The 72,089-nt window shown below is 38.8% G+C and overlaps 1 pseudogene; it reads right to left on the bottom strand.

Annotated features, from left to right (window-relative positions):
* Positions 1-32,109: 32,109 nt before the first annotated feature.
* On the bottom strand, positions 32,110-38,823 carry LOC149250917 (bifunctional D-cysteine desulfhydrase/1-aminocyclopropane-1-carboxylate deaminase, mitochondrial pseudogene; annotated as a pseudogene).
* Between the last annotated feature and the right edge of the window lie 33,266 nt (positions 38,824-72,089).

The raw sequence follows: 72,089 nt of genomic DNA, 5'->3' as shown, positions 1-72,089 counted from the left end.
ATCATGATTGAAGGTCTCAAAACATTCCAGCTGCTCTATGTACACTTCTTCCTCAATCTTTCCATTGAGGAATGCAGTATTCACATCCATCTGATGGATCTTCCAACCCATCTGTGTTGATAGTGCCAACATTGATTTGATAGATGAGTACCTTTTGACAGGAGCAAAAGTCTCATCATAGTCGATTCCCTCGACCTGTGAGAAACCATGGGAAACAAATCTTGCCTTATGTTTCTCCACACTAGCATCAGCAGCTTGCTTTACCTTGTAAAGCCAATGGGAACTCACAACTGACTTGTTCTCTGGTCTTGGAACCACGTCCCAAACACTATTCCAAACTTTGGAGTCATACTCCTCCACCATAGCATCAACCCAAATTGGCTGTTGCACTGCTTCCTCAAAGGAAGATGGCTCGGTCTCAACACATTCCCCAACGAGGGCCATGTAACTAGTGTACCCCTTAGGTGACCTCCTCTGTTTGTGCTGAGAAGATAGTTCTCCCACATTCTCTCTCACATCAGACAACAATCTGTTAGCTTCTCTTATGCACTTTCGTCCCTCTCTGGAAGACTCTACTTGAGTGGATGTCTCCACTCCTGGAACCTCTGCATGCAGCTGCTTCACATTAGTCTGAGGCTCCTCCTCCTTAGGAAACAAAACTTCCTCCACAGCCTGTAGTTGGAGCTCCCTGTCATTAGGGAAACTCGCATGGCCTTCTACTCATCAAAATTTAGATCTCTGCAAACCACTGTCATCTGACTGGTAGGCAAGTACACATAATAGTTGTGGGGTGTATCATTGTACCCCACAAGTATCCCCAACTTAGCTGTTAGCTCAAGTTTCTTCTAGGCATCCTTGGTCACATGGAAATATACCGATGAGCCAAAGATCTTGAAGTGACCCACATCTGGTCTCTTCTCGAAGAAATCTTCCTCTGGTGTCTTCATCCCAAGTATGTGATGCGTGCTTCTATTTTGCAAATAGACTACTGCGTTGCATGCCTCAACCCACAAATGAAGTGGTAGGCCTTGGTCATGCAACATCGCCCGAGCTTCCCCCACAATCATTATGTTCTTCCTCTCAGCCACCCCATTCTGTTGTGGGTGATGAAGTGCTTTCAACTCCCGTTTAATTCCTTCCGCTGCACATAAGTCCTTAAACTCTTGAGATACATACTCTCCACCATTGTCACTTCTCAAGGCCTTGATATTCTTCCGCGACTCTTTTTCAACCAAAGCTTTGAACTCACAAAACTTTTAGAAGGTTTGGTCCTTCTTCTACATGAAATAAATCCAGCATTTACGAGAAAAATCATCAATGAAAATCACATAATACCTTTGCTTCGTGGTGGATGTTGTTGAGAATGGTCCACACAAATTAGTATGAACTCGCTCTAAGATTGCTTCAGCTCGACTGTCTCAATCATGAAAGGAAGAATTGGCGTTCTTTCCCAAGGTACAACCTTTGCATGTGTTCACTTGATCAAGTTTACCTTTGGGAAGTCCAGTAGAGATCTACTGCATTATCTTAAAGGCCCCGTGATGCAAGTGGCCCAACCGCCTATGCCATAACTCGCCAATGTCTTGGCTTTGCACCAATTTTGCTTTCGAACTCAATGCAACACAGTCATCTACCTCTAGTTTATAGAGATTCTTCACTCGAATCCCAATCCTCTTGGTCTGACCCGTGGCTATGTGTCTTAGGAACACCTTTCCTTTATTGAAGACAACATCATAGCCTTTGTCCTCCAACATCGCGACCGATACCAAGTTCTTCTTCAGTCCAAACACATACTTTACATCAATCAAGGTGAGAGGAGCTCCATGCTCCCTCTGAAAAGCAACCATGCCTTCTCCTGAAACACAGTACTTTCCATCATCACCCATCTCTATGCGCATCTTGAGGTCTTTCTCCTCCAAGGTACTGAATAAAATTTTATCGTCGGTCATGTGGAATGAGGCTCCACTGTCAAGATACCAAACACAACCCACCATCGATGAAACCATACATGCGATGAGGGTAAAATCCAATTCGAACTGAGAGGCTAATGCCTCACCTTCTGATCCTTTCGAGGATCCCTTGTTAGATTTCTTTAATGGGAAATTAGTTGCATAATGGCCCATCTCATGACAATTAAAGCATCTCACTTTAGATTTGTCAATATTCTTCCCTCCATAAGAAGAATTCGATTTGGAATGGGAATCCTTCCCTTTCCCTTTCCTTGCCTTAATTGCTAAGGCCAGATTTTATTCATCATCATGCTTAGATGAAGAACCATCTCTTGTGCTCCTCTTGATCTCCTCCTGCATCAGATCCGACCACAGTCGTTCCCAATCCGACAGTTTCTCTCTTCCATTCATAGAGTCCTGGTAACTATTCCAGCTCTTTGGAAGACCGAGGAGAGCAAGACTCACCATATCATCATCGACTGTAGTTATTCCCACACTACCAAGCTCATCTCTACAGGTGGTGAGCTTGTTTAGATATGTAGAAATAGTATCGCCCTTCTCCATATTGATTTTCTGAAGCTTATCCTTGAGCGCTAGTTTCCTCTGGTCACTACTGTTCTAATAGAGGTCCTTCAATGTCTTCCACATTGAAAACAGAGTCTCCTTCCCATGGAGACTCGAGACAATATGGTCTCGAACTCCCTCCAGAAGAATCTGTCTCGCCTTCGCCACACACTTCTTCCATTCAGCCAATTCTTGTGCATTAGCTGCAGCTGGCTTGGGGATTTCTTGATCAATGAAATCCTTCAAACCATTGTCTTCTAATACCACTTCCATGCGATCTTTCCATGCTATGTAATTCGAGCTGCCATCCAGAGCATACTCGAGTCTCAAGCCATTGAACACCATTGGTGAACTTTGAAGTATGATAAGAATTCGATTTTGTACCTACAACCAAGAACTTCAAACTTCAAATTTCCCTTCTCAGTATACTATTCACAGCTTTGATCACCTTTGCTCCGATACCATGTAGAAATTCTGACTGTAGATTAACCTGATTATGCAATATAACTAAAGCAAAATACTTAATCTACTTCTATAATCAAACTTGCGGAAGCTTAATAGATTTGAGCAAGATCAAGCAGAACACATATAATAGAGAAGAAGAATCAATACACATGAAACACAGAAGAAGACTCTGGGGAAAGCCTCAGCTAAAAACCCCACTCTATGTATTATCATACAAGTGGAAATATATAAGAATTACACACAATTTAATCTCTCAAAGCTATCCAGCTCTTAGTACAATCCATCGCACTCCTCATAGACAAAATAGATTGCTCATATGCCTTCTCCTCTGCCCTCCAAGCCTCCTATTTCCTTGCGCAGTTTTCTCCGGGTGATCCAGTTGTAACCTTGTGTGACATTGATCTCACAAACTACTCCAACACATTGTAAAATTTCACAAACCTCAAGGAATGAATTCCTTCTACATGCAAGAGATTTTCTTATAGGAAAATTCTTGCAACTGATAGTACATTATCCCTGCCTTTAATCTCAACAGGGTCTTTGTCTGAACTAACATGCATGAATTATTGATGAGATAATCTTCAGTTATCTGGAGTACACTAGTTTGATGCATGCATGCATTAACTAACTAAACTCACAATTAGTTCCTCAAATTGTTGGGAACTAATTTATGTTAAAATTGGAACTAGGGCCAAAATTCATATGGGTCATCTTATTCATGGCTGATAATATTTTTATTAGATTCCTCTCGTCGAGAGGTGTAGGATTGATCTAAAGATCATCCAATTATGATAAGTATTTATGGAGATATGAATTTATTTTGATTATGGAATAATATTAAGCTGACCTACAACTCATGTAGGCTCGGGAGCCCAACAGTCACATCTATTCAAACATCAATAGTTGTGTATAAATACAGGAGGTCTTTTCCTCATTTGGACTCACTCATCTCATCACATCTCTCTCTCTCCTATGCAGAAAAGAGTCTCTTCTCTGCTACGCAGAAAAGAGACTCTCTCTCACACATGTGGAAGGAAGGATGCAATTTTGGGGCAGCAACTACAAAACCAAAGTTTGACCAGTGTTTACCAGAAGACTCCCTCCTCAGAATTGCGCTATAGGTCCATCTGGATCTCCTCTGAAGGCCACATTTTTTGGTGGTGGAATCAAGCCGATCCGATGGTCGGTTTGCGAGATATTGTTTGCCCTAGCTTGGACAGATCTAGGGTTTTCTGCTGCTGATGTAAATCAGATTTATGTACTATTTCTCTCTGCTAGATTATTGAAGATAAAGGAAGATTTGATCAAAGGTTTTCCCCACATTAGGGTTTGTCCCTGGCTAGCCACCACATCTTGTGTCTCTTGTCTTCGTTTGTTTTCTGTCGATCGTTTAATGTTCTATCTGCACTTTACTTTATGTACATGTGATTGCTAATATGTGGATAAGAATAAGAAAAAAAAGTAAACTGTTATAAACATAGAACATACCATAAATTAACATGGTATCAGAGCTGAGGTGAAGACAAAGCCCAAGCAAGAGCAAGAGCAATCACTGAAGAGAAGATTGGCAAGGCTATCCTAAAAGAACTATGGGGTCCTGATCACTCTTTCCTACCAAGGACAAGCTCCACGCGAAAGCAGACTATCACGGATGGAAGATATCTATCGATCTAACCCTATAAGATCAAGGAGTGTTGGACCATGTGAGAGGCAATATTTTTGAGCCTCCATCAAATGCATCTGCTGCTGCCAAGAACAAATGGAAAACCGGAGAAGTTAAAGAAAAGAAGATCATCCAGGACTCTATTGACAAGCGCTTGGTGGCCTACATCTCCGATTTGAACACCTCCAAGGAAATCTACGATAGACTGGTGAGTTTATTTAAAGTTAATGATGCAAATCAAGTTTTGTTTCTTAGAAATAAGCTGAAGGAAATTAAGAAAGGTAAATATGAGAGTATGCAAGCATACTTCTTAAGAATCACCGAGATCAGGAACGATCTCCTATCTATTGGGGAGACTATTATTGATAGGGAAATGGCACTCACGACTCTTGGAGGATTACCATCCGAATGGTACATGTTCAGGACTACTCTTCTAAACAATACTGTAATTCCTGGCTTCGAGGAATTAATGGATAGATGCATCCAAGAAGAAACAAGGGTAGAAGAGCAAGAAATGCCCATGCCTAAAGGTCCTCCTACTGCCTTTTCTTCTCATGCTAAGAAAAGAAATACTTCCGGATCTAAATCAAAAAGAAAGGCTAGACCTAAGGATGGAAGAAAAGGATGATGTTACATTTGTGATAAAGCAGGTCACTATGCAAGGGAGTGCCCTGATAGAAAGGACTCACACCGGGATGATGATCAAAATCCATCTCATGGAAATCAAAGGAATGGTAAATTCAATAGCAAAGGTAAAAGGAGTGTTGGGAATCAAGGAAGAGGACAACCATTCAAGAAGGCTAGAAATTCCAGGTATGAATCCAATAGTGTTGAAAATAAGCAAGATGAATATTATCTACCAGCTGCTCTATCTACCTCTACTCCTTTGGACTCAATGGGAATTTGGCTCATTGATAGTGGTGCCTCAAGGCACTTCACTGGTTACAAAGAAGTTATCCATAATCTGATAGAGAAAGAAAATAACCTGGAAATTGTCCTTGGAGATAATATGAAATATCTCGTGAAAGGTGTAGGCATTGTCTCTCTCAAATTGAATCAAGGTAATACGATCCACTTACAGGATGTATTATATGTACCTGACCTCAAAAAGAACATAGTGTCCATCCTGGAAATGGAAGACAAAGGCTACAAGGTAACCTTTAGCGATGGAAAGGTACGTATATGGAAAAATAATGTTAAAGATGCCTTCACTCTTGGGTTTCGAGTTGATTCATTATATCAGGTCGGTGGAAGTCTGCTGGGTGTCATGTCTTGTGACACATCTCTTCAGTCCGAACTTTGGCATCGAAGGTTTTACCACCTTCATTGCAAAGCTCTACCCGATGTAAGACAAATGGTAACATAGATGCCCAAATTCCGAGTAGAGAAAGAAGGTGTATGTCTAGGATGTGCCAAAGGAAAGCTCAAAAGGGGACCATTTCCCTCAAGCCAAAGCAAGACCTCTAATATATTACAACTGGTTCACTCAGACATATCCGGTATGATGCCTGTGAACTCCTTGGGAGGATATTCATATTATCTTACTTTTACAGATGACAATTCTCGAAAGACGTGGATATACTTCTTGAAAAAGAAGGATGAAGTGTTCTCTTGGTTTCGTCACTTCAAAGCCTTGATCAAGAATCAAACTGAAAAGAAGATCACAATCTTAAGGAATGATAATGGGACTGAATATGAATCTAACGAGTTCCATGATTTTTGCAAAGAGGTTGTCAATAAGAGGGAGACTACTACACCTTATACTCCTGAACAGAATGGTGTGGCAGAAAGGAAGAACCATACGATTGTCGAAGTTGTCTGTGCCATGCTCCATGATCAAAGACTTCCGAAGTTTCTATGGGCCGAAGCTAGAAACACCGTCGTATATGTACAAAACCGATGCCCTCATCAAGCATTGGGTTCCAAGACTCCTGAAGAAATGTTCACCGGTAAGAAACCTGATGTATCTCATTTTAGAATTTTTGGAAGCCCTGTATATTTTCATGTGCCAAAAGAGAAAAGGAATAAATTAGGTGCACCTGGAAAGAAAGGAACCTTCGTGGGCTATGGAGAAAATACTAAGGGCTATAGAATCTATTTAGCCAGTCAAAGGGAAGTCGTAATTAGTCATGATGTCACCTTTGACAAAGATATGGCTCTCAGCAAGGTGGACAATCTTTCGACTTTGAGGAGCTCTCAAGAAGCTAAAACTTGGGAACCGAAAGAAAAGGATGATGAAACAATGCCTGACGTGGAAGAATCCATGGATTCGATTAATCCTCCTCCACATGAGCCCTCCTCTTCTAAGAAGAGGCCTTCATGGCTTAGGGGACTACTTGATGATGCTGAAGGACATGTTGCACCCCGAGGAACCTTCTGTGAAAGTAAGAAATGTAACAGGTATTAGGGATACCTAACCATCATGAGCACGATCATACAAAATGAGCCTTCATCATTCTCACATGCCGTCAAGCATCAAGTATGGAAGGATGCTATGACCGAAGAATATGAGTCGATTATGAAGAATGATGTCTAGGAAGTAGTTCCCAGACCCCAAGACAAGACAATTGTCACTTCTAAATGGATTTACAAGATAAAGTATGCAGCAGATGGAAGTACGGAAAAGTATAAGGCTCATTTTTTTGTTCGTGGTTTCTCCCAGAAGGAAGGTATAGACTATGATGAGATATTTACACCTGTTGCCAGATATATGACCATCCACTCGATCATAGCTCTTGCGGCTTCACAAGGATGGAACCTACATCATATGGATGTCAAGACTGCGTTCTTGCATGGTTCTATCAAAGAAGAGGTCTATGTGGAGCAACCCGAAGGATTTGAGATTTATGACCAAAAATCTCATGTATGCAAGTTGAAGAAAGCTCTCTACGGGTTGAAGCAAGCACCTCGAGCATGGTATGGGAGGATCGATAGCTACTTGATGAAGCTGGGATTAACTAGGAGTGAAGCCGATCCTATCCTTTACTTTACGGTTGAAGATGACAAACCTCTCATACAAGTGCTATATGTGGATGACCTCTTCCTAATAGGCACAGACCCTTTCATTCACAAATGTAAGAGGGAGTTGGCTTCTGAATTTGAAATGAAGGATATAGGACTGATGCACTATTTCCTAGGACTTGAAGTCTAGCAGAAGCCAAAGGAAAGTTTCCTATCTCAAGGAAAATATGTGGTGAAGATATTGGAAAGATTTGGTATGGTAGACTGCAAGCCTGTAACTACCCCGATGGAGATTGACTTCAAGAAGTTAAGCGGTAGTGCTGCTGGACCTATTTTACGAAATTATACCGAGTATCGACAACTCGTTGGAGCATTAATGTTCTTAGTGAACTCTCGTCCAGATATATGCTTCACAGTCAACACATTGAGTCAAAATATGGTTGAACCTCACCACACACATTGGATTGGTGCCAAGAATCTATTAAGATATCTTTGTGGCACAATACATATGGGTTAAGATATATTGCAAGAGATGTGAGACTACTTGGATAAACTGATGTTGATTGGGCAGGCAATGTGGAGGATCGTAAGAGCACTTTTGGGTGTTGTTTCTCCTTGGGATCTGCTTCGATATCCTGGATGAGCAGGAAGCAGAAGTTGGTGGCTTTGAACACCACCGAAGCAAAATATATTGCTACTAGCATGGCCTCCTGTGAGGCAGTCTGGTTGCGAAAGCTCTTCAGTGAGCTGTTTGGATTTACATTGGATACCACAGTGATCCTATGTGACAACCAGAGTAGGATTTGTTTGTCAGAGAATCCCATATTTCATGATCGCTCCAAGAATATCGATATTAGGTATCACTATATTCAAGATATGGTGCAGCGGGGAGTTATAAGGCTCCAACATATTGGTACAGATGAACAGGTCGTCGACATTATGACAAAGACCCTAGGGAAAGTCAAATTCCTGACTTTTCGAGAACAACTTGGTGTTGTTTAAAGACCCTCTAATGAGGGACCTATATGATGCATTGAGATCTGGGAGCTCCAGGGGGGGTGCGGGGTACTTCTTGGAGCGACATATGACCACAGGGTGATTCACCATCCCCTGGTGGTATACATGTACACCCCGTGGCAACTATGTAGTAGGATGATTGGTTCTCCTGTGAGGTATAGATGATGTGTTCTCCATGACAACTATGTAGCAAGATGATTAGTTCTCCTGTGAGGCCTGGATGATGTGTTCTCCATGGCATTTATGTAGCAGGATGATTAGTTCTCTTGTGAGGACAAGATTGATTAAGTTCTCCTGTCAAGGAATCCTACCCATGCAATCTAGGACTCATGGGAAGTACCTCTCATATGATCAATGAGCAAGGAAATGAGGATAGGGACCATAGTAGTACCGATGGTCGCATCGCTATATCTACCATACTCCCTATGCTAGGATGACCTTCATTGATCTGGGATCAATGATACTGGTCTAGGACCAGTGGTAGGAGTGGTACATACTATGACGCTGACTTCAGGTCAGTTGAGATTGGTCTAGGACCAGTGGTATGCACTTTGAGACTGAGTTTGAGTCAGTGGAGGATGATACTTGTCTGGGACCAGTGGTAGGAGTTGTACCCACTATGACACTGACTTCGGGTCGATTGAGACTGTTCTGGGACCAGTGGTACATACTCTGAGACTGACTTTGAGTCAGAATGATACATCCTTGATCATTTCTTCCTCTTCATAATTTGGACAAAGCAGAGCAGAGCAGAGTAGATCAGAACAGGGCAAAACAGAATAAAGTAGAGCAGGAAGGATATAGTAGAGCAGAGCAGGGGTCAAGCTGTACCGGGCAGTGCATTTGATGGATGAATAGTAGCAACCAATAGATAGATTGCAGATGGAGTTCTCCCTAGTTGAGAGGGAGTGTTAAAATTGGCAACTAGGGCCAAACTCCATATGGGTCATCTTATTCATGGCCTATCATTGAGAGGTGTATGATTGATCTAAATATCATCCGATTCCGATAAGTATTTATTGAGATACGAATTTATTTTGATTATGGAATAATTATCAAGCCGACCTACAACTCATGTAGGCTCAGAACCCCAACAGTTGCATCTATTCAAACATCAACAGTTGTGTATAAATATAGGAGGTATTTTCCTCATTTGGACTCACTCATCTCATCACATCTCTCTCTCTCTCTCTCCTGCGCAGAAAAGAGTCTCTTCTCTTTTGCGCAGAAAAGAGAATCTCTCACACATGTGGAAGGAAGGATGCGGTGTTGGGGCAGGAACTGCAGAACTAAAGTTTGACCAGCGTTGACCAGAAGACTCCCTCCTCAGAACTGCGTTGTAGGTCCATCTGGGTCTCCTCTGAAGGCTGCATTTTTTGGTGGTGGAATCAAGCCAATCGGGCGGTCGGTTTGCGAGATATTGTTTGCCCTAGCTTGGACTGATCTAGGGTTTGTTGCTGCTGATGTAAATCAAATTTATGTACTATTTCTCTCTGTTGGATTATTCAAGATAAAGGAAGATTTGATCAAAGGGTTCCCCACATTGGGGTTTATCCCTGGCTAGCCGCCACATCTTATGTCTCTTGTCTTGGCTTGTTTTCTATCGATCATTTAATGTTCTATCTACACTTTACTTTATGTACATGTGATTGCTAATCTATGGATAATAATAAGAAATATAAGTAAATTGTTATAAGCATAGAACATACCATAAATTAACAATTTAACTGGACTTAACTGTTACACAAAAATATCGTCACCATGATTATTTGCAGTCAGTATGGGTCTATCATCACTTGTACTGTCCTTCTAAGCAAGTCTAAGACCTCAACTCTTCAAATCAAGCTTTGGAAGTGGGAGAAAGACATTAAAATTCAATGTAACTCTGGTTCCGCACTTTCTCCCATGGTCACCTGCGGTCCCGCACCTTCTGTGTACAAAAGATGCGTACCTACCCACTCTGTTCCTAACGGTGCAGGTGCGGACCCCTGTGAAAGTCAAAAGGCGCAATTTTTATTTTAAAAAACTCACTTTGGATTAATTCTAGAGTTTTCTAGAAGGAATTTTGACGTGGATTGTTCGCTCTGAGGTGGTTCATGCATCCCAAAAGAGAAGGAGCTAATCCCTTGACTAAAGGAGCTATCCCTTTGAAGGAGGGCTTTATCCCTTTGAAGGAGGACCTAGTAACTTCCCTCCATTGCACTATAAATACAGGCATTGGGGTGAGGACCAGGGAGGTTAGAAGCTGAACATTTTGAGGGTAAATGCTGGTGAAATTGAGACTCTTTGGTTGAGATTGAGAGGAGAGATCACATACCTCTTGGTTCCATTGGAGAGTGAGTGAAACTTGTCAAAGTAGAGACATCTTGTTGGACCCTGGGAGGAGCTTGTACAACGTCAAGGCAAAGGTTGTAAGGTTCTTCTCCTTTTGAATTAATACAATCAAACTCATTTTTCTCAACAAGTATCTTATGTTATTTGTTTCATGGACTCCTTGACTTTCATGTTAAATATGTGTTATTCAATTGGTTTTTCAGGTGCTATTTAATGTGTTTGCCTTGTTTGTGTTTGCAGATTCGCGAAAATGAGCTCATTTGGATCAAAGGAGTGAGGGCATCCACAAGCTTGCGTTGGACCAAAGGTAGGCCCTAAAAACCTTTGTTTGCTATTGTTAATTAAAGCATATTTAGAGAAAGATAGTGTCTAGTTGGTTTTCTTGTCGTTAGGTCTTCTTTAGATTCTAGGAAGGTCTATCTTGTCCGCAAGATCGACTCATTCCGCGCGACAAAATGGAGACTCCGCTGGGGAATTCAAGGATAATTTTAGGGGCGAATGTTCGCCCTTTGGCGAAATTAAGGGGTTTTAAATTTTTAGTGGGCGAATATTTTGTATCATAGTACATTTTTACAAATCACCTCAAATAGCCCACCTTATTTTAAGGGAGAGGATAAAAAAGGTAAATTTAGCCCTTGAAATTAGGACTTACAACCTTCCATTCGCCCATTTTCAAGAATAGGTTTTATTTAAGTGAATCCATTCGCCCATTTTCAAGAATAGGTTTTATTTAAGTGAATCATATGGGCCAAATACCATATTTATAAAAGAGGTATGGTAAATTAATAAAAATATAAATAAATGAGAGGTATGGTAAATAAATAAAACATTTTTTATATTTACTCCATAAGTCACCTTATATACATGTAAGGGTGTAAACAAATAAAAATATAAGTAAAGTGGAGGTATGGTAAATAAATAAAACTTCTTTTTATACTTACTCAAAAGGTATGGTAAATAAATAAAAATATAAATAAACTAGACGTATCGTAAATAAATAAAACCTCTTTTTATATTTAGTCCATAACCCTCATTCTATTTATGAAGGCTCAAGAAAGAGGTTTTATTTAAGTGAATCCTATGGGCCAAATACCATATTTATAAAAGAGGTATGGTAAATTAATAAAAATATAAATAAACGAGAGGTATGGTAAACAAATAAAACATTTTTTTATATTTACTCCATAAGTCACCTTATATTTACGAACACTCAAAAAATGGGTTATATTTAGGTGAAACCTATGGCCAAAATACTATGGGACAAATACCATGCACTAGATTGTTATTAATACCATGCAAAAAACCATTATTAACCCTAATATTAGAATTAATAAAAATAAAAATGGCACATGGTATTGACCCATGGTATTCACCAAAATGGCACATGGTATTGACCCATGGTATTCACCTGGAATGTAGCCTATTTAAATGGGGGAATTAAACCAACATGTAGCCTATGCTAAGATTCACTAGGACTTTACAAAGTTTTATTATTTAGTGAAAGACTCGCCAAGATCTTACAAGATTTTATAATTGAGTAAAATATTCGCCATGCCTGGTGAGAGATTCGCCAAAAATTTATATATACATATTATATTATTGATAAAATCGCCTTCCATTTTTCCTATATACCATGGAGATTCCCCCATTTATTATATTTATAAATTTAGGGGGGGTTCTTAAAATTTTCCCTGGGGAATTGATTGTTTTCTTTATCTATACTTTGACCTGAGAAACTGTTTTTCCTGTTTCTATTTTTGACTTGATGATTGTGGGATTGGGTGAATTTAGTTAATTTTGAGTTAGTTTTCATTTTTCATAGTTTTGGGAGAGGTACGCACCCTCTGAGTTAGGCACAGTGCGTACCTGTACGCACTTTTCCTTTGTGCACAGAGCGTAGACGCACCTGTGTAAACAGGTTGCCTGCATACCCTGTCAAAAACTTGAAAAATTTTAAATTTTCCTCTTTTTATCAGTTTAGAATTTGTTTATAGGTTTTAGCCATTGCCCAGACCTGCTTGTTCCCTGTCAAAAACTTTCCTTGGTTTGATTTCATTAGCATTAGGGTTTTAGGTGGAATTCCTAGGAATTTTGCTTGTTGGGTTTGTTTTTCATTTTTGGTTGTGTAGTGGCTCTGAGCTTAGAAGCCCTAGGGACCTCAGATTACCTTGGTGTCTACTGGTCTTCTTGTGAGTCTGACCATTTATGAAATCTCCCCTTGTTGAGGAATTCGCTTTGAGTTTTCTCATTTCAAAATTTCGAAAAGCTTGTAGTTGAAAGTTTGGAATTTTCATTTTTACAAAAAGAAAACGAAAGATTGGTTGTTTTTTGACTAATTGTGATTCTGCATAAATTAGTCCTTAGCTCACATTTAGCTAAGTAAAACATCCTCAAAAAGACTTTTAGTAGGCTTTGACTTCAAGTAGCTTTTTATAGTTTGTAACTCTCAAAGTTAGTCATTTTTATTAGTTTTGAGTGTTTTATTTACAAAATATAAAAAAAAATCTCTTTTGAAAAGTTTGTTTTTGTAGTGATTGAGTGCTTTGAAAAGAAAAGGGAAATTTGTGTGAAATAACTAGTTGTCTCGTTTTTGAGTGCTTTGGAAAAGGAAAAGCTCTTCTTTTAATTTGTTTAATTGAGAAAGATTTGTGTTTAAAAAATGTTTGCATTCTCAAACTCTTTCTTAGTTTAGAAGTTCATCGAAGAGAAAAGATTGTTTAAATCATCTTAGGTGCATCTTTTTAGTGATTTCGAGTCGAGTATTTACACCACGAGTTTCATCTCCACCACCTCTTGACTTAAACAACAACCACTAAAATTAACGGTTAAAGTAAAATTCACTTAGTAACATTTTATTTCTAGGGTTCTGATACACCAACTTAGCTTAGGCTAGTGTCTTGGAGTAGGAGAGTAATTAACTCTCCAAGACAGTAAAAACAAACAAGTAGTTGTATCTTGTGGTAGGAAGAAATCCAATTGTTGCATTTATGCTCTGGGAAAGCTCCTCTTAAAGGAGAAGCACGAGATCGTGTCCGAACCAGTGTGGGAATCAATCCTTCCTCATTGGGAATGATGCCAGATATTCACGTATTAAAAACGATAAACCTCGGATTAACCATTGTCGAGGAGCCTGGGGTCACTTGTTGGTAAACCTTGGATTATGTCAAGGAGCCTTCAAGGGGATTGAGCTTGCTACTCTGCCCTTGCGTGCGTATCCCCCAGGTGTATTTGTCTCAGTTGGTAGCCTTAGTGACCATATTCTTTAGGATTCTTCCTAAGGTGACAGTGGTGGGAAGATCCCACTGTACCTGGAGCAGACGTCGGCTAGACTCACTTGGATTTTCTGGGGGGTTCACTTCACTCGAGACGGTTAAAGTGGAGGAACTTGGTCCAGTCTATTCATTAAGTAGGTTGTCGGGGTAACTGTTCCAACCGCCATTTCTGTACTGAATTCTGCGAGGTTGGATTTCATCACCAACTAGTGTTTTCGGTCCGGAAAGTTACTGTTTGTGTGTGTTTGATCTCTAGATTCTTTAGGCGTGTGATTCAAATTTGTTTGGTTCTTTAGAGGCTTTAGGTGTTTTTCATTGAGATTTTATTTTGTTTGCGTGTGAAGTAGTTAAAAGTTTTTAACTGTGGCTGAATTACCGAGACAGTCCTGTAGACTTTGGGGCCAACCTCTTGAAGAAGTCCCGAGCCATCTTGAAGGCTTGAAAGTCCTCGTAACTCCTAGTGGCAGTAAAGTTGGGTCACCTGAAGAAGGAGAGTCTTCGTTGGTTTTTCATCTTGATTACCAAACTCTAAAACAGGTTATAATCCTGAAGCTATTTCGGTTTCTGAACATGCTGGTAGCTTTTCATCTACTAGTGATATAGGTGAAGAACCTGAGATATCTGAACCTGTTACTCCAACATCGGGGTTTGTCTCTCCAACTTCTAGTGCAACTAATTCACCTAGGGTAGAAAGAGTAATCACCAAAAATCTTCCTTCTAGTTTGATAGCTATTGAAGAACTTGCTCCGGAAGAAGAAATAGGCATCCCTATCCCTGAAAATCAACCGGTTATTGATCTAAGGGAGCGTGAATCAATTTTTTACAGTCCACCTAGAAGTACTACTTGGTATCTTTCTTTAACTAATTATTTGGAAAACCCAGTGTTAAGTTTTTCACCACCTCGTACTCCTTATCATCCTAGAGGTTTTTATACTCCCGTAAATAAGTCAGGTCAGTCTTCCATGTTTACTCAATCGCCTGAATCTTTTTTGTACGGCGGTCCTTCTGTTCCCTCTGGGTATCAGTCACTTTCTGGTACTTTTTCGGGAGCATCTCCTCAACCCATTGAACAAGGGTTATTCACTGGAAACAATGGTGCAAAGCCGTTGAGCGTAGAAGACATTCTTATGATGTCAGGTTCTATTCCCAATTCTCAACCTCAAGGTGGCCAGTTACCGCCTGGGGGGCAGCCTCAATTAACGCTGGGGGGCAACCTCAAGGTACACAATTTGCATCTGGGGGGAAACCTCAAGGTACACAATTTGCATATGGGGGGCAACCTCAAGGACAGTACGTGCCTACGGTACAATACATTCCTCAAGGTCAACCCTAGACTCAATATGTACCCCAAGGTCAACCCCAGTATCAATTTATACCTCAAGGTCAACCTCAGTATCAGTACATGCCTCAGGGGCATCTACCCCAAGGTCAGTACTCGAACCAAGGTTTCCAACCACCCCAAGGTCAATCTTATGTTCAAGGGACGGGAAATGTACCTTTCAATTATCAAACCTACCCTCAACCCGGTTATGGTCCTTAATATTCTCAACCTGTTATGGGTCAGTACCCCGGAATGAATATAGTGTGGGATCCATCGCAAACTCAACAGGTGTTGTAGCCAAATGTACAGTTGTCATCTCAAACTGGACAAACCTTAGTTTCTGGTTCACCCCAGCAACCAGTCCAGTCTAATATTCAAACTTCTGTACCTTCGGTAGTTTCTCAGTCTGGGCCTATTGCGCCTAGTACTCCATCTCAAACGACTGCTGCAACTGCTGCAACATCTGTTTAATCTACCCCACCTACTTCTGGAGTATTAACAGCTCCGGTTTCTACTGTTCCTGTATCTACTCCTCAGACATCTTTACCACCGTCTGGATCTACGATTCAAACTACAGTTCAGATGCCTGTAGGACAACCTGGTTTAAGTACGGTTGTCACAAGTCAACCACAATTCACTTATCAACCGTACCAGGGACAGTACCAATTTGGTCCTGCTGTCCAGTAGCCAGTTTATCAGTATCAACCGTATCCTGGGTACACTTATCAACAACCTCAACAACCCCGGTACGGTTCGGTTAATCCTGGTTTTCCAGGAGGATACAATATCACGAACGCGATTCCTATTCCTAGTTATCCTGGATATCCTCCTCCTAGGGCTGGTCTCATGACCCAGAGTTTTAGGGATCCTAATCGATAGCTACCGTTTATCGCAACTTTGGACTTACCAGACTTGTCGCGCCTAACGAACGATCCAATTAATTATCTTCCGTTTTGGCCGCCAATGCCAAATAAGTTGCCCAGTGACATTCCCAAGTTTGAAGGTAAATCTGGAGAGGACCCGTCGAACCATGTGATGACTTACCACCTCTGGTGTGCGTCTAACTCCATCACAGATGATTCGATCCGTCTTAGACTTTTCCAGCGCACTCTAATTGGTCTCGCGGCCAAGTGGTACATTGAGTTACCGCGAGGCACTTTTTATAATTTTAGTCAATTAGCTACCTCATTTTTAACTCATTTCCAGTTTCCAGTCCGATATGACAATGGCACGGAATTATTAACTTCGCTAAAACAATCGACATCCACGTACATTTCAGATCATATTCATGAGTGGAGACGTTGACGACGTTTAGTGAAGGTATTTATTCCGGATCAAATCTTGGCTGAGTGGTTTGTAAAATCTTTGTTGCCAAGGATCACTGAAGATGTTGCTAAAGCCGGAGTTGTTACTGAGGAGCAAGTGATTGCTCAAGCACAGTACCTAGACTTGGTCTATACTCAGTCAGGTACGTTACACGAAAAGATCCCCGATCTTCCTAAGTCAAATCAAATCACTGTAGCTCCTTCGGGATCTCATGCCGCTGACGGTATGATTGGTACGGTTAACACTAAAAGTAAGAAGAAGTCTTCCAAGAATTCTTCTCCTATCATAACCTTGCCTGATTCCCCGACAGGAGATTCTTCTGCAGAGGTTTCTGCCGATGTTCACGTTGTAGAATCATCTACGACTAAATCAAAATCCGGTGGGAAGAAGAAAGGAAAGAAGAAGAATAAAACGGACAAAACTTCAAAGGAGAAACCTGAAAAGGCGGAATCCAATGATGAAAAGCGCAAACCTCGTTATCCTTGTCTCATTTGTGACGAAGAACATTTTACAAGAGACTACCCTCATCGTGCAGAGGTTGCGAAGATTGTCATAGGTTCCCAAACTCCTGTTGTCTTGAAGGATCCATTTCCAAGTCAAGACAGTAAGATGATAGGTTCTTCCTCGAATGCCAATGAAGAACCCATATTGACGATGTCCCATGTAAGGATTGCGACTCGATCGCAAGATTATGGTAGTAAAAGTCTTGTTGATGGCAAAGAAGCAGAATCTTCTCATTCTAATCCATCAACCTCAGCCCCCGGTTTCGATCCACTACAGATTGAGAAACCTAATCCAGACTTAGTAATCAAACCGCCCGCCAAGGGTATACTTCGAAATTCAGCTTTCAATCCACATGCGAGAGCGGCTCAGAATTATAACATTGTTGAGGATTTAGTTGTTTCACCCTCAGCAATGTCGGCTTTGGAAGCGCTGCAATCATGCCCAGCACAGCGTAAATTACTTTTGTCGGCTATAGGAGCTGTTGATGTTCAGGACCCGAACCTAATAATCTTTGATCTAGAAAATAGTACACCGCGGTTGCCTCATCAAATGGCTTTCTAGATCCCAGTGATAGTAAAAAACAGGCCTATTCATCGGACTGTAATTGATGAGGGAGCCTCAACGTGTATTATGTCGATACAGTGTTGGAGATCGCTTGGTTCTCCTTCACTAAATCAATCCCCGACAATTCTTAAGGCCTTTGATGGCCGTGGGTTTCATCCTTTTGGCATTCTACAGGATTTTCCTATAGGGGTTGAAGGAAAAACCGTTAGTCTAGATGTGGAGGTGGTTGATGCCCCTCTAGACTACAACCTTCTCTTGGGTCGAAGTTGGTCTTACGCTATGACAGCGGTCGTTTCATCGGTCTTTAGAGTCATAAAGTTTCCACATAATGGAAAGATTGTAACAATAGACCAGCTGGCTTACTTTTCATCTGACCCAGCCTCTTCGGAGAGTATTCAGCATGTCGGTAAAACGACTATCCCATATAAGGATGTTGGAGTAGGATTAGTTAAAGATGCCGGTTTACTGGGAACTTTTCATTTTCCTCCAATCAACGCATCATCTTCATTTGCAACCATTCATATGATTACATCAGACACTATTTTTTATGACGATCCTTGGATCGTTCCTTCTGAATCTGAAATAGACTCATTTGGTAACTCTATGCCTTTGGGTCCATATGAAATTGCCTATGAAGCCGTGCAGTCTTTTTCCGACCTGTGTTCAACCGAAAATGACTTAATGAATGTGGTCCATGAGGAATCACTTTTCACATCAACCTCGGATTTAACTACGTTTTCTGAACTTTTTCACTCTGATGAGCAAATTAGTGAAATCTTATGTTTAGATGATTTACCATGGGAAGATCTCCATCACAAATCTTCGTTTTTACCTGAGGATGATCGTTTTGAAAATGATTTCTCATCAATCTTTACGACTGAATATGTCAAGGAACCTCAGAATCCAATGAAACATCCTGATTCAGAGTTAAATTTGGGAAACATCTCTCAAACTATTCCCATTGACATTTCGGTTAAGCCCGGAATTGTTGAGAACATTCATATAGGTGCCTCGTGTACAGATGACGAAATCCAGTTATATAAGGCCCTATTTCAAGAATTCCGCGACGTGTTTGCCTAGTCCTATGAGGAAATTCCAGGAATTGATCCCGCGATTGTTGTTCATGAGATCAAGACTTACCCGGATGCTAAACCCGTCCGGCAACGTTTGCGTCAGATTCACCCACGAAAAGCTGCTGCAATTAAAGCGGAAGTTGAAAAATTGTTGAAAGCAGGTTTCATTTATCCGATCTCGTTAACAGATTGGGTATCGAATATTGTTCCGGTTAACAAAAAACAGGGAACAATAAGAATATGCATCGACTATAGGGACATTAATCGAGCTTGTACAAAGGACAACTACCCAACTCCCTATATCGATCAAATCATTGATGATTGTGCCGGCAGCGAAATATTTTCCTTTATGGACGGTTTTTCCGGATACAATCAAATCAATATTCTACCTGCCGATCAACCAAAACCGGCTTTCATTTGTCCATGGGGGACATTTGCTTATTGCAAATTACCTTTTGGGCTCAAGAATGCCGGAGCAACTTTTCAAAGGGCGATGTCTTATGTGTTTCATGACATCAAACACATTGTGCAACCGTATCTCGATGATTTTCCTGCTCATTCATTACATCGAGCTGACCACCTCGTCCCCTTACGTGCAATTTTTATGAGGTGTAGGCATTATCGTATTCGGTTGAACCCACAAAAATGTGTCTTCTGCATTCGCGTTGATCCCTCGAAGGTCGAAGCTATTATCAATTTGCCTCCTCCTTCGAGTCTTCGCCAACTCCAAAGTCTGCAGGGGAAAGCAAACTTTTTACGACGATTCATTCCTAACTACGCCAAGGTTACAAAAGGTTTTACACGGTTGTTAAAACAAAATACTCAATTTTCTTGGAATGAGATAGCTCAGAAATCTTTTGATGCACTCAAACACGCGTTGACCTATGCACCGTTTTTGCATCCTCCCAACTACAACCAGGATTACTTTTTGTATCTCGCCGCCTCCCATTCCACCATTGGAATGGTCTTAGTTCAGGAAGATGAATTCGGAACGGAACATGTGATATATTACCTTAGTCGCACGTTAAATCCAACTGAGCTAAAATACTCACATGTGGAGAAATTGGCATTGGCAGCTGTTCAAGCTATCCAACGTTTTCGACACTACATTTTACTACGCAAAACTACAATCATTTCAGATTGCAACCCTATGATCTACATTTTGACCGAACAATTGCTAGGGGGAAGGTACTCTAAATGGATCGTTATCCTGCAGGAGTTCGACTTGGAGTTTGAGAAATCCAAGTCTAAGAAATCTTTAGTTTTTGCAGAGTTAATGTGTGACTTCCCGCATGCTGACACGGAAACTGTGGCAGAGGAGCCAATTGTGGACGAATCTTTGTTTCTAATCAGCACTTTAGATCCGTGGTATGGGGATATCATTGTCTATCTCCAGACACAATCCTTTCGGTTAGAAATTTCAAAGTCGGAACGTCGGAAAATTCGCTTCCAGTCCCAACAATTCAAAATTATTGGAGATACTCTTTATCGCCGTGGGGCGGATTCTATTTTTCGACGTTGCTTAACTCACGAAGAAGCTGAAAGGGTTCTAAATGACTGTCACTCTGGAGCATGTGGCGGTCATATGTCTGGGTATGCCACAGCCCAAAAGATATTACGCGCTGGCTACTTCTGGCCGTCTTTATTTAAAGATTGTATTACGGCGGTCCGAAAATGCCACAACTGCAAGATTTTTTATCGTAAGATGCGCGCTCCACCCGCTCCTCTCCACCCTATAATTGCCATTGGTCCTTTTGACAAATGAGGTATCGATTTTATTACATGTAACCCTCACTCGGCCGGGGGGCATGCGTATATCATCCTTGCGGTAGATTATTTTACTAAGTGGGCCGAGGCGATGCCTACATTCGAGGCAGACGACAAGACAGCTGCAATTTTCGTGTTCAATCATATAATTGCTAGGTTTGGTGTCCCACAAGTGATAATCACTGATCATGGGCGTCATTTTTGAAACGTTATGATGACCGAACTTACAGGCCAGCTTCGTTTACGTCACGATAGTTCAACTCCTTATTATCCACAAGCGAATGGTCTGGTTGAGTCCATCAACAAAGTTTTAGTTATCATGATCCGACGAATCATTGGGATTCATCGGTCGAATTGGCACAACATGCTATTTTCAGCGCTTTGGGCATACCGAACTTCAGTAAAAACATCAACAGGGTTCACTCCCTTCCAACTAGTTTATGGTTTGGAAGCTGTGTTACCCATTGAGTGCGAAATCCCGCCACTGCAAATGGCCATCGAGTTATTTCCAGCTACTTCCGAAGAGGAAAAGCGTTTGTTATACTTAGCTCAATTAGATGAGAATCGACGTGATGCTGCATTGGCGATCGAGACTCACGCAAAACGTATGAAAGCTCAGTATGATCGGAATGTGACCCCTCGAAATTTTTCGAAAGGAGACCTAGTGTTATTGTATGATCAAGCTAATGATAAATTAGGTGCTGGAAAATTCGTTCCTATGTGGCATGGGCCCTATATTTTCAAGCGAAAGCTAGCAAAAGGGGCCTATGAGTTGGTAGATTTTGACGGGGACTCTTTAGGTAAACCCAGAAATGGTCTTTACTTGAAGAGGTATTATGCTTAAAAGAATGGGTATGGAGATTTTTAGTTAGGTTAGTTTTTCTTTCTAGCAAGTGTGTTTTAGTTAAAAAGTGTGCTTAGCTTAGAGAGTGTTTTTCGTCATCTTTCTGGCTTATCTTGGTTTTACTCTTGATATTGTAGATGTCGATGCCTCTCCAAACATACATTGGATTTGCTGATGGTGCTTGTCGTAGTACACGGAACATTTCTTCCGCAGCTTGGGTTATCTATTCACCCTCTGACGAGTTAGTTTCTATGCATGAGGTAAGCCTCGGTCAAACAACAAACAACATTGCAGAGTATAGTGCAGTGATTGAGTTATTATCTGAATCTATTTCATTTGGGATTCGGAGTTTGATAATGAGGTTAGATTCTGAACTCGTTGTATTACAGCTTAATAGAGTGTATGCCACTAGAAATCCAGTGTTATTAAGATTGTTTTTGAGAGTGCGTCTCTTGGAACGTGAGTTTGATTACATTGAATATCAGCATATTCCAAGGTCTTTAAATACATTAGCAGATGCAATTGCTTCTCGAATGTTAAATAGACATTTGCAATAATCATACATGTAAATTTAAAACCATTCCATAACATGATTTACAAGATAAGCCGGTAAGAGTGATATATATATATAGGAGTGTGTCAAAAAATACATCGCCTTCGATCATAGGTTGAAAAAACACCTTATGATCGGAAAAAATGATAAGTACAAAAAACAAAAATGTCACATGTGCCCACAAAAGGCGATCATCCTATCACTGGTGATGATCTCTATAAGAAACCACTGCCCGGGCCACCTTGCAAAGGAACCTCCTAAAAGGTCCCGAGACTCCAATCACATAGCGCTGAAGTCGACGAGGAATGTCGTCTATAGTGGTCTCAGGAATATCTCCCGTCAAGCGCTCAAGATGGCCCTCCAACTCGGCCAAAACCTCTGCTGATTCGTCCTGTGGGGCTGGCAAGGGTGCAACTGGTTGTTTCCTCTCGAAAGGCCGGAGAGCGGCTGGTCGCTGTGGACCCACATCTGCATTTTAAATTTTTACTATCAGTTTTGAGACGATGCAAAAATAAAAAAATTTTAAATAGAAAAGTTGAGAAGGATTTTACCTGACTCGTCCCACTGCTCTCCTGGTGGAAGAGCCATGTCTGGGTCACCACGGAAATCTATCCTAGCGTAAGGGAAGTCCTGAATGGAAAAAACCTGGTTTTCCCACCATTGGAAATACTCAGGTTTGAACTGAGCAACCTCTATCCTCTCGTCCGGGTGACGGGCCATGACTGCAACCCATCGCATCAGTTTGGGCTCTCGAGGAAGCCCAGCTCCAACAGTAAGATGTTGTGGGATCAGCATAGGAACCCTCTCCAGGCCAAAACTCATGACCAAAGACCCATAACCAAAGGTCTTTAGTCGTCCGGTCTTGGTCCTGGTCAGTTGGCCTTTCACATTGGCCAGCACAGCATTGCACCAGTTGAAGATGGTGCCTTGAAAGCAATCAACTGCCATACGCATCTGGGATCTGGTGGCAACATGTAATGCGGTAGCTCCGCAAAGTCTGGTGACAGTAAACGAAATCACCATGAGCTCAGGACGGGATATGGTTTTTATGTCTATCCCTTTGTCTTTAGCCTGGCTGTTGCAGTACTCTAGCCGGAGGCTATCGACAGACTGGCCACCTGGCCTAGTCCCGTATAGAGTCAAGTCCTCGCCTCTCTTAGGCAAACCAGTCAAGAAATAAATGTCCTCCAGCTCGATTTCGAGCCGGTGCCCGCCAATGAAGAAACACTGGTCCTGAATGCTCCACCTGTCAACCAGCCACTGTAAGAAATCTACCTGAGCCCTCATGCCAGGAATGGTCCAGAACTTGTACAGTCTGCATGCCCTCAAAGCATCAAGTGAAGGCTGATGATTCCATGCGGTGGTATCCACGTCCTCATGCTCCCGTTCGCACCAATCTAGCATGATATATTCTCTGCATCAAGAATAAAGATTAATTAGATTGCTAGAAAAACTTTTTGTTGGTCCATTTTTGAGAAATTTTGGGTTCAAAACCCTTGCAGCGGGGTACGCACCCTCCACGTTAGACACAGTGCGTGGGTACGCACTTTGTCTACACGGAAGGTGCAGACCCCGAGCTTTTTCCCAATGGAGAAAAAGTCGGGTTCCGCGGGTCCGCAATGGTAAACCTGCGGACCCCCGCGCGCGGGTTTTGCGCCTAAAAACCCTCCCAAAAAACAAAATGAGGGGTTAAATAAAAAAACTAAACGGTTGAAAATGAAGAGTAAGATGATGTGGATTACCTGGAGAAGACGACGCTCGATTCCGACGGTCGGATTTTCCACAATCTTCACGGGAAGTTTTCTAAGCAAAAGCACTATTTTCTCACCCAAACTCGAACGGTAAAAATGAATTATCAAAACCCCTTTTTATAAGTTTTTTGAGTAAATGAAATGCAAATTTGTTTATGTTTCACTTTGAAAAGGTATTTTACGACACTTTTATCCATTTCAAACAGGTATGAGTAATGTTTGTGTCTTTGTGCAGAATACAGGATTGTTCAGGCGAAATCTATTATTTTCAACGAAAAAACAAGTAGAGTCATCTTTAAGCCCTTTTCTGACTCCTAAAACATGAAAAGATTGCCGAGCGTTTCTTTTACACTCATTAAAATGGAATTAAAAGACGGTCCACTTACAGCTCTTTTCCGACCGTAAAAAACATGAAAAGATTGCCGGATTTTTGTCGTTTCAAATTCGATATTGGTTATAAAATGACGTGTTGTTGATCACTTTTTTACTTTTTTGGGTCAGTGACACTAATAACGAAAAGTACTCCTTGGTCGTAAAAGATCAAGCGGTTCTCTCAAGTATTATTTTATACTTTTTCGGGCTTGAGAGACACAAATTTACGAAAAAGGTCAACCCTGGAGTCTTCTTAAGTTTTTTCAGACTCTCTAAAATTGAAAAACACCGAGTTTCTCCTATACTGGACTCGTTAAAATTTCACAGTAAAGGACCTGTTCAATTACAAACAGGAACGAACCACTCCTTCTTAGGGTTCGAATCTAAACTAAGTTGGACTCATCCGAAGGATGAGCTTATAATCAAGCAAATGTTATCCTCCTCAAGCTTGTAAAAAATAAAGAGGTACTTGCCAGAAATGGTGGGGGAAAAGAGAGGAAAATGAGTCTGTTTGTCATACTTTGTAACCACTCTTGAACACGACACTTTTATTCACCTGGGTTGGGAAATCCTTTGCCTAACAGTTGATCAAACCACATTGAAAGTCTTCAGCCGGTTTCTGGGTATTAACTTTGGGTCAATTATCACCAAGCCATCTGTTGTGTCGTTATGTGTTCAAGAGGTCACTGCCAATAAGCCATTCATCTGCAAAATATCTGTCATCCATCTTGACCATCCCTGAGTCAGTCCTTGCAACTAAATTTCTTCAACTTGATCTATGATTTCGTGTTGTGGGCTTGCCTACGACGGATCGCTTTCTATCGACATCAACACATTATCTAGAAAGATGATCTAGGAATCATCAGTACCTTGAAATCTGCATACCTCAATGGCAAGTTTCTCGCCTTTGACGACAGTTTACATCATTGACTTTCGATCGAAGGATTCCGTGACATGTTCGACATCAACACATCTACTCACATCTCATGGATTCTACTAGGTACTTTGAGAGCCATTGACATCACTGGTGGTTTCTCTCACACTTGTTAACAATTTACATCATTGACTGGTAATCAAGTGGTTTCTACCATGTTCAACATCAACACATTTATTCGCATGGATAGAATCGTACTATTTCGGGATATAGAAATGAAGACCCTGGATCTATTTTCCACCATCCAGGCTGCGAGGAATTTTGTATTCATTATGTTGTGGACTATTCATAAACAGATGGTTGCATCCATACTATGTTCACATGAGTCTATACTTATGATGTTTTACAAGATCATTCCTGTATCAGACAAGAGATAGGTTTTCTAGTTAGTTTTGACCTGAGTATGGGAATGCCTACCTCAGCGATGATATGATCTCATATATATATCTTGCATTGAATGTTTTTACAGGTTCCGACTGGGCTCTCCACAAGATAATCCTCGAAATGATAAAGTACTTCACTCTTCCTATATGATAAACAAAATCCTCATCTACTACAGAATTCGCACTTTAGGGGGCAATCTGTTACACAAAAATATCGTCACCATGATTATTTGCAGTCAGTATGGGTCTATCATCACTTGTACTGTCCTCCTAAGCAAGTCTAAGACCTCAGCTCTTCAAATCAAGCTTTGGAAGTGGGAGAAAGACATTAAAATTCAATGTAACTCTGGTTCCACACTTTCTCCCATGGTCACCTGTGGTCTCTCACCTCCTATGTACAAAAGCTGTGTACCTACCCACTTTGTTCCTAACGGTGCAGGTGCGGACCCCTGTGAAAGTCAAAAGGCGCAATTTTTATCTTAAAAAACTCACTTTGGGTTAATTCTAGAGTTTTCTAGAAGGAATTTTGACGTGGATTGTTCGCTCTGAGGTGGTTCATGCATCCCAAAAGAGAAGGAGCTAATCCCTTGACTAAAGGAGCTATCCCTTTGAAGGAGGGATTTATCCCTTTGAAGGAGGACCTAGTAACTTCCCTCCATTGCACTATAAATACAGGCATTGGGGTGAGGACTAGGGAGGTTAGAAGCTGAACATTTTGAGGGTAAATGCTGGTGAAATTGAGACTCTTTGGTTGAGCTTGAGAGGAGAGATCACATACCTCTTGGTTCCATTGGAGAGTGAGTGAAACTTGTCAAAGTAGAGGAGACATCTTGTTGGACCCTGGGAGGAGCTTGTACAGCGTCAAGGCAAAGGTTGTAAGGTTCTTCTCCTTTTGAATTAATACAATCAAACTCATTTTTCTCAACAAGTATCTTATGTTATTTGTTTCATGGACTCCTTGACTTTCATGTTAAATATGTTTTATGCAATTGGTTTTTCAGGTGCTATTTAATGTGTTTGCCTTGTTTGTGTTTGCAGATTCGCGAAAAGGAGCTCATTTGGATCAAAGGAGCGAGGGCATCCACAAGCTTGCATTGGACCAAAGGTAGGCCCTAAAAACCTTTGTTTGCTATTGTTAATTAAAGCATATTTAGAGAAAGATAGTGTCTGGATGGTTTGCTTGTCGTTAGGTCTTCTTTAGATTCTAGGAAGGTCTATCTTGTCCGAAAGGTCTATCTTGTTGGCTTGTTTTCTATCGATCATTTAATGTTCTATCTGCACTTTACTTTATGTACATGTGATTGCTAATCTGTGGATAATAATAAGAAAGATAAGTAAACTGTTATAAGCATAGAACATACCATAAATTAACAATTTAACTGGACTTAACTCAGTTAACTGAGCTAACTAATTACAACTCAAATACAACTCATCCTTATCTCCTTAATCAAGGGACAATCTCCTTAATTTAAGGGATAACTGTTGCATGACTTCACAAAGACTTCTAGCTTGAATTTCTCCAACTAATTAACTCAAGATGAATTAATTAATTATTTTTTCAAGTAGCTAGTGAGACTAAATTTGAATTTTAATTCTCAATTTTAATTCAAGGACAAATTAAAATTGGAATATTCTTGTTGCCACATTTCAACAAGCTCTTTGTGAGAATCAAAAAATAATTTATGAATTTGAAGTCTCAAAATGAAGTTAACTTCCTAAAGCACGATTACAAAATCCTATTACGTAATTGTTCAAATAAAATGTATTTATCCCAAAGGGACTAGGATTGGGATCTCATGGACCAATAGCAATGGTAAAGGTACCCGAAATAAAGAGAGAAATCACAAATAGATATTGGTTTTTGAAAATATGAAATCATTCAATAAAGTTTGATTAATTGAAGGCTAAGAAGAGAGTAGGGAATTAATTTAAAATAAAATAAACACTCACAAAATTGCAAAAGGATTACAATTGGAATGAATCCTCTCTTTTCAACAACCGCTTTCTAATCGTGATTTTCTCCCTTTATAATCTTGTTTTTATCTTTGCAACTTCTTACCAATTATGTATTTACTCTTTGTTTCATCTGAATAAAGTTCTATTTTTAGAAATATGAAGTTAGGAATTCATCCTACAAGCTGGGTCCAACTTCAAATATTCCACATTTTTCTTTTTATAAATCATTTTAAAAAATAATTTGGTGATAGGCCCAAAATTGGTCACTATTGTTCCTTTAATTTTCTAAGATGATATATATGATTTTATCACTAGACACCACTCCAAACATGTTCTTATTCTTCTAGCTTTCCAATGAGCTCTCATTGTCCCAAAACAAACATCAAGATCTCAAGTTATGGTCTCTAAAAGTTCGTGATTGAGCCATCGTTGATTTGCACAAAGTGAATCAACAATTGCTGATTTAATTCACATCAATCTTGGCCTCTTGATATAGAAATCCACTGTGATAATCCTGCATGCATTATGGGAGGGAATTAACAATGATTTATAAATAAATGAGCTCCTCATATTACTTGTGTGTGAAGTAAAAAGAGTCATGGGACCTTGTGTAGCTCACACATAGTGTAGTTTTTGGTTGCCATCTTGTTTCCCAACCATCGTGCTAAGATATTTACCAATCATCTGTATCCAATCATTGCTTTCCAAATGTCAGCTTGGGATATTCCCAGCCGTTGCTATGTCTCATAAGGATATATGGAATAATAAATTAAGATGAAAAATTATATGAGAAATATTAACCATGTGAAGATGACATGAGAAATTGGAAAATAATCTAAGAGTGAAAAGTAAAAGTAAATAAGGGTAAAGTTGACTAAGTGATAAAATGTGGCATGCAAATGGCTAAGTATGGAATATAATAAATGGTTATGTGTGAATAAAGGAGTGGGGGAATACTTGTAGAGAACTTGGAAAATGACTAAGTAAAAAGGGATAAGAGGTAAGGTAATTCCATACAAAATAATATATAGTGATAAAAATGGAAAACAAAGAAATGATATGAATAATATGAATAATGATAAACGGAAGTAATGGAGATATGTGGTGGAAAATAGTGATATCATTGGCATATGAACTTTATTTTTGATTCTATAAAAATTTAGACAAGCAATGACATAGGGCTATCCAATAAAAATATGAACATGGTAAATTTATTTCTTTTTGATGTCTTTTATTTTCTCCTCTCCCTTCAAAAAGAGAAACCATCCTTGTTGTCCTTGTGTGAAGAAGATTTGCAACATTAAGAATGATCAAAAGATTATTGGTTCAGAATCACTCTATTTGATGTGTGGCATGAAACTACATTGACATTTGGATCCAACTGTAGGATAGTGTCACCCTATGGGTTGCAGAGAACTCCATAATCTAACTAGTTTCCTTCTCGATTAGGATATAGATTTATCCCAATCTGAAAAATGCTTATTAAAAAAATGTAATTGAAATAACAAAAGTGTATACACAATCTGCATACCCTAACATATTTGGAGAGAATTCCAATGGAGCCATGCACATAAAACAAATTATATGCTTGCTTCAAACCATGTTTGAATGTTTTTCTTTATTGGAAATGTTCTGAAGGCACTCCTCCATCGAACTATAACAATTATACCATAGTGAAGTTGCAAAAATGAATTGATTATGAGAATCCATGGAGAATTGGAGGGATGTTTCTTATTGTTTACCAACAATCTTTTTGTCTTTGAAAATAAAATATAAAATGTGATCCATCCCTCTTATTGTAGATGTGCCTTTGCTATTGATACTAGAAATACCTCTTTTTCATTAGGTTCTACTAAATATGAGAAATAAATAACTTGAAAGTTAGATGCAAAGTGATAACTCTTGTTCATCTCATGTTGAAATCCCTCTTTTGTCTTTATATAAACCTATTTTGGCCTTTGAGAACCCACTATAACATATTCATCATGACCATTGTTGTAACCCCAAAGACAATTCCTGGTTGTGTGGGAACCAGTGCTCGAGTCATCTAAAGATTGATGAAAACTTTAAAGTATGTGGCTGGAGGGATATGCCATGAGAGTTTGGAATGAACCTTCTAGTTCTGAAATCTATCTTTGAAACCATACTGACTAAGATAGATGAGGGTTTTAGGGATTCAATTAAAAAGTGGCTAGATGAAAGATGAAGATGAAAATAGTTTAACAACTCCAACAATTAAGAATCTGAGTGTTAACCTTGCAGAAAGAATGATGGAAAATACCTAAGACATAGAGGAATTTCCAGCATGGTGGAGTGCACATTAAGACTCTTTAAATCTGAAATGTGAGTACCATTCAAGATAAATTCACATTCATAACTTAAAAAGATCTACAACTTCATTACACACATGCTAGCAAAAGAAAAACATTAATAAATGATCACACATTGAAAAAAAACAATGTTGCAATACCCCAAAAATTGGAATCAAAACTAGTTTGTGTTCTTCAATTTCATAGAGTTTTCTTCATTACATTGCCTCTTGGCATATAGACTCTAAACCTCTGAACCCTGTAATTTAATTTTCAAACTTTTATCCCTATCCCTAATCAGTTATGAAACTAATACTTAAAACAAAATAGTTGTAAAAACTATTTTTAAAAGAAATAAAATTACAAATATTAATATTAATTTAGTATTCCATATGGTATCTATATATATAATATTAAATTAAAAATTATTTCCTCTTTAAAATAAAATTTGGCCCTTTTTAAAACTTTACAAGACACACATATATATAGGGGGCCTTTAAATCAAAACAAAAATATACATTATTTCAAAACAAATGAAAGTGTATGTGGGTCCCAACTGTTGTCAGCTAGGCATCAACAAAATTTTGTTATTTCAAGAAACCACAAACCACTTCTCGGGGACCCCTTTGATGGTTTCCGAGATAGAAGAGGAGTGTCGGGATTAATATGGATCGTCGATATGAAAATAAGTGGTTTGGGAAAGCAACTTCCCGATACTTCCTTATCATTTAACTTTCGATTTGTTAGTCCTGTCAAGGTTCCGTTGATGTGGAGCACAAGCATTACGGACCATCGATTGCTGGTGGAATGAAAATCCTTTACCTACTCTCACATTCCTCCAGTTTCCTAACGAGTTCTCCAATATCCCTACCTGTGACTTGTCCTGTCATCTTTCTGATGAAGAAATAAAGCACCGCCTGGGAACACCTGAGTGAACACAAGTTGGGATAGGTAACGTTTTTTCTTTAGACTTGGGGCCAAGAATGTGACTCCTGCTGCATGCACTCATACAGGGCATGTGAGAGATGATTGATGCCTCAAAGGTTGAAAACATTATTACAACATTCTCTTAACAATAAGAGCAGTAAAACTAGAGCATTCAATTGTTCTCGCAGCCACGACGCTAGAACTAACATTTGTCGTGTCAACAAAATTAGTACTACCCATCCTTCTCTTTGTTCTCTAGGAGGGAAGCTTCTATTGATGTTAGTACAACATATAAAGAAATTCACAAATGTTTTGGTATATGCTACAAGAATGCCATATATTTCGTAAGCACTTCCCTTGATAAGACATTTCCAATATTCAGCTTAAGGGATCAAGACGAGATAGGTTGATAGGGGTACAATAACCAAGGGTGGTTTAGTGTCTCAATGACCGAGGGTCGTTTATTTGGATTTATTTCAAGAAGGTAAGAAACAAAATCAATAAATCCTTGATCTCTCATTGGAAGTCTGTGTCTCAGTGAAGTCTTTTTAGGTATCAAATACTCTAGTCTATTAGTCCAATTATTCCAATTACTCTAACTAGTAAGGTTGCGGGGGAATCATTTTGAAAGAGAATGCTACTAGAATAGAGCTCAACAAGAATGCATCCAAGTGACCAGATGTCGATCCTTTTTTATCATAAAGGAGCCCTAATATAACCTCTTTTTTATCATAAAGGAGCCCTAATATAACCTCCGATGCATGATAAGAACGAGATTACACATATGAGCAAATATGATCCATTTGAAAGCAACTGCTACCCAGATATATCACCTTCACATCCCACCTACTGTAGCTTTTAACCAAAATATTCTCTATCTTCAAATCACAGTGAATAAGACCAAGGCCATGCAAAAAATGTAATGCTTCTGCACATTGAATTGTAATTGACTGTAATCTTGACATGGTGAAATACACCTCTCCTCCTAATAAGGGTATTCATCAAAACCAACATGATTTCCTTAAGTGTCTTAAGATTAGTAGCGACAAAAGTCTTCCAAACATGCAATGGAACCTGTCACACTGCAAAAGAACTACCTCTTTAATAAAATTTAGAAAAATAGGGCAATTATGTAACCTGTCAGACTACAAAAGAACTACCTCTTTAATAAAATTTAGAAAAATAGGGCAATTATGTAGACGCAAGATAAAAAATGCACAATGGATACTCCGATTGGATGACTATGAAGCATTGCATGTGTGAAGTCATAGTCTTTATATTTTCAATAAAAACACTACAATTAACCAAGGTCAATGATAATTCTTGTTTCTACAATTTTAATCACACATTTAAGCTCTTCTCTTGTATTCATTGCATAGCCAAGGCATTTTGCATTTGTAATAGTGATCAAGTCACATGAATTGAATCTAGCATTGAGGCCATCCAAAAGGCTTTGAGTGTAATCATAAAAGTAGCAAACAAAAATGCATGCACCTTTGCCTTTAAATTTCTAAAATGTGTTCCTAGAGACAAGCCAATTATACTTCCTCCACTTTCACATGCAACCACAATTTCATTAAAACAAGTAATACTAAACACCTTCTTTTCCTGCAGTTGTTACTCTATCTTTCTCACTGCTCCTATCTATCCCCATGTTCCTAATGAGTTTCAGCCACCAACAAGAATAACATAAGGCTTCTTGCCTTCCTTTAACATCGTTTCTGTTGAGAAATGTAACTAGTTTTGGTTTTTGATAATGTTGTACTCATTTCAATATGTATCCTATGTAACAAACAAGAAAAGAAAAAGAAAAGTTATTATTAATTAATATATTATTGATGTTATTATTAAGTTATTATTTCAATATTAATATATTTGTATCTCATTAACTAATCAAAATTTTAAAATAATTGTCATACTATTCTATATTAAAATTTTATTTTTAACCTAAATTCATTAATATTATGTGATTCTTTTTCTTTTAAAGTCTTTAAGTTTTTAGGGTTAGTTTAATCAACTATTTTATCCTTTATCATCTCTATTTATACTTTAACCCTTCTCCTTCTTCTCTCAAGTGTCTTGTCCTCATGATGGGTCTTGGTATGGACTTGAAATGTCAACTCAAAATTCAGACTATGGAGCATATTTTAGACTTTTCTTCTTCAAATCCTACCCACAAAAATCTACAAACAAAAATTTATTATTATTAAATCATGGGTTTCATGCTCATTATTGATGGTTCTTCGTGCTTCTAGGATTTTCTAGATCTTAGGAATTATTGTCATGAGTCAAAGGAACCAACACCATATTTGTAAGATCCTTCCGGGCAAAAATATTTTTGTAAAAAGAAATAATTTTAAGTCTAGAATGTCTTGAAAGCTCCAAAGTATAAGTCGACCTTGGGAGCATCAAGTCACCCTAAAGGAGGGATTTCGACCCCTTGAGAAGGCTATATAAAGAAGCAGTTCGACCTCATTTGGGACATACACACTTCACAAGTTTGATCTATACAGGAAGGGTTCGATTTGTAGCTAGTAAGCAAGAAGAAGAAGAGTGAAGGTCAAGGATAAGGAACAAGGATGGAATATCTTATTTCTAGGCTCTATCTCTCTCACACGTGCAAGATATAAGGTTTTTTGTGCTACAGAAGGAGGATGAAGCTACAGATCTAAGTTGTAGTAGGACGAAGTGCAGAATCTTGTAGCTAGAAGGGATAAAACCCTATATTTACCTCGTTGATCATGGGAGAGAGTTCTTTCTCTAGTAAGGTCTTAAGAGAAGGTTGGATTAGGGTGTTAAAAGAAGTTGTAAGGCCAAAATTGCAGGGTCGAAGTTGCATGACAAGTTGCAGTAATGAAGCTGGTTGATGCAAAATCAAGGAAGGACTTGAAGAAGAGATGACTTGGTACTAGGAGAAGGATTGGTCTAGGTTTTGGGTCTTTGTATCTCATGTGAAGAAGATTCTAAGAAGATAAGAGTTTCTGGGTTTTCCCCTTGGAGCAGTTTTTCCCTGGATGAGAACTTAATATCGGTGTCCTCTATTGTTGTAGTTTATGTCCTTGATATTTGTTTGATGAAATATCTAACTAAAAGAACACAAGAAAGCAAATAAGGTCACATGAAAATAATAAGGTCAAGGAAAATAAGATTAATAATTGCCACTATCCATTTTCCAACATGGTATCAGAGCTAAGGTGAGCGAGGAAGGCAATTGGAAGGACACTAGAAAGAGTTACTTGTCAAGGGGAAGGGATAAGGAAACTCTCAAGAAAATACTGAAAGAATACTTCAAGAATGATTGAAGACTTATTGATAGAACACTGAGAAGTAGGTTTTTTACAATGAAAAAGATCAAGTCTACATCAAGCTTACATCAAAACAAGATATGAAGGAAGAGTGTTGATCTCTCTCTAAATGAAGATATATTTGAATAAGGCATCAAGGATATTTGAAGTTGTTTTTGTTGAATATTCTTAAAGAATCTTTGAAGGCATCATTAAGGAGAATCATGATCTTAAGTAAGTAACATATTATTACATCATGCCTGAATCTTCAAGTCATATCGGTTCCTTTTGCAAAGAGAGCAACAAGCTTATTGAGACATCAAACTATCTAGCATGGAAGAAAAGAATTGACTTGATACTCACAAAACAAGAAGTAATGGAATATGTTATTAGGGAAATTACTAAACTTGAGAAGGATAAGATACAAGAACTAGAAAAGTACAAGAAAGGGGAAGTAAGGGCTCAAAGGATGATAGTTGAATCAATTAAGGATTCTCTTGTTCCATTTGTTGCAAATTTTAAAACTTCTAAGGCCATGTATGACAAGCTAGTGAATTTGTATTCAGTAAGTAGAATAGGACAAAATATGTCATTGAGGAACATGCTGTATAGAATGAAGAAATAAAAAGATGAGGATATGTAATCCTTTCTCATGAGAGTCTCTCAAATAAGATACCATCTGAAAGGACGTGGGTAACCAATCAATAATTTTGAAGTAACATCTATGTAGTAAATGCATTGCCACCAAAATGGAGCAACTTTGCAACAAGCATCTACTCCAAGAAGGATTCAACTCCCTTTGATGGGTTGTGAGCTCAATGCATATTGGAAGAATCAAGGATCAAGGTCAAAGATGATGTTGGATCAGATGAGAAATCTCAATCTTTTCTAGCCCAAGTCAAGAAGATGAAGAAGGGAAAGTCTGGCACGCCGAAAAATAAAGACATGTCCAAAGTGTAATGTTTTGGATGCAATAAATTTGAACACTTTAAGAGGGATTGCCCAAACAAACAGAAAAATAAGAGAAAGGAAAGGAGTGAAGCTCATGTAGCTAAGGCAGTGGGAGAACCTGAGAAGAAGGCAAATAAGGAATAAGTGAAGGATATTTGAAATTTCACTGATAGTTAGGTTCTTTATGAAGACGAATCTTTCTTTTAGGATAATATATTTTGCATGGCATCATAGAAATAAGCATATGATAGTAGCATGTCTATAATTTACATGATTAAGTTTCTTTGTAGAAATCATCTAGATAGATGGATAGATAGACCATTTTTCATATTGATCATCCATATATTGTCTAACATTGTGTTAGAGGTTGTCATCCTGCTTAGTTGAATCATTGTGATTAAGGAAATACCATAATTTTGGAAGGTCTTTGGGAAAAACATCATGACAAGATTAGCAGACATTCCATGTAATGTGGAATAAATATCGGTAAAGGAATGAAAGAATGCAATGGGCCATTCCATGTAATGTGGAATAAATACCGGTAAAGGAATGAAAGAATGCAATGGGTCATTCCATGTAATGTGGAATAAATACCACTAAAGGAATGAAAGAATGCAATGGGTTAGGATACAGGTTCTTTGTGAGATATATGGATAGCTAGATGACCGAATGAAAACATAAGAATGCATGTTGGACATAAAACTTTGGATAAGACTCATATGTGTAGAATCTTGTGGAAATAAAGTTGGTCATAAAATATGCTTATAAATATGGATATATGATGGTTGAAAAGAATAATATTTGACTTAAGGATTTAAGACTTTTTCTAGAATATATATAATAATGATTAACATATAGTATAGTCTCAAGAAGAAAAATTAGTAACTTGGTAATCAAGTTTGATCCTTGGGCACTTTGATGCATGGAGGAAGATTCATATGGAGATGGACCATGACAATGTTGATGAATCAACAGGCTCATCATGATGAGGTAAGTTTGATTTTCATTATTGTTGGTTATTTGGTTAACATAATATTGCTACTTGGAAGAATGTTGCAGGAATACATGATGGAAGTTGAGGAAATTTCAACTGTATGGATGAAGGATATTGAGGGGAGCTTGATATATGGTACTTGACAACTGTGAAGTCAAGATATGAAAATCTTGGGATTAAAAGGTAGCGATGTGAGAAGATAACCTGGAGGTAAAAGGACGATCACTTTCAAGGAAAAGCTATGATCAACTTGAAGTTTGGGAAGGCTCAATGTAATGCCTTCATATAAGAAAGTGATGAGCAAGAAGATTCACCCAACACTTGTTACAATACTAAAGAGAGAAGGTGGCTCCATGATACCTTGAAATACATAAAGCACGATGATGCAGAGGAAAGAGGGAGACATGAAGCTATGAAGAACTGGAAGTTGATACTCTTATGAAGAAAATATGTAAGGCTTTTAATGGTGACTTCCCAAATAGAAAGAAAGTATAGATTTCCTCTGATTTTGAGAGGGAGTAAAGGACGCTCCTTGTATAGGAGCAAGGTTCTATTCTCAAGATTAAATGAGAATAGGGATATCCTCTCTAGTTGAGAGGGAGTGATGTGGGACATCACTTGTGAATTCTCCTCTTTAGGTGATGAGGAGAAAATGGTGGAGGATTGGATAAGAATCCATGGTTTCTTTGAGGATATAACATCTAAGAAAGGAAAGGGACTGAAACTCTTTGAGGATGTGACAAGTATCCAAGAGAAGAGTGGTCAAAGATGACCGATATTCTTTGAGGACTTAGGATTGGAGGTCCAAGATAAGAACAATCCTAAAAGGACATACCTTGTAGACATCGGGATGGGGTGTGTGCCTTGTAGAGGTAGTGTGGTATCACACGTAAATCCTCCCAACATAATTCTTTTGATTAAAGTAGAGCTTGTCTAGTGAGGCCTAAGGGAAAATGCTGGTTATGATGATGATTCTTACAATATGGCTTATCAATCCAACTCTTCTTGAAAACTCTTCAATTTGAGGTATGATGTTGTACTAGTTGTACAATAATGAATACCTCCCTAGTTAAGAGGGGGTGTTAAGAAATGTAACTAGTTTTGGTCTTCATAATTGTTGTACACATTTCAATATGTATCTTATGTAACAAACAAGAAAAGAAAAAGAAAAGTTATTATTATTAATGCATGGGTTTCGTGTTCATTATTGATGGTATTATAGGTAAAATCATGTTCTTCATGCTTCTAGGGGTTGTTAGGTCCTAGGATTTATTGTCATTAGTAAAAGGAGTCAACATTATGTTTGTAAAGACCATTTTGGGTAAAAATATATTTGTAAAAAGAATTATTTTTGAGTCTAGAAATTCCTGGAAGCTCCAAAGTACAAATCCGCCTAAAGGAGCAAATTTGGCCCCTTGAGAAGGCTATATAAAGAAGCAGTTCGACCTCATTTGGGACATACACACTTCATAATTTCAATCTATCAAGAAAGGGTTCAATTTGTAGTTGGGAAGCAAGAAGAATAAGTGTGAAGGTCTAGGAGAAGGAATAAGGACAAAATATATTGTTTATGGGCTCTATATTTCTCACACATGTGAATATCTAGAGTTGTTGATGTTGCAGAAGGAGGCCAAAGTTGCAGGTTCGAGTTGCAATAGGACAAAGTGCAGAATATTGTAGTTGGAAGGGAGAAAAACCTCTATTGACCTTGTTGACCTTGGGAGAATTATATTTTTCTAGGAAGGTCTCAGGAGGAGGTTGGATTAGAGTTTCCAGAGAAGCTACAAGGCCAAAATTATAGGGTCAAAGTTTAAGGACGAGTTAGAGTAGTGAAGTTGAAAGGTTGAAGTTGTAGTAGTGAAATTGGTTAATGTAGAATCACAAAAGGAATTGAAGAAAGGATGACTTTGTATTAGGAGAAGGAGTGGCCTAGGTTTTGAGTCCTTATAGCTCATTTGAAACAAATTTTAAGAAGAAAAGATTTTCCAGGTTTTCCCCTTGAAGGGATTTTTCCCTAGCTAAGAACTTAATCTTTGTGTCCTCTATTGTTTTAGTTTATGTTCTTGATATTTGTTTGATTAAAGATCTAACTAAAAAACCACAAGAAAACTAATAAGTTCAAAAGAAAATATTAAGGTCAAGAAAAATAAGATCAATAGCTACCACTATCCATTTTCCAATACTTTCCTCCAAGAATTTTCCAAGAGCCACACTTCCAGTTCGTGCATACTCCTCCTTAGGTGTTTGCACCATCCATCTTCTCCACAAGAAGATTCCCATTCAAGCCATAATCTTCATCGACTTGTGTTGCCACTGTAGTAGCATGACAATGTTTACCTTGAATGCCTCCTATTGTGGTAACATAATCTACACCTTACACCTCTACACCAACCATTTAAAATTCCAGCTTCTGCATCTCTTCCCACTAAGTTAGATACTTGATCAATCATCACGTTTTATCGAGACTTCAGTGTTTGATGGGAAGCCCAAAAGATTCCATTGATGAATTGGTGTAGGGAGATGTTTGAGATAATAGAAATGGGAAGGAATCAGATGAAGATATGTCACCCACGAAGGAGGTGTGTATGCAAATTTTCTCAGAATCTCCTTCCACTAGCTTTACATTATGCTAGTCCAAAGAATCTCTTTGACAGGCTCTTTGGAATACAATGCATCTGATTCCGCACAATATGACCTTCAGAATGAAAGTTAAGACCATTATAATATTGCTCCAAAAATTCTTCATCCGAAATCTCTCTGGCAATAGCTTCAATCCATCTTTCATGGTCCACAAGACATTTTTCAACAATCTCAACACATTCCTTAGCTGAAACATGAAACATAGTCTTCCCTTTGATTTTCATCAAGGACTATGGTCATATGCTAGCCTTCAGTGCTACATTTGATATGTATATATATGTTCTTTGAGAATATTCTCCCACATTTGTGAGACAATAATATTGTATAAGACTTTCAATAACCATTGCACCCATCTTCCACTCGATGTGTTTTACACTAGTGTAGGTTTTTGTGGGCTACTCTTCTTGGTGCCTTGGCTTGTTTTGAAATAGAAATTTAGAAACAAATTTTTTAACACATCTGTTAATAATCTTCCCAATTTCTCCAAAAACCTTCAATGATTAAATCTCTGGAAAACTCTTTGGTTTTACTTTGTTGGGGATTTTCCTGCAAGATCTCTTATCATTTTCACCTGGCATCTGGCTACAATAACCATGTTAAATGAAGTCTTTAGGTGCATCTAGTGGAATTTTATCAAATCAATCCTTAGAATTATTGTCAACATTACTCTCAAATTGAACATGTGATAGGTCAAAATTTCCCTCCCATGGAGAATGTCGCAAATGGTCTTCTTGGTAGAGAATTTTTCATATCTTATATTAGATTTCTCTTCTAGATTCCCCTCTTTATTTTCTTGAAACAATATTGGAAAGTTTAAGAGATCGAAACTGCTTCATGAATATTTTCTTCAACGACTTGAGCTCATTGCATTAGCTCTTTTCAATTGTAAATATTTTCTTACTTTAATAAAAATCTCAAATTTGAAAGCAATGCATTTACATAGCAACTAAAAATGATGAAATCAACTAGAAACATTTCTTGAGGAATCTTATGAAGGAATTTCATAAGTATAAGAGTGAAATATTTCATTGTATCTTATTCATTCATATGAATTTCAACCATATTCAAGAATAGAGAAGAGGGGTCTTGAATTTCGAAATATTTCTCAACAGATCTTCTAATGCATAACAAGATGTGATGGTTCCAAGCATCAACGAATGAAACCATTCATAAGCACTTCCTTGTAGAGTCAAGACAAACAATTTGAAAACATCATCATCTTCAACCACATTATAAATATCACAAGCACTTTCAAACTTAACCAAATTCTTTTCTGCATCCTATGAAGTATCTCCAAAGAAAATGGGAAACTTTTCTATGGAAATATTTGGCAAGTGATGACTTTTTCCTTGTAGGTGTAGGGGACTTTTGTACACTAGTTTCTTTCTTTAAGAACCTTCTCATTTTTCCATCGCTTAGATAATTCTTGATGAGCATGGTGGGAGGGTATATTATCGTCACAACATAGAAGAAACTTTTGATTGTAGTCCCCATACATATATTCATGCAATTCATGGGATCTTTTCAGTGGAGTCATTGGGGCATTTGTCTTCAAAATCAAAATATTCAATAATGGACTCTCCAAGGAGCACATTCTTCCATGTTTTAGATGATTCTTAGTCTTCAATAAATTTCCCTAACAAATCTTTACTTGAATTTCCATAATATTGAAGGTCATGTGATGTCATTTGAAGAAGGTTTTCAAGAACTAAGCTAATATTCAACTATGTGGCTAGAAAAATACCATATTGTTTTCACAAGAAATAAAAACTTGAACCAAATAGTTTCTAGTTTCTAAATAATTCTTATCCTCAAAATGAAGTATCATATTTCTTGAAAATAATTCATATCTTCCTAGTATGGTTTCCATAAATGTTGATCTTTCTAGTCAAGGAAAAATTCAACCTTCTAGGTTCTTTTTCCAGATTCCCTCTATGTTTTAATAGAGGTGGTACTCCTATATAGATCACAGTCTGATATGCATATTAATTGAATATTAAAGGTTAAACATTTAACATATGCATTTGTGAATGAACCAGGTTTTCTTCAAAGTAAATTCATTCCACATTGTAACCCATGAACATATGTGAGGAAACATATTTGAAGCAAACTCAGATAGATGAAAATAGAAAACATTGATCTATACATTAAAATAACTATAAAAATGGTATCATGCATTTGAAATCATAACAGCATAGGAAAACATTCACAAGACCCCCACTTCTTATTTGGAAATTAAAGTTTTTTGAATCACAAATGATTTCATTTCCCAAAATAAGCTCTTTATAGGAGTCAAAAAATAATTTGTAGCTTTGAAGTCTTAGAATAGAGTTAATTTCCTAAATCATAGTCAAAACATCTTGTTACTTAAACATGAAAATAAAATACATTCATCCCTAAGGGACTAGGATTGGGTTCCCTTGGACCAATAGTAATGATAAAGGTTCTTGAAAGAAAGAGAGAAAACATAGTCGGGGATTGGCTTTCGAAAACATACTATACTTCAATGTGTTAGGACTCCATATTGTCTACTTTTGACCTTGTATTTTGTCATTATGTTACCCTCTTTAGCCCATAAGTTGAAAGCCTTGATAACATTTTGACCTAATTATTCCAAAGGTATGAAGTAACTATCCTCATTGCTATATGTTTAATTATTCAGCACATATTCATGTTATCTTTATAATTAATCTTTGGAAGTTGACTAAGTCGCTGACAATTGTTGAAACTGTTCAAAGTCTGCAAAATTATAATTCACAGTTGCTGGAACACCAAAAACAGCAACTGTGCAGTTGCTGCAATACCAGAAACAGAAACTGGCTAAAGCGGGTAAAACCTCATTTTGCAATGGCTGAAACATCCGAAACAGTAATTGCCTAGCAGGAGCAGTAACCGTCTGAAGCTGCCAGAACTATACGTTGCAGATGCTGACATAGCATGATCAGCTACTGTCCAAAATTGGCAAAACATAGTCGCAGATGTTGGAACACCGGGAGCAGCACGAGAACTTCAAGGGAATAGTTGAGATTTACCATATCAGCAACAAAGGTGAAACAGCCAAGGACATTACGAGGATCTCAAAGAGACGGTTGAATTTTACCAGCTTTACAACAGCAAAAGGATCCGATTAACGAAGGATGACAAAGTTACACACTGTTGTAACAGTATGCTGTAACAGGAATTGATTTCCTATTTTTGTACAAAAGGGTCAACTAAATGAGTAATGACAATCTATTGTAATAGATGTCTCCTCTATAAACAGGAGACATCTACATTAGAAGGGGGGAGAAGAACAAGTTGTAACAGGGGTATTCTAGTGCAGAACAAGTCCGAATCTTTATTGTAATTTGACATTTTGGAAGATGAATAAAGCACTGTTCTGAGCATTTTAACTTAGCATCTGTGTCTTGGGGAATCTTGTGAGAGGGACAGGGCCCACCTTCTTCACAAGATTCGCCCATTTCTTTTCTGTTGAGTGTGTGTGTGATTTCTGTGTATCTCTAGCATTGCTTCTAAAAATTTTCCTTTGCTGATACTCTGTTTTCTTAATCAATTGGCGCTGTAAAATAGTGTGTCACTGGTGATTAGGATTTGCAGTGTGCATTGGCAATTTGGTCACAAGGGCAGGTGCTGAACATCCTTACCCTGAGGATAGGGTCCTGATCCTCTGTTACAAGACAACCATCATTTCTTTTTGCAGATTTGTTACCTTTAGTTAACTGTTTTCATTTCATTTCAGCAATAGATCATAACTGTTGTAACACAGAGTAAGGGTTTGATAGAAAGTAGATTTGTTTATACTACAGCCTTTAATGCTTTTAGAATTAAGTGCATACAGTACGAGGTCACCTTTGAAACAAAAGGACTTTCCCGGGTTGACAATTTAATGTGGTACTCGACTGTTTAATTAATAAACAATTCGAGCAGCCAACATTTTGGCGCCGTTGTCGGGGAAGGCGACTGAAGATTTTAAAGGTATTAACATTTTTTTCTTTCTTTAGAAAGGCAGGATGCATGAGAGGACGCAAGAAGGTTAACCATTCAGGCGGCAAAGGCAAAGGAGGAGGAAGAAAAACTTTTATTGACGATATTATTTCAAAAGCTGAGACATCCCAGAGGTTAAGCTCTCAGAGACCATAGACCCAACACTCTTCCCAGATAGATTTTCAGACAGAGGAAGTAGTGGGGCCAGAGAGGGTTATAGAACCATCAGAATATACTGAGGAACTGGTGGAAGAAGACGAACGACCAGTAGAAGAAGCTAAGGTGGAGGAACCATTGCAGGACATCAAAATCCCAACAAAAAATTCCGAAGACCGGGCAAGCGCATCAGGAAAACAACCAATGGAGGATAACAATGAAGGACTTTTCGGTGGAGGACGCAGAATAGAGGGAAGGGGAGAAAATTCTCTCTCCACCCTGGAATTCCCCATTGGATATCTCACCAGAGGAGTAACTCCTATGAAGAATATCCCACTTTCAGCATTACCCAATTTCCATGGGTTATCCACAGAAGATCCTGATGAATTTCTTTTTGAATTTAATATACTGTGTAGAAGCTATGACTATGTTAATTCTGCTCAGAAATTAAAGTTTCTTCCAGCTACATTAAAAGGGAATGCATTAAGATGGTTCATGAGCCTGGGATCTCATGTGATTACAACATGGGACCAGATGAAGGAGAAATTTTTGGCTAAATACCAAGATTATTGTCGAACAAGAGAAAGAAAGGAGGAATTATTCAAGATGACTCAGAAAGAGGACGAAAGTCTAGAAGACTTCGTGGAAAGGCTACAATATAACTTACAGCGATCTGATCATCCTGATATGAGTAAGGATATTCTCAAGTCAATACTGCTAAGAGGGGTACGAGATGATTGTTTAGATATGTTAAACATGCTTGGAAAAGGAGACATATCTAAGGAATCCTATGATGAGATTATCAATCTCTGTAAAAGATGTTTAAAAGGAGCAACAAGTAGACCAAAGAGCAAGGACAGTACATACTCAAGAGTCCAGAAATCAGCAAGTGGAGGAGCAACACGGCCGAAATAGGTAACTTACTTGAAGAATTTAAAACTGAAATGTTAAGCTCTTTTGCTTCACAAATTGATACCTTGCAGGTGAAAAAGAAGTAGGCAGAAGCAGAAGCCGCCCTGGCTATTTTCTACTCAAGATGCAGGGAGAAACACCCACTAAGGGAATGTCCCCTGGACAAGGTACCAATTTGCACTATCTGTGAAAAGGACCATGAGACCCAGCAATGCCCTTCTCAGCCAGGAATAAAAGTAGCATTGCAGCCAACTGAAGAAGAAGTTGAAGCAGTGTACCTCCTCACACAGAGAAGGCAATGGCAACCATGAGGACAAGGTATGAATTCTAACATGCCATTTAATTGTTGGAATAATCATCCTCCTTTTCAAACAAATTACCCAACCTTCAATCAAATGCAATACCCACCCTTTAATCAAATGAATTTCCCACCCATGCAGCAACCAAATCCTCCTTTTGTTGACCCTACAATGTGGAATCCCTGGGCTTTATAGCAACCCTAGCAATGGAACCCGAATTGGACAGCTCCACAGATCCCATTTCCAAACCAATTACCTCATTATCAGCAATCTCTCTCCTTACCATCAAATGCCCCACCTAATAATCAGACAATAAGACCTCAGCTGCCTGTACAACCTAACCCCAACCCGAATAATAATAAAGCTCTGCAAGTAATTAATGTTCAAAACCAACTAGTTTCCCCTCTGCAATTAAATGACATTCATTTACGCTCAGGAAGAATACTTGAAACCATTATTGATGACATCACTTCGGATTCTGCTAAAGAAGAAATCAGAAAAGAAAAATCATCTAATGCTGAAATAGTTGGATCATCCTCTAATAATACTGCTGAAACAGTTGAAACATCCAAAAAGACTGCTGAAGTAGCAGAGCCACCATTCCCTGAACATTTGGCTCTTACCAAAACACTTGAGCCACCTGCTTTTAATTTGTTATGAGAACTGCAGAATTTATATGTTAAAATTCCACTTTTACAAGCACTAAGAAATGTACCGATTTATGTTAGAACTGTTAGAGATATTTGTATTAAGAAACCTAGAAGAAAAGCTAAGGACCCCCTCACAGTTCATGTGATGGGTGATCTAGCTGCTCTAATGTCAGAAAAAACCCCCCTATAAAATATGGTGACCCTGGTCACCCTACAGTTATAGTTCAAGTTGGTAAAACCTTTGTTTCTAGAGTTCTGGTAGATCTCGGTGCTGCAATAAATATCATGACACTTGAAACAACATAGTTATTGCAATTAAAATTTTTTATTAAGGAAACCCCAACCATTCTAGAGTTGGCTGACCGCTCCACAATCAAACCTGAAGGAGTCATTGAAGACCTGATAATTTTAGTCGAATCTTGGAACTACCCAGCTGATTTTGTGGTGTTACAGACCAAAAATAAGTTGGGGGGTCATCCATTTATTTTAGGAAGGCCTTGGCTGGCTACAGCAGATGCCTTCATTAGTTGTAGGTTGTAGGAATTTACAGGGTAAGTTCCTCAAAAAGAACACCAAAAGGACACCGCTCACAACTAGATCACAGATCAATACACCAGTATTTTTGACATGGTTAAAACCCTCAAAGAGGGAAACAGTCCACGGCCTACGCCAACGTGGCTACTACAGGAAATTTATTAATCAAAGAATGAAAATTTACATAAGCTTCTCTCATGCACGGATTACCCGAACAATGACCCTCCATGCGCTTTAAATAGAACTCATGGACCAATCGGGTGTCAAGCCACGGATCAAGTGTCGGTAATACCGAGGAGAGAATGAACCGTCGGATCACTACATATCGTGACCGTCGGATTGTAAGTTACAAAATGTACAACGGTAAAGAAACACACTTTACCTAACTCTATACCTAACTCTACACTAGACCAAGTTGAACTTAACTATATCCTATGTGTCGGAATATCCTAACATCCCCCCTTAAGAACAACTTGGGATAGGATTGAAGGATTTACAAATATGACACAATAGGAGAAGGAAGGAGGCACTAGAGCCTATCCCCCCTTAGTGACAACTTCCTGAACTCCAAGCATATATCGAAGTTTAGTGAACTTCGCCTTTGTGAGAACCTTTGTGAAGATGTCTGCAACCTGATCATCTGTTGGACAATATTGCACTTCAAGAACATGGTCATGAATGAGCTTTCTGATGAAGTGCATGTGTAGTTCAATGTGTTTGCTGCGCTGATGCTGGACTGGATCTTTGCATAGCTGAATGGCACTTTGATTATCACACCAAAGTGTGGTTGGATGCTGCTGCTCAAAGCCAAACTCTGATAGGATCTGACGAAGCCACAAGGCTTCCTTACTAGCTTCCACGGCACCACGATACTCTGCTTCTGCTGACGAAAGAGAAATGGCAGCCTGTTTCTTACAAGCCCATGTAATAGGTCCTGAACCAAGAGTGAAGACATAACCGGCAGTAGACTTCCGATCATCAGGGTCACCAGCCCAATCAGAATCAGTGAAACCAACTAATAGAGGAGCTGCTTTGGCACTGTAATGAATCCCAAACTGTACTGTACCTCGAACATAACGAAGTATTCTTTTAGCTACTTTCCAATGACTTTCACGGGGGTTTTGCATAAAACGAGCAACAAGGCCAACAGCAAAGGAAAGGTCAGGACGAGTATGGGTTAAATACAAGAGTTTTCCTACAAGTTGACGGTATAAGGTAGCATCAACTTCAGGAGAAGTGCAAGAGACTGAAAGTTTGACTCCAGACTGAAAGTTTGACTCCAGACTGAAAGGGAGAAGGGGCTGGCTTACAGTCTTCCATGTGAAAATGACGAAGAATATCACAAGCATACTTGGACTGGGAAAGGAAAATACCCTCCTTGGATTGCAAGACTTGAAGACCGAGAAAATAGTGTAAGTGTCCTAAGTCTGTCATTTCAAATTTCTTTTTAAGGCTGGACTTCACATGGTTTATAAGGTTGGGATCACTACCAGTAAGAATAAGATCATCAACATAAAGAACAAGGATGATAAGAGAGTTGCCCACTTTCTTGGTGTAGACAGTATTGTCAGAATAACACCTAGAAAAGCCAGATTCTAAAAGAAAGCTATCCATTTTGGCATACCAAGCCCGAGGAGCTTGCTTGAGACCATAAAGGGATTTCTTAAGTCGACAAACAAGGCTGGAGTCTGTTTGTATGAAGCCAATGGGTTGTTCCATATAGATTTCTTCCTGCAAGTCCCCATGCAAGAAGGCAGATTTAACATCCATCTGATGGACTTCCCATTTTAAAGAGGCAGCAAGGGAAAGAACAAGGCGGATAGAGTTCATTTTGGCAACAGGGGAGAAGGTTTCAGTGTAGTCAATGCCTTCAACCTGTGAAAAGCCCTTAGCAACAAGACGAGCTTTATGTTTATCAACTTTCCCATCTGGTCCATACTTGGTTCTGTAAACCCATTTACATCTAACAAGTTTGCGTCCCTTTGGTAGAGGAACAAGATCCCATGTATCATTTGCCAACAATGAATGATATTCTTCATTCATAGCTGCTTCCCAATGTGGATGGCCTGAAGCTTCTGCAAAAGTGTCAGGATCATGATTTACTGGAGCTTGAGCCAGTAAAGAAGAGGCTCTTTCAAACTGAGAACGTGTACGTCGCTGATCTGTAGGATCACCGGCAAGCTCACCTGCTGCATCCCGAGTAGCACGGACCCATCTTGGAAGTTGAGGATCCTGAGAAGGTGGGGGAGGATTATCATCCTCACTTTCATCATCTGAAGAAGAAATGTTTTCAAAAGTAGAAGAGATAGGAAGAGGTGGCACATCCGCCGGACTAGGCTCGCAGGCCGATTTATTTTCATCAAATTTTACATCTCTTCTAATGATAACATTTTTGGACTTAAATGGAATAAGTCTATAACCTTTTACATCTTCAGAATATCCAACAAAAGTACATTTCTCACTCTTAGGTTCTAAAGCTTTATGCTTTTCATCTGGAATATGGGCCCATGCTTCACTTCCAAAAACACGAAAGTGACTTACATCTGGTTTAATGGAACTCCAAGCTTCTTCTGGAGTGATATTCTCTAGAACCTTAGTAGGAGTGCGATTGATTATATAATTTGCACAATTAATTGCTTCGGCCCAAAAACTAAGACTGAGTCCTTTAGATTGCAGCATACAATTAGCCATTTCCTTTAAGGTGCGATTTTTCCTTTCAGCTACACCATTTTGTTGTGGAGTGTATGGAACAGTATGTTGCATTTGAATTCCATTTTCGGTGCAAAAGTTGATGAATGTGTTTTTAACATATTCTCCACCATTATCAGTTCTTAGCTTAAGAATTTGATGTCCAGATTGTTTTTCAACAAAGGCTTTGAAGGCCAAAAATGTGTTAAATACTTCGCTCTTGAGTTTTAAGAAGTATACCCAAGTGCGTCTGGAGAAATCATCAATGAAAGTTAAGAAATACTTGCAGCCAGAGAATGAAGCAACAGGAAGTGGACCACATAAATCACTGTGCACAAGCTGTAAAGGGGCTGAGGCGTGCCAAGAGGCACGTTTGTCAAAACTGTCCCGATGATGTTTTCCGAGTACACATCCGGAACAAACACCATCTCTGCAAGATACCATAGGAAGACCTGTCACCATATTTTCTTTACATAGATGCTGAAGGGAGCGATAGTTTAAGTGACCAAATCGCTCATGCCAAAGTTTGCTCACTTCATCATTATGAGCAACAAATACTGAGGGAAGATTTGATGACCCAAAGTTGTGAAACTTATACAACCTTGTGGAATCATCAGCAAGACCAGTAGCTAGAATCTGTTTAGGATCTTTTAGATCCTTGATTACAACATCATGAGGTGAAAATTCAACAATTTTACCTTCACCTGAATGAGTTATCTGATATACAGATAGAAGGTTGCAGGATAAGGTTGGAACACATAGTACATCATTAAACTGACCATTGTCTAGATGAACAGTTCCAGTCCCTACAACATTAAGAGATCTATCATCACCAACATATATATTTTTGGTGTTACAATCATTTAAAGAAGAAAACATGGCTTGGTTTTTGGCCATGTGATAAGAGGCTCCAGAATCAATGAGCCACTCATGAGAATGAGAAGAAGAAGATACATTTAATGCATAACCAGACTGAGATGATTGACAACGACATGCAGAAAGTGCCATTCCTGAAGATGAAGTTGAAGTTGAAGAATTCTCCACATGGATGTTATGTTTCTTCATTGCGGCTTCCAAGGCTTCCATCTTCTTAAAGCATTTAGATTCTAAGTGGCCATCTCGATTACAAAAGTTACAATGTCTATCAGTCTTCTTCCATTTGTTTTTATTGGTCCTATCATTTTGCTGAAATGATCTTTCATTTTGAGGCTGAGTTGGTTTAGGACCATTCTTTTGAGGATATGACTTCTTAGGATTCTTTGAATTTGGTTGCTGCTGGGCGGCTAACGCTTTCGTGGAAGAGTTTCCAAGATTAAGAAGACCAAGGTGTAAGAGTTTTTCTTGTTCTCTTATTAAGGAATCACAAAAGGAGTCAAAGGAAGGGGCCTTGTAGTCTTTTCCTTGACAAATGAAAGCTTCCCTTGTAGAATGGAAAGTGGAAACAAATACAGAGTAGGCTGGTCCCAACTTAGTAAGGATGGAATAAATAAGGTTACCATCTTCTTTCTTAACCTTAACACCTTCCAAGAGATATCTATGGGTCTTGAATTTGGACAAGAAATCTTCAATGCAAGAAAAATTATTAGGATCCAAAGTAAGCAACTCATTTTCAAGTTGATGGGCTCTAATTTCATTTTTAATCCCAAAAACTTTAGCGATTTTTTCCAATGCTTCATGAGGAGTCTCAAGTTCTGCAATATGGAATCTAAGATCAGGAGAAATAGACATCCCTATCAAACCACATGCTTGATCTTGTCTATTTTCCCATTTTGCAGCCTTGTCTTCATCTTTTGGTTTCTTCTCTTGGTCTGTGGCTATTCTGTAGAGACCTTTACTTCTAAGTAAATCTTCCATGTAGGCTATCCATTGGAAGTAGTTAGTGCTGTCAAGAATGACTTGGCATGGACTTTCCATTTAAAAAAAAAAAAAATGAAGCTGAAGATGCTGAAAGTAAGTGTTCCAATGGATAGATCTCGAAAAATTAGGCTGTTTTAAAAAAAACGGCTCTGAAAAAGGCTTCCGGATGAAGACGTTATGGCTTTTTGAAAAAAAATTGTTGAAGTTGCCAGCAAAGTGCGCGAATGTGCGGGAATGAAAAAATCCGCCCCCAAAAAATGGAAACTTGAACCCAAGACCTCTACTCTCTTAAAATAGCTTTGAACCAATTGATCTATACAAAAAATTTGAGAGAGAGAGAGAGAGAGAGAGAGAGGGGGGGGGGCCTTGGTTTGCGTGCTTGCCTTGAGAAAGCTCTTTTTCCCTACAAAACACAAAACACAAAACCCAACACGAATATGCAAAGAAAAATGAACCTTGCGGCTCGAAGTTAGCTTTAGCCAAAAAACTAGATATTTTAAAAAAAATCTCAAAGTTAGCTTTAGCCGAAAAACTAAATATTTTTCTCAATGTTTCTGATTTTCCGAGATCACACTAAGGTGCAGGGAAAAGAGCATACGCATGAGAAAAATCCTTCCTTTCTGTTTCTGATTTGCCCAGATCGCACAAAGTCGCAGGGCAAAGAGCATACGCAGAGATGAAAGGTATAGATCCGGTTAAAAAAAAGGGCTAAATAAACCGAAACCGAAATAAGCAGAGTGAAAATAACAGTAAACTGCAAAAACACTGTATACCTCCCGATCTGAAAAATGACGCAGATAGGGCTACCGGAAACCTTTTTCGCGTGAAACGAAAGGGGTTCCTCACTGGAACAGATGCTCCGAACGCAACAGAGTAGTCCTCTCAGCCCGAAAGCAGTCAGAAACAGCAGATCTAGGAAACGACAGCCGCATGCAGTTCTACCGGCTTCAGATTTGGATCACCAATGGACGCGGCCCTCAAATAGCTCTGATACCATGTAGGAATTTACAGGGTAAGTTCCTCAGAAAGAACACCAAAAGGACACCGCTCACAACCAGATCACAGATCAATACACCAGTATTTTTGACGTGGTTAAAACCCTCAAAGAGGGAAACAGTCCACGGCCTGCGCCAACGTGGCTACTACAGGCAATTTATTAATCAAAGAATGAAAATTTACATAAGCTTCTCTCATGCACGGATTACCCGAACAATGACCCTCCATGCGCTTTAAATAGAACTCATGGACCAATCGGGTGTCAAGCCACGGATCAAGTGTCGGTAATACCGAGGAGAGAATGAACCGTCGGATCACTACATATCGTGACCGTCGGATTGTAAGTTACAAAATGTACAACGGTAAAGAAACACACTTTACCTAACTCTATACCTAACTCTACACTAGACCAAGTTGAACTTAACTATATCCTATGTGTCAGAATATCCTAACATAGGTCAGGTTCAATGACAATTTCTAATGGATCTGAAACCAAGCAGCTTACTCTGTACCCTCATGCCACACCTATGATTAACAATAATAATTCAATATGGTTAGATTATGAGGATGATCATACTCAACCCATTTTGACTGTCGGACAAGCCCTAAATTTTAAAGATTCAACCGAAGATGAATTAATTAGTAGTTTTATTTCTGAACCTTCTTCGGTTAACTCTAAAATACATGATCACTTGACTACAATCTTGGAATCTGAATCACAACAGAATCTTAAAACTGAAGACTTATCTCAGACATCAGCTGACCCCCCCTCCAAAAGTATAGCAGTCGAAATCGAGCCTGGCAAAACATTAAATATAAACCCTAAATTAACAGATGCTGAAACACAACAGTTAATGAAGTTACTCCACGAAAATAAACAAGCATTTGCATGGGATTACACAGATATGAAGGGTATTTCTTCTGAATTATATATTCACCAAATTTATATTAAAGAAGGATCCCACCCAGTCTGCCAACCCCAACGACGAATGAATCCCAATTTAAGGGAAATTGTGAAAGAATAACTTCAAAAACTGTTGAATGTAGGATTCATATATCCTATATCTGATAGTGAATGGGTTTCACCATTAGTGATAGTACCTAATAAAAATGGAAAATGGAGAGTGTGTGTGGACTATAGAGCTCTGAATAAGGCCACTCAGAAAGATCATTTTCCCTTACCATTTATTGATCAGGTGCTAGATAATTTGGCAGGTAAGAGATTCTTTTCCTGGACGGGTTTAGTGGTTATAATAATATCAAGATTGCACCCCAAGATCAAGACAAGACCACTTTTACTAGTCCATGGGGAACTTTTGCCTATAAAGTTCTTCCATTTGGACTATGTAATGCCCCAGCAACATTTCAAAGGGCGGTGATAGGAACTTTTTCTGATATGCTTAATGATTCCTTAGAAATATTTATGGATGACTTTACTCCTTATGGTGTGACTTTTGAAGATGCCCTACAAAATCTTGAAAAAGTACTTAAACGGTGTATAGAAGCACATCTTGCCTTAAGTACTGAAAAATGTCATATGATCATGAATCAAGGTATTGTTTTGGGGCACTTCATTTCATTCCTAGGAATTCAAGTTGATCCAGCCAAGGTACAAGTAATTCAGACTTTCCCTATCCCGAAAACACAAACTGATGTAAGAAGTTTTTTAGGACATGTTGGATATTATAGAAGATTTATCAAGGATTTTTCTAAAATAGCTTCTCCTTTGTTTGTGTTACTTATGAAAAATGTTGAATTTAAGTGGACTGATGGTTGTCAAAAAGCATTTAATGAACTTAAACATCAATTGTCTACAACTCCTATTTTAAGAGGCCTTGATTGGGCACTCCCCTTTCATATATCCTCTGATGCTTCGGACACTGCAATAGGAGCTATCTTGGGTCAAGAAGAAAACGATCTTCCCTATCCTATCTATTTTATTAGTAAAAATATGACCCCTGCTGAACTTAATTATACAGTCACTGAAAAAGAATTCTTAGCAGTTATTTATGCTATTAACAAGTTTCGGCATTATATTACTGGTTACACTACTTTTGTGCATACTGATCACTCGGCCATTAAATATTTAATGAACAAATCAGTTACAAATGCTCGAGTTACCAGATAGTTATTATTATTACAAGAATTTGATATCACAATTGTAGATCGGCCAAGTAAAGAAAATGTAGTTGTTGTTTTTCTTTCTCGGTTAAAGACTGATGAAAATATTCCAATAGATGATTCTTTTCCTGATGAATATTTATTTACAGTATATGCTCACTCACCTTGGTATGCAAACATTGCCAACTATTTAGTTGCAGGAAAACTACCATCACACCTATCGCACAGAGAGAAAAGAAAGATCGTTCAGCAGAGTGCTAGGTACAACTGGATAAGTGGGTGTCTCTTTCACACATGACTCGATCAGGAAATTCGAATATGCATTATAGAAGATGAAGCTTATGATATATTGAAGGCTTGCCACGATGGCCCTTGTGGAGGGCATTTTGCAAATAACAGAACAGATCACAAAGTTCTCAAAATGGGTTACTATTGGCCCTCACTTTTTAAGGATGCAAAGAAGTATGTTAGGGCCTGTGATAGCTGTCAGAGAATGGGCCAGCCTAATCACAAGGATGAAATGCCACTTAACCCCCAGGTAATACTTGAACCTTTTGAAAGATGGGCACTAGATTTTATAGGTCCCATCAATCCTCCATCCAATCAAAGAGTTTATATACTGGTTTGCACAGATTATATGACTAAGTGGGTAGAAGCTAAGGCACTTATCAAAGCTAATGAAGAATCTGTGTTAACTTTTCTATTTGAAGAAATCTTTGTTAGGTTTGGTTTGCCTAGAGAACTAGTCACAGATGGAGGACCTCCTTTTAATTCTCATGGCTTCAAAGATATGCTCCAGAAATATCACATTAAGCATAAAATGACTACACCTTATCACCCCCAAGCAAATGGGCAAGTGGAAAGTACAAATAAAGTCATAGAAGCCATTTTAACAAAGACAATCAAGAAGAATAGAAGGGACTGGTTTCAAAAGTTGCTTGAAGCATTATGGGCTTACAGAACTACTTGGAGGAACACTACGGGTTTTTCACCTTATGAATTAGTCTATGGCAAAAATGTTGTTTTTCCTGTGGAATTTGAGATCAAAACCTTAAGGACTGCTTTAGCTGTTAACCTTGATTTGACTGATGCACAGACAACCAGGTTGCAGCAGCTTCAGGAATTGGATGAAAAAAGGTTGGATGCCATCCATCAAAAAACCATGATACAACAGCAAAGAACTAGGTGGCATTACAAAACTATTAAGCACAAGCAGTTCCAAAAAGGTAATTGGGCCTTACTGTATGACTCCCGTTTTGAAAATTTTCAAGGGAAATTAAGAACAAGGTGGCTAGGGCCTTATGAAGTAGATGTTGTTTTTCCAAATGGAACAGTCAGACTCCTAACGATTGATGATGCCGGGACACGATTATTAGTGAATGGGTATCGACTCCATTTGTATCAACGACCTATTTCTAAAGAGGATTTCAAAGCTACTTGCATGACAGACATACACTATACCTTTTTGGGGGAATCTGCTGTCCCTCAATGCATTTAAATTTTTGTTTGTTTATTTATTTCTAGAGTAAGATTTCTTAACTAATAATCCTTGTCAAGGATTGCCATGTTACAATTAATTATTTTGCAGATCTTAGTTTCAGAGGATGGCTGAGAACAAAAATTCCAAAAGAATCACTTTGCAGCTTGGGAACATCTTTCAGACCATAAATCGTTCCTTACACCATTTCCTGTTGCTGCAACACCATTTCCCTATTGCTGCAACACCATTTCCTGTTGCTGCAACACCACTTCTTGTTGCTGCAACACCATTTCCCGTTGCCGCAACACCATTTCCCCGTTGCCGCAACACCATTTCATGTTGCTACAACACCATTTCCCGTTGCCGCAACACCATTTCCTGTTGCTGCAACACCATTCCCCGTTGCTGAAACACCACATTCCAGCGCTTAACACCAATATTTTTCATTCTTTTACTAAAGAGTACAAATTTCCTCATTTGTGTTCCCGAAAAATGAACCATTATTCTGATGGAACATATCATTTTTCATTAAAGGAACCAGCCATGCACCCCGATAATTACACTTCTCCACTACTACTTCCTGCCAATAATAAAGACCGCCTGTATTTTCATATTTTTAGACCCTTTTTAATCATTATTGATCCAGCAAAAGACAAGATAAGACTTTATGGTGCAACAACTTAAGGTAAATATAAAGGTACGCATGTTTAAGTGTGGATATTAAATTATAGTTAATGTGGAGACGTTTATACGACTACCGAAATCATTGTACTACCAATCAGATCATTCAGCCGTAGCTTTGGGGGGATTACCAAAACGTCCTAATTATGACTTAACACGTCAATCACCGTCGTCCCTAGTTCTCGCGGTAGTATCTAAGTCACCTCGACTGTACCTTACTGTGTCATAACCTCATTTGTAACAGTTTACTCTGTCTCGACCTCGGCTACTCGGCTCTGCACTGTGTATTTTGTTTGAACCAGCAACTATGGGGGGAAATCTGATTACACATGAACCTGGCTCAACAGCATTGCTGGAACTCTACCTAGAGGCCTACCAAATCTTTCTTCAAACAGGATGGGTAGAGTATTTTAGAAGACTGCCGAATTTTAACTCACAGCAAGTTCTGGAGTTTGCATGCAACTTAAGAGAAGGATTTTCCATTGTCCAGGGAGTACAAATTCCAGTGACAGAAGAATCCATAGCCCAAGTTTCCGGGTTACCAACCAATGGTACGCGCTGGTTTAGTAGAAAACATCTTATTCTGAATGCGCAACAAGACTTTCTCCTACCAGGCGAACATGTCGAAGCCAAAGGCAGAGGGGTCGCACTTCGGTCACTGCCCCCACCATGGCGAAAAGTTGCGGAGTTCGTTAAGCAATATTTGACATGCGAAGGTCGTTATCAGGTAATTTACCAACATGACTTCGTTTTGTTAAATCATTTGAGGCATGGTCAGTTAATAAACATGCCTTATTATCTATTGGGTTGTCTAAAAAATATGTCACGTTATACTATAAATGCAAAGCATCAGCTCCTTTCCCTGAAACACCATCGCCTAGCCCAACTTCTGATAAATAGAGGTTTTGCTCTAAACCACCCACCCCCCCCCATTAATCCTCTTCAGCAAATAGAGAAAATTCCTCAGCAAGCAGAGGAAATTCCTCAGCAAGCAGAGGAAGTTCCCCAACAAGTATCCCAAGAAATTCCCCAGCAAGTATCCCAGGAAATTCCCCAACAATCAGAGCAAGTATCCCAAGAAATTTCCCAAAAAGCGGCTGAAAATCAACAATCAGCAGCAGAAACACCCTTGCAGAGGACCCCATCCCCCAATGAAGCTCAACCATCCACCCCTGTACTTCATATTTCCACCGATGACTCCGATGATAATACTCCCATCATCTTTCGCAAAAGGAAAAAGCAGCAGAAAATTGTAACCCCACCAAAAAGAAGAAGAACCAGGGCTTCAGTTAAAGAAGCTGCTATTGCTGATAGTTCTCCCATTTTAAAGGAAAGTGGCGGTAAGAGAAAAATCACTGGTTTTCCTGTTTTCTTACCAAGGCGACGAACAGGGTCGTCTATAGCAACTGAACCCATTATCCCTAGTTCCCCACCCATCATCCTAAAATCCCACATTCTAACTAGCCCTGAGCATTCACCTCCCTCACCCTCTGCTGCTGAAATGAATAGTGTTGACAGTTTTGTGACATTATTTTCTTTAAAGGAGGCAACTGCTACACAAGAACCAGCTGCCGAAAAATCTAAAATAGACACACAAGATGATATTGGGCAAGTGGCTGTTACACAAGAACCAGCCACTGACCCAACAGGTGTTACACAAGAACCACTTGTTGGGAAACAAGAAGATAATGACCTACATGTGGCTGATACACAAGAACCAACCACTGACCCAACAGGTGATACACAAGAACCACCTGTTGGGAATGCCAATGATCAAATTGATGATGAACAACGACCCCTTCCTCCACTGGAATCTGCAACTACACAAGCCCCGGCCACCTTAGCCTCCCTACAGGAAGAAATTGAGTTTTTAAAGTCTCAAATTAAGGATTATCAGCAGGAGATAATAATGGTTAAAGAATCCTATCAGAACGAATTCAATCTGCATACCTTAGCATGGTAGCATCTGCAGCCGAAAAGAGTCAATACAATGAATATATGTGCAGTGAGTGTGGTGAGCTGTACACTCAAGCGGGATACAAGATAGTCGAAGTTCCAATGACTGGAGCCAGCTCACAGACCTTCCCTGTTGTAATTAAAAAAGAACAACCTGATGTTACACAAGAACCAGCAGGCTCTCCAAGAGTCACAAAAGAAGAAACAAAACAACCTGCTGCTACACAAGAACCAGCAGTTCTTCAAGAATTGTAGAGGAGGACCCAAACTATTACAGAACAGAAATCCTTTACTGATGCCTTTACATAGACTGAACCTCCCTGTGTCAGCAATGCTCACACTGAGACCTCTAGTTTTCAATAACTAAAGGACACATGGAGAACAGAATATGAGCTTTCACAGGGCCAACAACAAAAGTCAATCTGGTTCAGCTATGCATACAAAAATTGGGATGCACTTGAACAGTTTCGAGCTCAACGCAAAGAAAATAGGAAATTAAAAGCTAGGTTGTCCAATATCTTTGATTTGGTCCAGAGGGTACTGGCTACAAGAAAACCCTCTTTTAACTATGCAGCATTTTTTAGAGAACGCTTAGCGTTCTTACAAATAAAGGCAATCAGAGATGGAAGACCTTATCAAGTTGCTAGACCTGATCAATTTATTGAAACATTCACAGAAGCACCAAATAATGATCAAAACTTGCTCTGTGAACTCTATCTTCACAATGAGGCCATGCCTGAAGATAGAGTGATGAATATACTCCCTATCATTGGTGATATCCAAATAAGAGCTTCCATCTCTTTCCTAGCCAACCAACTTACTTGGAAAAATGCTTTTATGTCAGCAACACATAATGAGCAGAACTGCCTCCTCTGTATTCGAAGTGAACCACAGAATGCAACCATCTTCATTGCACAACATCAACAAAATCTGACTAAACTAGGGATGGTTGATCATATGAGGCAACTACAAGCAGCAGTCTTGCAGGACTGCCAACATTATGTGAAAAAAAAGGGAGCTCTGGCCATCAAAGCAAACAATTTATTTTGGGAACATTGTCCGAAAGAGAGACAGGAATATCATCCTTACAATCCCCTCAATCTTCCAATAGCAATTTCACGCATACCTTATTACGTCAGATGTATGGAACAGTGTTCTGAAAAGTGGATTGGGTACTGTTTTCATTTCCCGCTCTTGTGGTTACCTGGTCAGCAATATAAGGCTCATTATAAAATGACCAAAAAGGAGGAGGTGGCAGTATGGCAGCAACTACAGAGTGTCTATGGGTTCAGAAATAGGTTGGACAACACCTTCTTTAGCTACTGTATCAACAGTTTACACTCTTCATCCCAGTATTCCGACTCCGATTCAGAGTAAATGTTGCATGGGGACATGCAACCCTTTCAGTTGGGGGGATGTTAGGACTCCATATTGTCTACTTTTTACCTTGTATTTTGTCATTATGTTACCCTCTTTAGCCCATAAGTTGAAAGCCTTGATAACATTTTGACCTAATTATTCCAAAGGTATGAAGTAACTCTCCTCATTGCTATATGTTTAATTATTCAGCACATATTCATGTTATCTTTATAATTAATTTTTGGAAGTTGACAAAGTTGCTGACAATTGTTGAAATTGTTCAAAGTCTGCAGAATTATAATTCACAGTTGCTGGAACACCACAAATAGCAACTGTGCAGTTTCTGCAATACCAGAAAAAACAACTGACTAAAGCGGGTAAAACCTAATTTTGTAATGGTTGAAACATCCGAAACAGCAATTGCCTAGCAGGAGCAGTAATCGTCTAAATCTGCCAGAACTATACGTTGCAGATGATGACATAGCATGATCAGCTATTGTCCAAAATTGGAAAAACACAGTCGCAGATGTTGGAACACCGGGAGCAGCACGAGAACTTCAAGGGAACAGTTGAGATTTACCAAATCAGCAACAAAGGTGAAACAGCCAAGGACAGTACGAGGATCTCAAAGAGACAGTTGAAGTTTACCAGCTTTACAACAGCAAAAGGATCCGATTAACGAAGGATGACAAAGTTACACACTGTTGTAACAATATGCTGTAACAGGAATTGATTTTCTATATTTGTACAAAAGGGTCAACTAAATGAGTAATGACAATCTATTGTAATAGATGTCTCCTCTATAAAGAGGAGACATCTACATTAGAAGGGGGGAGAAGAACAAGTTGTAACAGGGGTATTCTAGTGCAGAACAAGTCTAAATCCTTATTGTAATTCGACATTTTGGCAGATGAATAAAGCACTGTTCTGAGCATTTTAACTTAGCATCTGTGTCCTGGGGAATCTTGTGAGAGGGACAGGGCCCACCTTCTTCACAAGATTCACCCATTTCTTTTCTGTTGAGTGTGTGTGTGATTTCTGTGTATCTCTAGCATTGCTTCTGATATTTTTCCTTTGCTGATACTCTGTTTTCTTAATCAATTGGCGCTGTAAAAGAGTGTGTCACTGGTGATTAGGATTTGCAGTGTGCATTGGCAATTTGGTCACAGGGGCAGGTGCTGAACATCCTTACCCTGAGGATAGGGTCCTGATCCTCTGTTACAAGACAACCATCATTTCTTTTTGCAGATTTGTTACCTTTAGTTAACTGTTTTCATTTCATTTATGCAATAGATCATAACTGTTGTAACACAGAGTAAGGGTTTGATAGAAAGTAGATTTTTTTATACTACAGCCTTTAATGCTTTTAGAATTAAGTGCATACAGTACGAGGTCACCTTTGAAACAAAAGGACTTTCCCGGGTTGACAATTTAATGTGGTACTCGACTGTTTAATTAATAAACAATCCGAGCAGCCAACACAATGAAGTCATATTAATCAAAGATTGAGAAGAGAGTAGGAAATTAATTCAAAATAATATAAATATTCACAAAATTGAAGAAGGATTACATGTGGAATGAATTCTCTCTCTTCAACAACTACATTATGATTGTGATTTTCTTCCTTTATAATCTTGTCTTTATCTTTGCAACTGCTCGTCGGTTAGGTATTTCCTCTTTTTTTTACTAAATAAATATCCTTTTCAATATGAAGTTAGGAATTTGTTCTCCCATTTGGTTCCAACTTTAGATATTCCACATTTTCCCTTTTATAAATCATTTTCAAAAATAATTTGGTGATAGGCCTGAAAATGGTCATGACTGTTATTTTAATTTTTGAAGTTGATATCTATCATTTTATCCTTGGATACCATTCCCAATGTTTTCTTCATTATTCTACATTTACAACAAGCTCTCATTTTTCCAAAATAAACATTGGGAATTCAAGTTATGGTCTCTGGAAGTTCGTGACTCAACCACCGTTGATCTACACGAAGTGAATCAACAACTATTGATTTACTTCACATAAATCTTGGTATTTTTATTTATGATTCTTCACAAATCATCCCACATGCATTATTGGAGGGAATCCAAAATGATTTATATAGAAATGGGATACTCATATTACTTGTGTGTGAAGTAGAAAGAGTCATGGGACCTTATGTAACTCACAAATAGTGTAGTTTTTGGTTGCCATCTCATTGCCTAGTCATCATGCTAAGTTATTTCCCAGTCATCTATGTATAACGACTACTTCCCTAATGTCACCTCATCTATGTATAACGACTACTTCCCTAATGTCACCTTAGGATATGCTCAATTTTATTCCATGTTTCATAAGGAGATATGCAAAAATAACTTAGGATAAAAATGAAATGACAAATGTTAACCATGTGAAGGTGACATGTAGATAAAATATTTGTAATTTTCTTCCATGTTTCATAAGGAGATATGCAAAAATAACTTAGGATAAAAATGAAATGAGAAATGTTAACCATGTGAAGGTGACATATAGATAAAATATTTGTGTAGAAGATATGGTTGTGCAGAGGTAATGGTATGTGAAGGAATATGAAGTGGGGGAATATTGTGGTGTGTGAAGGAATATGAAGTGGGGGAATATTTCCACATAACTTGGAAAATGACTAATTAAAAAGGGAAAAGAGAAGGTACTTCCACATGAAATAATATATAGTGAGGAAAATGGAAAATAGAGAAATGGTATGAATAATAGGAATAATGATAAAGAAAGGTAATCAGGACATGTGGGAGAAAATGGTGATATCAACATATGAACTTTATTTTTGATTCTGTAAATGCTAGAGAAGTTGAGACATAGGGATATCCAATGAGAAGATGAAAATGAGAAATTTCTTCCTTTTGATGCCTTTTTATTTCTCCTCTTTGTTCAAAAAGAGAAACCATCCTTGCTGGCCTTGCATGAAGAAGAGTTGTAACATAAGACTAATCAAAATATTGTTGGTTCAGAATCACTCCATTTGATGTGTGACATGAAAAAATATTAACAACAATGTAACTAGCCAAGGAGGATAGATGATGGCTACAAATCAAAGGGGTGTAATGAAATATTTTGAAGCATTCCATGTACACCCCCCTTAAAGGGAATTCCTTGGCTAGAATAATTGTAGGATGTATAGCTAGAACCCCATGAACAAGGCCATTGTGATGGAATTGGACCCTATGATATGATTGATCATGATGACCCATGACATGTGAGGTGGGTTGTGATATGTTAAAAGAAATGTTGAGGGAAACCTTGGCTACAAGGCTCTATGAGTCTCTTTATCCTTCCTATGTAATAAATTATTGGTAATGTAGACTACTTGAGGGACTATGTAGTAGAGAAGGGATTATCTGAGATTGTAAAGGTGAGTAACTACAAGGAAGAGGAGATTTGAATGAATTGTGATGATATAAAGATAGTAATAATATAGCTATTTGACATTTTCGTTGGGGTCATGAAGGCATTAGGGTATGTTTGGGGTACACAACGAGATGCAATTATTAGATGTGGATGCCCATGAAGTAGAGGGAAATTATATGGATAAGTATTTCTATTTGTTGGAATATATGCTTCATGAAAATTGAAATTTCCTAAGGGAAAAAATTTGATGATTTTATATGGAAATGTTCTTAACACAAATTTCATGTTGGCTTGATGATGTAGATACCAATTGGAATGTTGTAAGCCTTGAAGTAACTAGGACATAAATAAAAATTTTAAACCCGCGTATATACGCAATTATGCAGAAGTAAACCCGCGTATATAATACAAACTTTTAATTTACTTTATCTTTCTGATGTTGATTGTTAATTTGTGATTCAGAAGCAAATAAACAGTAACCAAAAACAGTAAAACAGAGCAGAAAGACAATCGCACACAAGAACAGAAGATATAAGGTGGAAACCCAATGTGGGTGAAAACCCCCTGTTGCAATTCGTCTCTATCTTCTCTTTAATTAGAAACTTCTTTTTACAATTGTACTGGTGCAGTCCTTTACCAGTACGCAGGCTGCAACCTGCAGAGAGCTACAAACCTCTCTCGTTTTCTAGTTTCTCCTGGAAGGGAGCTACAACCCCCTTTGCTCTTGCACTAGCCAAGATACTAGTACGTAGGTGTTGGCCTACAGAAGGCTAAAACCTTCTCTTTCTTTCAGGGACCACGTTTCATAAATTTTCAGACTGGATCCACAAGTAACATCAATCAAGCATCAAGAATTTATGCATCAACCAATCACCTTTTCACCAATCAAAACTGAATCAACATAAACACTTTTCTGACAACTGTACCCAGATCACAGTAACAGTAACCACACACCAAATCTGAACCCAGAACATTGCAGCAATAAATAGAAGCAGCAAGATCACAACTAAAAATATATACGCTACTTTAACATCCTGAAACCTGCGTGCATACGCTTCTGCGTATGTAACAACCTGCGTATACGCTGTTTTAATTCACTGAACCAGCGTGTATACGCACCTTAGCTTCATTGAACCTACGTACAGATCTACAAAAGATAATTTACTCTTTCAAATATGCAGGCACTAATTAACCCAGAATATCAGATTTATATATCAAGCATGTGCCATATATAACAGATCAAAATCATGCAAAGATATTATCATTCAAGACAAAAGATTATGACCCATCAATAGAACTTATCCTTATTTGCGCTAAGGTTCCTCCTCCATTCAGATCTGCACCATAACCTTAATCACCAATATTTCAGATCTAGCACTTTATCAGATATCCAATAGTAATTCAGATGATCTTTTGTTAGCCTCTCTCATAAAACAATAATAAATCCAAAATTAATTAATTAATTAAATATTCCAAGTTAGGAATTTGTGCCTAACTCTTGGGTTGTTCCTCTAAGATAGGAGTTAGTTTAGGTAACTCCTATATTGGTGTGTCTGGTGAGAAATTATCTCAACCAAAGGAGAAATTATCTCAACCAAAGGTGTCCAAGATAGCACGCACTATCTTGAGACCAATATCTCTCATCTATTTATTTGTAACACTATTTCAATTATTTTGATGTAAGAATGAGAGTGAGAGAGAATACATGAGGCTTCAGCCTTTTTCCGTCAATATTGTGTCTTTGATTTTTTATGTGTGATTTATATATTTTTCTGAGTTAATGTCATTTTCATCATGTGGTATCAGAGCATAGGATCAGAGGCCTGTGTGTTGTCTTGTGATAAAATTCCTAGAGCTGAGATGCGCTTGCGTTCAAGAGCTGTTTACTGTGCGTTCTGGACAGCGTATTCTCCATTTTTTTAAAATTGCTGCCAGTGAGTACATTTGAGGGACTGTGTATCTGCATAAGCCCAGTAAACTGATATTGCAAAGGGTAGAGTCAGTGTAAAGTCATACATCGTTGCCGCTGTCCATCGATCTATGTGTTCCAAAACGTGTTTTTAGCTTCAGTCTTAAAATCTGCGAGAACACTGTTCAATTACAGCTCAATTCAGATTGACCAGGAGGAATTTCTGTATCGGGGAGGCTTCATTTATCTTCGCAATCTTTGATTTTTTATTCCATGAATCGTCGCCATGCCTGACTGTTGGCCGCAAGACAGTTCGAGTTGACGAGTGTTGAACCAGCTTGGGAGATCAGCGAATCAACGTGAAGGAGCTTTCATAAGGCCTCAGAACCTGGAGCTTGCAGAAGGCTTTGTAATCTGCATGTATTTAAGATCTGATTGAAGGACGCTGGAGAAAATTTGAGGCAGCTAGAGAATCGATTGAGTCAGTGCAGGCAATTTTTTGAAGACAAGTTGCTTTAAGCATAGTTAGAAAGCGCCATTATGAAGCTATCTCCAGAGTAGCAGAAGCGTGGTAAGTTCACTAAAAGAAACCCCTTGATGGTTCTTTATAAATGTCTACATTTCTAGCGAAGCCAACAGATCTGGTTCTTTGAGCGTGTCCTGTTATTCTTTGACCTGTGCTAAGCGACAAGAAGTTGTTGGATGGATGGAGATTTTTTATTCGTTGCACAATTAATTGCATTTTGTTGTTTGAGATAGAATTCCACTGTTAGCTGTTTGCAGAAATGACATAATTATTACAGAGATTCCATCTGAAAGAAATACCAAACCAGTTTTGATCCATGTGCACCACGCTCTGTGACAAAATAAATCTCGACTGAATCCCCAAGCAAATCTTGCCAATTTTTTGAGTGAATTTCCCAACATAATCCTCTTGGTGGTCCTCAGTGTCTATCCCCGTGGTTCGATAGTGTCTCACTTGTATGAAACAGTGGCTTACAGTTGGTCGATTCCTAGTGTGGATTTCTGGTTATTTGTATTCTCAATTGATGTTGTTAAGAGTGTTATTCAAGCAGGCCTTCGAACACACCCCCGTACACACCAAACATAACAACATTTCCAGGTACTTCCCTTTGTAAAGTCAGAATAAGACCCTCGAACAACCCTCTGGCGTATCTGAATCCACAGTTATCATTGCATTTGATTATCTATCGAGAAAGCTATTGTGGTGTGCAATATTTTTGGCCCTTGAATTCTATTCAAGTATTGTTGAAATCCATTTATGTGTCTGCCAAAAGACCGGTTTTAGAATCATCGGAAAAGAAGTCACATATTCTCCAATTACGCATTTGAAAGAGTTTTTAAAAAATATTTAATGGCACCATAATGTGCTAGAATGGAAGCAGAACCACCGTCGACATGTGACTTCTAAGCAAGGAAGCGACTTTAAAGGATCTACGTGGATTATAGAACCTGCGCGGGCAGAGCGGTAGCCTGTTGTGGAAACAACTGTTAATTCTTTTTATGTCCCAAGTTGCTTGGAATTGAAATTTCGAGCATCAGCGGTCAGAAATAAAACAGCTTGTAGAACCTGCGTGGAAAAGAAGCCCTGCTGAAGAGTTTTGCCTGAAGGTCTGTGGAAGGTTCATGAAAATATGCGTTAAATTTGTTGTGGTGAAAGTATTCAACATGGAGGAGCCAGCATTAAACACATGATCAATCGCAAAGTTCCATTTGGTGTGAGTGGGAGTGGAGCGTTCAATACATAAGCTCAATGCTCCTTTCTAAGAAGGTAAACGAATTCTTTTTAGCGTGCATAATTGACCTCTCAATCATTTACATACATAAGCATATCATGGGGTGTGGTTTATAATTTTTATATTTGCATGTGAAACGTAAATTCACTTTTTCATAAAGTGATTTTATAAAATCCATAAAAAAAAACTTTAATTGAAGAGAGGTATCAAAGTGAAACTTTTGTAGTGGGGAAATAATGTATATTATTTAAATGAGTGATTTTATGGAGAGATAAGGAGCGGATAAAATCATTTATTTGTAAGGGAGAAATAAGGTGTATATTTTGTAATCTTGGAGTGATAAAGTTTTTTTCTTTGAAGTAAGAAGTGATTTTGTATTTGGAGTGATAAGTGGATTTTTTTGAGAGAAATTCCTTTCTGTAATCCAAAATAATATTTTACTTTGAGAGGGATTTTGAGAGTGAGTGAGTCCAAGTAGTTTTTTGAAGACAATTTTTTTCTTCAAAAAGTTCTAGAACTTTGATTCCAAGAAGATGTTGTGAAGACTGAGTGATTATGTCCTCCAAAGTTTAATAAAGACATATTTTTTTGTGGTGTTTGTGTCCTAGATCTGCCCGAAATTGAATAAGGGGATCTTCGGTGCACGAAGAGTGTGTTGATGATGGTGCATGCTTCATGTTTTTTGCTTATGATTTGTGTCTAGTTTTGACACATAAATGATCTCATTTCATGCACACATAAAATACAAAGAGCAAGCACAACACCTATATCGAAATAATTGCAAGGAAGGATAATAAGCTCCACACATACAACAACTCATCAAAGTTTTCAACATCGACATTCTACTTCAATAAGCAAATTCAATCAAGTTAATGAATTTCTAAACTTCACTGTTTCAAAGCAAAGTCTACATCAACATTCTTGCAAACAAATTTAAGAACTTGTGAATCAAATTCCAATTGAATTGTACGGGTGCATTCTCGGTTGAAACTGACACCCACGTCTTGATTTGATCATAAGTCAAGCACGTTCATTCTCTTCAACTTAGTCAAATTAAGACAAGTGAATTCCTTGTTTTATGTGAGTCATTAAAATCATTGTAAGTTTTTTGGGTGCATTTTCGACAGTGTTCGACACCCATTCCATGAGTTTTAACTCCTTGACACAACCATCACAACAACCAGAACAAGTTCAACTCTAACACCAATCAAGAAAGTTGAGTTCGTCATCAAGCGAGCGTGAATTCCAGAAAGTTCTAACAAGTGTTCTCAGCAAGTACAATAAGCGACAAATCAAGTGAGCGTGCCATTCAAGTTCCATAGCAAGCGAGCCTGTCATTCAAGTAAAATGAAACAGTTCAAAGCACGACATCTACAACAAAAGAGCTTGACTTCAAGTGAGCAAGTTCAGATGGCGCAGCATATTCAGTTATTAAACATTCTTCACAGTTTGATCATCTCCAATGATGACGACATGGTGCACGTCAGCAAAGAAACTCTTGTTGATATTTCACGGCATCTATAGCAAACGCATGAAACCATTGAGTTTCTTCAGCTTGAGTCCCAACTTCAAAGGAATGAATTGCAAGAAAAGGGTGATACTTTCAAATATTTGAACCATCCAGATGATAAGTCATTCATCCCAACAACTTCAAGTGTCGAAGTTGTTCATGATCAAATTCAAATTTCTTCCAAAGCCATCATCAAGCCCTGGGAAGAAATTCAAAATAACAAGAATAGACGTGGCTTAGGATATGTCCCTAATGACACCAACTTACAAATCCCAGATTATTCCAAGCCAATTAAGTTTGTGAGTGCAGGATTTCTTGAACCACTCACCTCAGCAGGCTCTGAGAAAGTTGTAGACAAACGAAATTGCATGCAACCTGAAGTTCATGTTCAACCGAAATGCTCTCATTATCAAAGAGTCGGTCATTTGGAAGATAAGTGTTTTGATCTCCATCCGTGTTGCCATTGTGGCAAGCCCAATCATTCCTCAGCAAAATGTTGCAACCACCAAAAATCAGGCAGATTGAAGATACATTATGACTGGATTGATCCTTGGGAATGGTCATCCACAGTGAAATGGTTGTCTCAGTTCTACAACCGACTACAATCATACATAGTGCAGCCAGCAGTGAACAGATGATGGTACTCTCATGTCGTTGAATGAGGGAGTACAACAGTGAAACTCTCCTACACGAGAAGGGGGGGAGTTCAAATATATTTTGGAGAAGATTGTCTCTCCTTTCAGCTGACAAAGGGGGGAAAATGTCAATGAAATTGACACGTGGTTGTCAGACTGAAAGTCTCGACAACATCAGCGAAGTAGCCAGTGGGCATCTTCATCAGCAGCCAGTGGGCATCTTCATCAGTCAATGGGCATCAGCGAATTCGCCAGTGGGCGATCGACAGCCAAAGCAGCAGTGCGCATCTTTCATCATAGCAAAAGCAACATTGAGTTGTTTTTCGACATCTTCAGCCAGTGGGCAATCATCATCAGCAAATACACCAGTGGGCGTTCATCAAATTGTGTCAGTGGACACCGGATGTTGTTTTCAAGCAAAGGACAGTTGGATCCTTTTGCGGCTTGGCACATGATGGAGTTGTCAAGCGTCCTTTAGAGATGAATCAAGCATGCAGCTGATTCATGTTCTCTTCAGATTTGAGTTTTTTTCCAGCATCCAGTTTTGGCGGTTTTTTTCAGGCAATGTTTTTGAGGATCAACATTTTGGATTTATCATTGAAGGGGGGAATGTTAGCCTCTCTCATAAAACAATAATAAATCCAAAATTAATTAATTAATTAAATATTCCAAGTTAGGAATTTGTGCCTAACTGTTTTTGGGAAAAGTATCCAATACGGAATGACCCTATCCCACTCTAAGGGTGATAGTACCTCAGCAACAATCAAAGCAAAGCTATTTGAGATTACTTCTTTATGAGATGTAAAAGAGGGGAGAAAGAGATCCACTAACCGATGTCTTCCGCTAATGATTGATCCAAGCTTCTCTCCTTGTTGCTTGCTCCTAGCTCCTTGCTCTTTCACTGGCCCAGCTACACCAAGATCCTGCAAAATGGCAAGAGAGGGAAACTACAAGAAGCATACATTCATAATTGATTCAAGGATTAGAATAAATCAAATACACAAGTATAACAACACACCATTGAGACACATGCATATAGAAGAACCTCAAATGCTTTATTAATGGAAGAAGTAAAGTTCAGGAAGTGATACAACCATAAGAGGCCCAATCCAGCATCACCTCCCAGCAGAAAGAAATCTCCTCTTCACCTCCTTCAAAGAAAATCACCCAATAGTTCTAAACTCAAACCAACAGCAATTCTTTACATTTACAAGATTCCAGCCTCCCTAGACCTCATGAGAGAGATCTATATATAGGAATTTTGGAGAAAGGATGAGTCAGCTTGAGCTTGGCATGAAGCTGACTAGTGTCCTCTCTCACTTTAGTTATTCTTCAGTTCTTGAGTCCACTTGGAGGTTCTTGCTTCCACTTGGAGATCTAGACCCTCTTACTCATCACCAGTCGAATTCCCTGATCCAAGTGTCATTTTGGAAGCTTCCTGGGCATTGACACCTTGAGGAATGACTGTGCCACTTGTCCAAACTCGCCCAGCGCAGGTAGCCTTCTTTGCAGTTGACATTCAGCGCAGGTACACAGTGGAGCATTTGACATTCAGCGCAGATGCTCAGTGGAGCAGTTGACATGATCCAGAATTAGCCTGTTTTTGAGTGTTTTCAGGTGGAGAACTGCTATTCAGTGTTGTGGTTTGCTGACCTTGTTCCTCTAGGGGTAGGAACAACATGTTTTAGGGACTTTGGATCCCTTAGATTATGGACATTTCATGCTTCATGTTGTAAGGCACAAAAATGTCTATAACAGTTGCCCCCTAAAGTATGAGGTCGTTTATCGGGTGAAATGCTTTATCAGGAGGATCCGAAGTTCATTCAATCGCTGAGAGGTGACCTGTAATAAAATACAATACAATACATTATTTTTCATTCTTCTTTCATGATCTAGCTGAGGCGGGCATTCCCATGCTCAGCTTTATAAATTCATTTTGGTACATATAACAGACGATCGTCTGATGGTAGACTGATAATTCTCTGCTGAAATTATCATCCTTTGAGTAGGATGATCATCTGCTGTAATGATGTACATATCAAATGTCTTTATATTTCCTGAATATATATCGCAGCCCGGATGGATGAAACTAGATCCGGGGTCTTCAAACTCGTTCGATCTTCACTCTAAGTACAAGGCGATCCATGTGAGAATTGCGCTGAAGTCGAACATGGAAAGACATCGCTTGATTACCGGTCAATAATGTAAACCGTTAACAAGCGCGAGAGGAATCACCGATAATGATAATGACCCTCAAGGTACTGCAGTACAATTCACGTGGTGTGAATATAGGACTTGGCGTCGAACACCACGCAAAATCTTCTGGTCGAAGGTCATTGATGTATACCTATCGTCGGAAGTGAGAAACTTGCCATTGAGGCATGCAAGCTTCAAAGTACTGAGGGGGGTGTTCCTAGATCAACTTCTTGGATAATGAGCTGAAGTCGACAAGAAGCGATCCGTCAAAGGAGGGCCTTAATGAATCCCACATCAGTGACACGGAACGGAGCTAATGATTTTAATGGAGGTGAAAACAATCTGTGAAATATGATTCAGGGTGGCGATCATGGATGGATGAAGGATAATGTATGGCAGTGGATGGGACATGGTTGACTCTTTCTGAACAACATCTCTTAAACATATAACGACACTGATGCGATGGATCGGTAGCATTACCCCAAATGTGGATGGTTTGGCGAGACCATGGTGATGAGACCGGTGAATGAAACAACCCAACCCGATGTGATACGGAGGAAAAGTGTCATGTTCAAGAGCGACTTGCTACCATTAAAGCTTTGAGGTTCTCCCAATTTTTCCCCAGTCATTTCTTACCAGTACCTCTTTATTTTTGTCAAGCTTGAGGAGGATAACATATGCTTGTTCTATAACCTGCCCTTCGGGCAAGCCCATCGCTATGTTTTAACGAGCCTAGCGATAGGGAAACTCGTTCTCGTCTAAAGACAAGTTTGTCGCTATTTAATCATTTTAACGAGTCTAACGACAAGGACAACTCGGTCCTTTTCATTTTTAGAGAGTCTGAAAAGGTACAGAAAGTTAACTCCAAAATTCCTTTTTCGTCATCTAATCCCTTAAGTCCGAAAAAGTATAAAACAATACAGAAGGGATGAGTTTTCGATAACTTTAACGAGCCGAATAAAACAAGCGCTCGACCTTTTTGTGTAATAATCCCTCAGGTCCAAAAAGATTAAAATCTAGAGGAGGGATAGCTCTTCTGGTCACTTTAACGAGCTGGAAGGCCAAAACTCGGCAAACTTTTCATATTTTACGAGTCAGATGAAAAGAGCTCAAAGAAGACTCGTCTTTTGAGGAACGAGTGATAAACAGGGATAGCAGCAGATTCCAGGTACAGGTTGGAATTTTCCAATCACGGCAGTGTCACAAGGATGGCTAGGTGAAATCACTCTTCGCAAATGTTCCTCAAAATGGGTAAACAATCATATGGAGGTGAACGATCGGCCAAATCGAATGGAGGTGGCAGGTGCAAAACACGACCAAGGCTTTTTATGGCTGATAAATTTACGATCACAGTGGTTATTTACCGGGATAGGTTCATTTTTTATTTAACGAGCTTGAATACGCCAAAACACTGCTCAATCTTATGTTTATTTTTTAACGAGCATGAACTATGTGCTAAAACTGCTCGGATCTCGTTTTTCTATTTTTTAACGAGCATAAATTCCGCGGTAAAACTGCTCGATTATATGGTCAAATTTTGATTTTTTTACCATTACTAGCTTTTCTCTTTTCAAGGATAGTACTGCATTTTCAATTGCTGCAACAAACTTTGTTAGAAATGAATAATATTTGCATGAAAATGAGATTATAACCCTAATATTTCACTTTGAACTACGTAAAAAGCCATTAAAAGGTGTTTTTACCTCTCATTTACCATTTCATTTGCATTTGGTTTGTTGGAGCTCTGGAGGTGCCTCTTCCCCCTTGATTTTCATCAGCTGATTCCGGGAGATTCTGCGGACGATTTTCGGCGCCGTCTGGACCAGGTAGGAGCTAAACCCTAGCTCTTTCTTTTCACGGTTTCATTTTCCAGTTTTATGCCTGTTTTTCAGTCTTTCTGGGCCTCAGGGGTTTTGCCAGGGCGCCCTAACTTCAGCGCAGGTTCCCCATTCGAAACCTGCGCTGAATGTCAAGCTTCCTTAAGGCAGCCTGACCTTCAGCGCAGGTGGGACACTTTCTGCCTGCGCTGGGCTCAGAAGACTGAGTTTCCAGCTCATTTTTCGATGAATTTTCGCCAGTTTTTCATCAAAATCAGGAACTTACTCCTTCTCTTGTTTGCTTTGCAGGGAACTTTGAACAAAATGTCCCTTACATGGCGAGAACGAGAACATGAAGAGGAGGACATGATTGCCCTCCATGACCCAGTCACGGTGAACGCGCTGCGGAACTGTGGCCTGCTGAAGTTTTTCCGTATCTCTAGCATGAGAGCACAGATTACTTTGCTGCAGTATATGCTTGATGCTTGGGATCCTGTTAACCAAGTATTCCAGATTAGGGGAAAGTCCA

The sequence above is a fragment of the Pinus tabuliformis genome, chromosome 7 (genome assembly GCF_031772625.1).
Source record: "Pinus tabuliformis cultivar Carrire ecotype Pingquan chromosome 7, CPIR1, whole genome shotgun sequence".
In the NCBI taxonomy this organism is placed as follows: domain Eukaryota; kingdom Viridiplantae; phylum Streptophyta; class Pinopsida; order Pinales; family Pinaceae; genus Pinus; species Pinus tabuliformis.
Note: the sequence above shows the minus strand (reverse complement) of the source record. Positions and strands in the feature narration are given on the sequence as shown.